This window comes from Bubalus bubalis, chromosome 7, assembly GCF_019923935.1.
Source record: "Bubalus bubalis isolate 160015118507 breed Murrah chromosome 7, NDDB_SH_1, whole genome shotgun sequence".
Taxonomy (NCBI): Eukaryota; Metazoa; Chordata; class Mammalia; order Artiodactyla; family Bovidae; genus Bubalus; species Bubalus bubalis.
Genome location: NC_059163.1, coordinates 19,398,245 through 19,463,269, shown reverse-complemented (window position 1 = coordinate 19,463,269; position 65,025 = coordinate 19,398,245). Strand labels below are relative to the sequence as shown.

The following is a 65,025-nucleotide window of genomic DNA, read 5'->3' as shown; positions in this document are numbered from 1 at the left end:
TATGTACATTTGTAGGAGGAATCCTAACATGAGAGCCCCCAGAGACAGTCAGGTAAAATGAGGTATATGATCTCCTGGATTAAAGAGAAGGGGATAGGGGTCTGGGACTTCCAAGAGAAAGATATTTCACAGAGACAACAAAAAGAGCAAATGTTTGGTAAACAAATATTTGCTGGGCCATATAGAAATAATAGGACACAGAATTTTATTTTTTTTATCAAATGTTTTTTAAATAAAATTTTATTTATTTTTATTTTATTTTGGTCATGCTGCATGGCTTGTGGGATCTTAGTTCCCTGGCCAGGGATTGAACCTGTGGCCTCTGCAGTGGAAGCTGAAGTCCTAACCCCTTGACTGCCAGGGAATTCCCCAGAGAATTTTAACAAACAGATTTTTCTAGGTTCCTCCCTGTCTACCAAACCTAGCTCATATTGTACTGTACTTATCTATGGTGATAACTCCCTTCCTGGAACACATCCTCTTTCTCCAGTTTGTAGGAAGTTAGAGAGGGAAGGAGGTAAAAGCTCTTCCTGATCTATTTGTTTTTTTAAAAAACAACCAGTCTACAGTAATCCTCACGCCAAAGAGACATATTTTGGGGTGATAAATTTTGCTCCCAGGTGGCACAGTGGTAAAAGAATCCAGCCTGGTGGGTTGCAGTCCATGGGGTTGCAAAGAGTCGGACATGACTGAGGATGCATGCATTTGCCATTGTCATACTGGCTATAAATTGGAGGTTCCCAAGACCCAGATTAACTTACTAGAGTGACTCAGAGAACTTAGGAAAACATTTCACTTACCAATGATCAGTTTTGCTTTTTTTTTTTTTTAATAAAAGAGCATAACTATGAAACAGCCAGATGGAAGAGGTGAATAGGGCAAGCACAGAGCTTCCACTCTCTCTAGACAGATACCACACTCCCATCACCACCATGTGTTTCCAACCCTGAAGCCCTTGAACTCTGTTCTTTTGGGGTTTTATGGAGGCCTCATTATATAGGCATGATTGACAAAATCACTGACCGTTGATGACTGAACTCAGTCTTTTGTCCTTCTGCCCTCTCTGGAGGTCTGAGTGGTAGTAAAGGTTCCAACTCACTAACAGGTGGTTGATTCTTCTTGCTGCTAGCCTCCATCCTGCAGGACGTCCCGCTCCAGTATTCTTGCCTGGAAAATTCCATGGACGGAGGAGCCTGGCTACATACACTCCATAGGGTCACATAGAGTCAGACACAACTGAGCGATTAACACGGTCACTTCTAAAAGTCCCCTCTTTAGTATAAATTCTGCTGTGCTCAAAGGGGGTTCTACCACTCAGGAAATTCTAAGGGTTTCAGGAACTTTGTGCCAAGAACTGGGGGCAAAGATCAAATCCTTTTCTTATATGACAATATTATATAAATATTTGTAAATATGTGTTCCATATATAAATGTTATATATACATGGATATGTATATAGAAGTCAGGGGGGACTTAAAGGTATAGCCTAATAGAAACTTAACCTGCATAAACTTCTTCCTTCCTTAAAGAAACAAACAGGCAAGTGTTTGCAATCAGGTCACTAGACTCAGCTTAGGACATTTTCTGTGAAAATAAAAGACATGCTCCAAGGATGAGAGAGCAGTAGCATGCTGAAGTGTACTTGTTCCAGCTGGCTTTGCAACTTACTCTTTCAGAAGCTGGAAACAGATGAGCTCACTGTTAAGGACACATAACTGGAGGGCAATGATAAAGAGTAACCTAGAGACTGCCATTCATTTGCAGCCAAAACAAATAGACTGAGACAGATAAGCACTTCTGGTAAAGGGTCATACGCATGCCTCTGGGGATGAGGTATATTCTAAAAAGTGGCTGCCTTTGCTGGTCTAGCCATCCAAGGTGGACTTTTCCTACCTATCCTCCCCCAGTTATAAACGTTACAATATTTTGCCAGTTGGGATCTGCTACAGAGGGGCAGGCGTTCTTGCAACCCTCGTTCAGTGGAGGACAATAGAGAGCTTCTGAGGATGCAGTGACCCTAGGATAAGGGTACTCTTTGAGGATGTGGGTCTTCATAGGGTGTCTGGGGGACAAGTATGATGTTTAGGCCAAGGGTCAGCATTGCCAGAGAGTACCTCCTGATCACACAACCATCCTCCTCCATGTGTTCTATTAAATTAATTAAACAAGGAGGTTATTAGACTGATGTGATTCTGTGCTGTGGTGGTCTAAATGCATACCTGCTCAGTCACTTTAGTTGGTAACTGCCTCAGGGTTAGGCGATCAAAATACTAAGGATAACCAGTCACAAATAGCCAAAATAAGTTTCAAATGATAGCCAGATAATTTCTTTTTTCCTGTTTCCACACTTTCTTTGTATGTCTTTCCCTTGGCTCCTGTCTGAAGAAGAGTTCCTCACCACTTTCAGTTTGGCTTTAAAACTATTTTATGTGAAGCAGATGTTCTTTGTGAAAATTATAATTGACAATAAAGGGAGTATGAAATGATACCTGCTAAGAAACATGAGACTATTAAGAAAAATTATGAAAGGCATCCGTGTTTCTCATGGTACTGGTGGAACTGAACTCTCGTTGCCTATTGCAGCAAATTCAACAACAAACCGCAATACTGGCTTTTCCTTTTCCTCCATCTCACTCTCCCTGACCTCTCATGCCTGCTTCCTGAGATCCCAAATAAACTACTGGACCTCAGACTTTGCTTTAGATGACCCCAACACCTGCTACCTAAGCATAGGAAGGGGTTGAACCCAACATACTAGTGGTTCCATATCCTGTTTCTAGATTCTCTAATCCAATGCTGTTACCATACTTGGTATAGAGGCCCTGAGCTGCTAATTCTGTTAACTCTGGCTAGGATAGTAAATTTGTAACTTTGGCATGACATTTTTGTACAAATTGTGTTTATATAGGTTTTGTGATTAATGTTGTTTTAAAGGTGTCTAAATGCTTAGGGAACTTGATCTACTAAATTTTTGTGTGTTTTTTTTAGATGTATAAGAATTTTTTTGTGTGTGTTTTAAATTTTTTTAAGGTATGTTTAGAAATATTATGTTAACTATGCAGATTTGCCTTATTAAGTTTGTTGTGCTGCAGTTTCAGGTAAACTAGCCTTGTTAGTGTCCTTTGAAAGGTCTATGGGAATGTAAATAAACATGTAAGTTGCATTTAGTAAAGTAACCTTCTTTCTAAATTCCATATATATGCGTTAGTATACTGTATTGGTGTTTTTCTTTCTGGCTTACTTCACTCTGTATAATAGGCTCCAGTTTCATCCACCTCATTAGAACTGATTCAAATGTATTCTTTTTAATGGCTGAGTAATACTCCATTGTGTCTACGTACCACAGCTTTCTTATCCATTCATCTGCTGATGGACATCTAGGTTGCTTCCATGTCCTGGCTATTATAAACAGTGCTGCGATGAACATTGGGGTACACGTGTCTCTTTCAATTCTGATTTCCTCAGTGTGTATGCCCAGCAGTGGGATTGCTGGATCATAAGGCAGTTCTATTTCCAGTTTCCAGCCACTGTTCTCCATAGTGGCTGTACTAGTTTGCATTCCCACCAACAGTGTAAGAGGGTTCCCTTTTCTCCACACCCTCTCCAGCATTTATTGCTTGTAGACTTTTGGATCACAGCCATTCTGACTGGTGTGAAATGGTACCTCAGTGTGGTTTTGATTTGCATTTCTCTGATAATGAGTGATGCAGATTTGCATTTTTTGAGCATCTTTTCATGTGTTTGTTAGCCATCTGTATGTCTTCTTTGGAGAAATGTCTATTTAGTTCTTTGGCCCATTTTTTGATTGGGTCATTTATTTTTCTGGAATTGAGCTGTAGGAGTTGCTTGTATATTTTTGAGATTAGTTGTTTGTCAGTTGCTTCATTTGCTATTATTTTCTCCCATTCTGAAGGCTGTCTTTTCACCTTGCTTGTAGTATCCTGTGTTGTGCAGAAGCTTTTAAGTTTAATTAGGTCCCATTTGTTTATTTTTGCTTTTATTTCCAATATTCTGGGAGGTGGGTCATAGAGGATCCTGCTGTGATGTATGTCAGAGAGTGTTTTGCCTATGTTCTCCTCTAGGAGTTTTATAGTTTCTGGTCTTACGTTTAGATCTTTAATCCATTTTGAGTTTATTTTTGTGTATGGTGTTAGAAAATGTTCTAGTTTCATTCTTTTACAAGTGGTTGACCAGATTTCCCAGCACCACTTGTTAAAGAGATTGTTTTTAATCCATTGTATATTCTTGCCTCCTTTGTCAAAGATAATATATATGGAATTTAGAAAGATGGTAACAATAACCCTGTATATGAGACAGCAAACGAGACACTGATGTATAGAACAGTCTTTTGGACTCTGTGGGAGAGGGAGAGGGTGGGATGATTTGGGAGAATGACATTGAAATACGTATAATATCATATATGAAACGAGTCACCAGTCCAGGTTTGATGCACGATACTGGATGCTTGGGGCTGGTGCACTGGGATGACCCAGAGGGATGGTATAGGGAGGGAGGAGGGAGGAGGGTTCAGGATGGGGAACACATGTATACCTGTGGTGGATTCATTTCAATGTTTGGCAGAGCCAATACAATATTGTAAAGTTTAAAAATTAAAAAAAAATAAAATTAAATTAAAAGTGACTCAAGAAGAAATAGAACACCTGAGTAAACCTATATCAAACAATAAGGTTGAAAAAAAAAGTAACCTAAGAACTAATTTAAAAACTAGTGGACTATCATCAACTGTACAAAAATAAATGTCTAAACTGCTATAGGAGCAAAGAAATATGACTAAAGCCACTCAGATAATGTGGGAGGCATTGAAACTGCTGTTTGAGCTGAGTCTTTTCTCTTTTTTTAATATTTATTTATTTGACTGTTCCAGGTGTTAGCTGTAGCATGGGGAATCTTCCATCTTTGCTGTGACATGTGGGATCTTTGGGGCTTCCCAGGTGGCACTAGTGGTAAAGAATCCGCCTGCCAATGCAGGAGACATGAAAGACTCGGGTTCAATCCCTGGGTGGGGAAGATCCCCTGGAGGACGGAATGGCAACCCATTCCAGTATTCTTGCCTGGGAAATCCATGGACAGAGGAGCCTGGTGGGCTATAGTCCATAGGGTCGCACAGAGGTGGACGTGAACGACTCTGAAGCAACTTAGCATGCAGGTGGGGTATTTAGTTGCAGCATGTGGGATCTAGTTCCCTGACCAGGGATCGAACCCGGGCCCTCTGCATTGGGAGCTTGGAGTCTTAGCCACTTGACCACCAGGGAAGAAACATAAAAGTTTGCTGCATAGAGAGGATGGTTAGAAGAGTCCAGATGGAGAGCAGAAGGAGCAGCACTAAAGGTAGGGAAGCAAAAGGTGAAAGAGGCTGTTTGTCCAGATCATTCAACCAGCGTATGGGTGGGAGAACAGACATGGGGTAAGCAACAAGAATTGAGGCCGAAGAAAACAGCAGGTGCTCTTGTGGAAGGACCTATCTGCTAAGGGAATGGAGAGCCATTTTAATTTTTAAGCACATTTTAAGCCAATTTAAGCCAATTAAAATTTTTAAGAATTTTAAGCAAAGTCAAAGAGACCAATTAGGAGATTATAACGATACCAGTGAAAAATTGGGCCTTGAATTTATTAAGCGGCAGAGGGGACAGGGAGAAGAAAAATAGACTGGATTGAACTTTGATCATGATCTGATCTCCATGATGAGGGAGGGAATTATGTTTGTGCCTGATGGTCTCTTTTCTTCAAGGTCAACTCTTGGTGTAGGGAAGGCTGAAAGGACAAAGGTCAGGGTGTAAACAAAGAAGTGAAGAAAACAAGGAATGTAGGCTTACGCTTTATTAAAAGAATAATCACTGTAATGTTAGGTTACAAAAATTACTTTATTTCAAATGTGAAAATATAAAAACCACTGACATATAAAATTTAAGGATATTAAAGCATCCAAACTTTAGGTACCAGCTTTAGCTCCTTATAAATGTACTTAAATGAGACAATATTCATAGCTGGCATAAATATAATTATATTTCTTAGAATTAAGACACAGGAGAAAATAATACATTCTGTTACTGATAAAAGCAGGGAGCTGTAGTGGTCAGTGTCATAGACTTCTCAACACCCTCTCCATTCCAAAAGATTATTAGGAGACAATTGTAGGAATCTCACTGATGTTGGCAGTTGGAGACAATGGCTATGCAGCCCCCTCCTGGCCAATATGATACAAGGAGACAAGAAAGGTTTGCTGAGAGAACCTCTGAGAAGTTCAAAAGTCTATGAAGAAGACAAAAAATGGCTCATCTTTCTCTGGCTACTGCCAGGTCTGAATGGGCCCATGGAATAGCTACAGACATCGTGCCTCCAGCTTGAGAATGAAGCTGGTGACAGAGCAGAGAGATACAAGCAACCTGTTTCTTTGGTGGCATTTTCAGCAGTGGAGCTCACCCAACTTGAACTTCTCATTATGTGGGATTATAAATGTCTGGTGGTTCAAGCCACTGGAATCAGGGTTTTCTGTTACTTGCAGCCAACTAAAACAAGAATTTAAGGTAAATTAAAGGTAAACATGGGGCTTCTCTGGTGGCTTAGACAGTAGAGAATCTGCCTGCAATGAGAGAGACCTGGGTTCGATCCCTGGGTCGGGAAGATCTTCTGGAGAAGGGAATGGCAACCACTCCAGTATTCTTGCCTGGAGAATTCCATGGACAGAGGAGCCTGGTGGGCTACAGTTTACAGGGTCTCAAAGAGTTGGACACAACTGCGTCACTAACAGAGATAAACATGAACAGATGCTTGTAATGTACGGAGTTAAATTTTCTCCTCCTGGTAAATCAATTTCGTTTGCAGTCATTTTTTATTTCATTTGAAGTGTATATAATCCCTTCCCTCTGAATTGTCATTAATCTTTTTTTTAAAATGCTATCATATCTAGCCATCTGTCTTCTCACATGGTATTACTGACAAAGACAAACAGAATAGAGGGAAGAGAAACAGCAACTGAACCCAGCTCTCTGTTAAGATGCAAAGAGATTGTCTCTCTTTCATAGACGATTTGGAGCTTGTGATAGTAAACTTTTTCTATAGCAGCCTGTAGAGATAGCATATGAGGGAAGAATCTGACAGTTTTCTAGCAACTGTTTTATTTTAAATAAAAACAACTAAATACTTTCTTGAAACTAATAATATATCCTTCACATACTTGCCTCCTGGCTGTATTATATTATGTACATTTTTAATAACCTTAAAATACTACATGCAAAAATATAACCATGGTGTTTGGCATTGGCTTATTATTAGCAGGGGTCCACTTAGAACAAAATTCTGTGCTAAATCTCATACTGAGAGTCTCCTAGGGACTCGAAATCGCCCACCCGTTGGGTCTGTAATACATCTGCTCGCCTTCCGATAGTTTGAATTTTGCTTTCCTCTTATCAATACACTCAAAAATTCATTCTCCAGGCTAGTACATGTCTTTCATTTTCAGATACAAGCAGCAACTTTGGCATTTCTTATCACAAAAAATCCGTATGAGAAAGGTGGCATGCCCAGTGAACTTCCTGGGTGGAGAGGTTTTTCTGTCAAAGCTGGCAGGGTTTGTTCATCCACCATCTTCAGAATTTGGTCATTGAGCTGGACAGATCTGCAAAGGGGAAAGATGCGTCCAGGTTAGCCAAGCTGTACTTCTTCCATCTACTCTATAAAAGTCCTGAGAACTTTTTAAGGCCCCAATTTTTTTTCTGTGGCAGTTTATATTATGTAACTTGTATTTGAACACTATGTCAGGTAGGTATTTGACCAAGAGGACCTTTAAGCTACACTGGTAGAGCTGAACAGTTGTGACAGAAACCATATGGTCTGCAAAGCCACCAAATATTTACTATCCGGCCCCTTACAGAAAATGAAGCACATACAGTCCATACTAGGCAAGATGACGGAGGTGTAAAAAGGATGAAGATGACATACTTCTGGATTTGTGGCATTTTTGGGGGAATGGTAAGTAATTGTAAACATTTAGATATGAAGCAAATATATAGGATGGAATATGAGTTGCATGAATTTAACATACAAAATGACCGTCGATTTCCCACTTGTAACTATGTCCGTAAACCCTCTTACTCTCCTTCTCCCAGGAGGTATGTATTCATTTTCTTAAGCTGTTAAGCTACTTTGGTAGAGTATATATTGCTGTGGTGAAGAAAAATGATTTTCTTTAGCTAAACCATGGATTTAAAAAAATAATTATGTTTTCTTTGCATCTCACTATTAAAATTTAAATTAAAAACTGAGTCAAAAATAGAAAAAATCAAGGACAAGTGTTATGTATATTTATTATTATTGAAATCAAATTAATATACTCTTGGGCTTTCCTGGTGGCTCAAATGATAAAGAATCTGCCTGCAATGTGGGAAATTGCAACCCAGGGATGCAATGTTCCATCCCTGGGTTGGGAAGATCCCCTGGAGGAGGGCATGGCAATCCACTCCAGTGTTCTTGCCTGGAGAATCCCCATGCACAGTGGGGCCTGGTGAGCTACAATCTATGAGGTCACAAAAAGTCAGACACGACTAAAGCAACTAAACATAGAAATATATTCTTAGGGCAACAAATCTTATATAAGTAAGAGCTTAGGAAGAAAAGCTTTAGTCTACTTTTAGTTTTATTGATAGTTACTTCCATAATTCTAAATGATATTTTTATCTCTTTTATCTTTTTCATAAATGGTTTTTATGTTATGAAATTTTTATAAAGAACAAGTTTTATACTGTTGAAAATTTAGATTAATGCCAGAGTTTATGTCATACATGTAATACATATATTATATGTAGAACACTTATAACAGTGCCTTGTACATAGTAAGCATGTAAAAGTATTATCTATCATCATCCTTATTATGCAGATAAATAAATATAACAGAAGCAAACTATCTCATGACCATTTTTAAGATTTTGATGTATATTTCGTCATCTCTTTTTTATGTATGTATGAACATACGTATTTTCATATGGACAAAAATGAGCATACAGTATATAGTCTCTTAAAACTTGATTCTTTTCCCCTTAACATATCCTAACATTTGCGTGCTCACACCATTAAACATTCACCCACTGCATCATTTTAATGACTGCACAAGATTCCATTGTAAGAGCATATTAGTTTATTTACTGAATTGTCTAGTGTTAGACACTTGTTTCCAGTTTAGCATTGTTACAAAGTTTTCATTTTTAAAGAGCTCTCACACTCTATCCTTACTAAGTATCAGTCAGCAGAGAAATTAGTTTCCATTATTCCTTGCTTAAATGCCCAGTTGTGGGCTCTGTACCTAAAGATGTAATAAGATAACCATAATTGTGCTGAAGGCTAACAAGCCTGCACTGCACTTACACTCAGCTCACATGAACCCGAGCTTTGTCCCAGCACCTATATCACAGCACTTCCTGCAAGGGGTGGAGGAGGAAACGCCACAACCACCATCAGGAAACCGCAAACAAAAATAGGTCTCGACAACATCTCTAAACGGTGATAGTTAGAGCTCTTCCGCAAGAGATTGAGGACTGTGACGGGGTGCAAAAAAAGTTTCAGAAAGTCTTTGGGAGAGGTCACAGTGTTTAAAAGTAAGTCTAATCACTGTAAATTAATGCTGCTCTGGGTTAAGATGATGAAACATGGGCAAGATAATATCTAATCTACCTGTCTACACTGTTTAATCAGCTATGAATATAGCTAAAGGGTGTTAACTGTATACTGAGTGTAAGCTTAAAGCATGTGGAATATTTCCTCATTGGGCTGGCCAATAAGGGTAGGGTTTTATTTGAAGGTAGTATCTTATTTCCTATTTCTAAGTTAGTAATATGGTGACAAGAAATAGAAGATATGCTTGTCAAGTTTCAGACCAAATAGAGCTGGAAGGAATTAGAGAGCAACAGATTTGGTAGAATTGGAGAAGGTGGGCAAAATTCATCTGAGATAACTATAAAATACTGCTTTTTGTTAACGTATATTCAGTTCAAATATTTATTAAATGCTTATGATACAGGACCTTCTATGGGCACTATACAAGTTATTTAAGTGAAAACTAACTTTTTAAAGGTAATCATTATTTAACCCCCTGAGGTCGTTAGCATGAGCATATGTGCAAACTGTGCATTCATTAAACATAGCTGGGATACTTTTGCAACATTTTAAAGAGAGAAAAATATAAGTGATATATAGTCATCAAAAAGAACTTAGAGTAATACAACAATGTCCACAATTTCACCAGTTTTCCAAGTATAAAGCATGAAATATATGCTCAGAATGCAACAGGGTCTGGTAAAAAAGCATAGAGAAGAATCATTGAAAAAACTGGCATATTGAGCCTGGAGAGATCAGATCAGATCAGATCAGTTGCTCAGTCGTGTCCGACTCTTTGCGACCCCATGAATCGCAGCACACCAGGCCTCCCTGTCCATCACCAACTCCCGGAGTCCACCGAGACTCACGTCCATCGAGTCGGTGATGCCATCCAGCCATCTCATCCTCTGTCGTCCCCTTCTCCTCCTGCCCCCAATCCCTCCCAGCATCAGAGTCTTTTCCAATGAGTCAACTCTTCATATGAGATAGCCAAAGTACTGGAGTTTCAGCTTTAGCATCATTCCTTCCAAAGAAATCCCAGGGCTGATCTCCTTCAGAATGGACTGGTTGGATCTCCTGTGGCAAGAGAAGGTGCCTTTGGGCCTTTAGTTCTATTCTCTGGAGCAGAGGATGGAATCTGCACTTCATGCCTGCGGACAAGTGGGTTTAGAGGATTTTTTTTTTTTTCTCTTTCTGGTAGGGGAGAGTAGCATACACTCTGTGTTCATTTTTATTTCCAATTAGGTGTCAATGTTGTAAAAAAAATTGACAAATATTAAAATATCTGGATTTCTAGCTTTCCTTTCAGATTAAGAGTAGCAAACTCAAATGCCCTCGGGGTCAAGGAAGTGACATGTACCAGCAGTAGGACAGGCCTATGACAGCAGGGTCACATAGGGACTAAGGGGAACAGAGAGCTGGATGAGTTGTCTAAAGTGAATAATCCCAGTTCAGCTCCATCGAATTGGGAAAATACCCCAGAGTTGCCAGAGCACCTATTTTCAAAGGAAAGCTAGAAATCCAGATATTTTAATACGTGTCAATTTTTACAACATTGACACCTAATTGGAAATAAAAATGAACACAGAGTGTATGCTACTCTCTCCTACCAGAAAGAGAAGAGAAAAAAAAAAAAAATCCTCTAAACCCACTTGTCCGCAGGCATGAAGGGCAGATTCCATCCTCTGCTCCAGAGAATAGAACTAAGAGCAGCAGATGAAAGACCCAAAGGCACCTTCTCTTTGCCACAGAGCAGTCACCGGCAGAGGCTGTGAGATCCAACAGAGAGGAAACAAACAGGGCTGGACGCCCCTAGATACCCATCTAAGGCTAGACGAAAATGATCTCGAAGACTTTGCTTTGTGCTGGCCACTCAGGATCTTAGTTCCCCAACCAGGGATCGATCCTGTGACACCTGCATTGGGAGCACAGAGTCTCAACCACTGGACCACCGGTGAAGTCCCTCTTAAGATACATCTAACTCGACAACTATTATTCAGCTACTTCAGAGAAGTTTTTCCCTCCTCGGCCTCAGACACAAATATGCTAAGAACTTTAAAAAGTGTCAAAAGCCCCAAAGAGAGAAGTATCTGTTATTCAAATATACATTATGTATAACAGGGGGAAAAAAGTATGGGAGGAAACAGTAGGAAAATGAGTAAGCAAGCCATGATATTTTATAAAACGTGCAGCCCATTAAAATGTCTACAAAGACTATAAATGGAAAGATACTTGGGAAAACTTGTGGGTTCTCCTTCAATTTCTCCTATTAGAAGTTGTATGATTACAGTTATATATAGTAAAATAAAGGACAGGAAAAAAAAATCATGGAATGGTACTCAGTTAATAATGTTTGTCTATGCGGATAGGACTTTGGAGAAAGCATGTTTATGGCACTTTTTCAGGTTCTGATGCTGTCACTGAAAACATCACTCGTAGAGCATTTGCAGAGATGGGAGATCCACTAGTAGAGGAACTGGCAACCCACTCTAGTACTCTTGCCGAGATAATCCCATGGACAAAAGATCTTGGCGGGCCAGAGCCCATGGAGTGGCAAAGAGTCAGACACAACTGAGCGCACACACATGGTGTGAGAACAGCCATGAAGAAAAGAGCTCCTTCCAACACAGAGTGGACAGAAATCTTGGGTATTCTGCTTTTATAAAAGTATTTATTTATTTGGCTATGCCTTATTTGCACATGCAGGATCTTCAGTCTTTGTTCTGCATGCAAACTCTTAGTTGCAGCATATAGGATCTAGTTGCCTGACTGGGAATTAAACCCAGGCGCCCTGCGATGGGAGCATGGAGTGCTAACCATTGGACCACCAGGGAAGTCCCTTGGGTATTCTGTTGTCTATAAGCTTTTAAAGACATATTCAATCATGGGCTTTTAAAAGTAAAATGTTTAAGAACAAACTTTAAATAATTCACCTAAAAGGCACATTTCTGACCACTCTTTTTCTTCACTTTAACGAATAAAAAACTATTCTGATATTGTAAGAGAATCACATCCATGACACATGATAATTTATACCAACTTCTATGCCTTTATATAGCAATTACATACAGGTATTTTTGCTTTAGTGACTGTATTACCAAGGATTATTTTTTTGGAGCAAATAATCTCAATGCATTGAGTGGATCCTGATATACATCAGGTTGTTTTGAAATGAAAACATTTCTGTAAGATAACTGCCATTTGTCTTCCCATCCTTCTGCTTTGATTCACCAAATGAGTTACACCTGTATTAGTGTGTATTCGCATATAACTTCCTGAATATTAAGAATTGTTAGAACTTGGAATAGTTGATTTTTTTTCTTTTGCTCCCTGTCAACACCCAGTATTCTGACAAATACCAATAAAATTCACTTCGGGTGAAAGTTTGAAATGAACCAAGAAAATTACTCACTTAGAAAGTAAGCCATCGGGTCCTGAAGGTTTTATGAGGTATTTATCCACTTGCTTGTTAAATAAGTGATGTGGTAACTCCAAGTGCTTGGTGACATTATGGAGGTTTAAGGCATAGAGAGTTAAATCTCCTTCTTTATACCTTGGGCTAAAAGCAAATACATGAACTCAATAAAAGTGTTTATTTAATTTAAGCAATTAAGTAGTTGGTTACAGTATAATCACGGATAATACTAAATGTATTTCATATTTATAGTGATGCTGCACCCTCTTTGCATCTTCCAGTTATGATAATATCAGACTGCTGATGTGGTCCTGTTTTGAAAACATGATAAAAATATGCTCTTTACACAACCGTTTTCTGGACTTCAAAACTTTACGATCTTTGCTGCTTTGCCAGACTGACTTGTGAGGAAGTCAGTCAGCTCATACATGTTCAAACTTAGGAAAGTTAAATGGTAAAAGGGAAATTTTGTGGGCTCATATGAATTCGTATTACAAACCATATAAACCAAGACTTTTTCTAACCTTATGAAAAGACCAGCACAAATAAGAAAGTTAAATCTACCGACATTTTACAGAGTTTATCCACCTAAATCATTTCCCACCATTTCTAATGGGGCCACTCACCAGAAACAGAATTCCCACTCAGTGAAATAGGAAACCGTGGATAGCCTTTGTAGCTAAAACTAATATTTTAGTATTATTCTATTAGGAAAGACAAACTGAAACTAAGAAGAGAAAAATCTCAAACTTTGGAATATTTTTTGCTACCTAAAGCCAGAGTACTGTACTATAAAAATCTCTATGGCCTCTCAATCCCAGAAACTGGGTTAAAACTTCTGAAAACATGAGAGCTGTTATCAGTCACCTTTTAATTTTTCTTCTTTATTAAATTAATCAGATATGATTCAAAATGATAAGTATAGTCACATAATTATTCACTCATATGAATTCATATTTATATTCATCCATAGTCATTCAGTTGATTAATCATGCATATGCAATCTGTTTTATGTGCTTACATTTGTACTATTCTTTATTTAAATTCAGAATATATTTTTATTATGTATTATGTTATATCATTGTACAAATCTTTGCTGGACTGTAAATGCCTACATTTAACCTTTTTTTTTTTTTTAAGCTAGACTCTGGCACCCTATTACTATGAGAATGAAAAAAAATAAAGAACAATGAGACACCTTAGATCCACTGTATAGATAGAAGACAGCAGGGTGTTAGAGTAGGAAGTTGTGTGTTTACTTATTAAAACTTGTTGATTGGTAAAGGGTGTGTTACACACTTACTGGTTGGTGTTTGTGCAATGAAGATATACTCGAAGTTTGCTTCTGTCTGGACCTTTCACACTTGCCATTAACACTTTGTTGCCCACCAGTTTCTTGAACAGAAGAGAGAGCCAATAATCCTAGTTGGAGTGATTGGAGAGGGGAGGGACAAAATAGATCTTTACTTACTTTTTAACAAAAACAGTGTCAAGCAAATAGCTATCCTACAAACAGTGTGATTGTTATCCTAGAGGTATTTAAAAAGGATTCATCTTTTGGTCTGTGTGGCCACCGTGAATCTGAGGGCAGCATCGTGTTTGCTGCTGTTCATCACCAGAGGACTATATTTCCATGATTCAGAGGGCTATGTCTGCTAGGAGATAGATCTCAAGAATATAACTGATTGCTCAGAGGCAGGTTAAATATTCTGTGTTGTCTGTCATCCAATAATTCAAAACTCAAAGCTGAAATAGGAAACCGTGGATAGCCTTTGTAGCTAAAATTAATATTTTAGTATTATTCTATCAGGAAAGACAAACTGAAACTAAGAAGAGAAAAATCTCAAAGCAAAAATTTTAGGTACACATACACTCACATACACATACAGAGCCAAGTTTGAAAGATAAAAACTTCTATCTGTTGAACAGATGAAAACAACTGCCTCTGAAACCTTAGTAAAATGCAGAAGGTGGAAAACATTATAGAACAAATTACCTGGTTTGTTTAATTAATCAATTCCAAGAGACAAAAAAAAAAAAAGAGAGGGAGGGAGAAGTTAAAGATTAACAGGCTTAAGAGATCTAATAAATGCTTAAAAAACAGACATAATATATGCAATATATGGACCTTGTTTGGATTCTGATGTGAATAAACCAACTGTTAAAGACAGTTGAGACAGTAAGGAAAATGTGAAACACTGACTAAATATTTAATGATACTGAGAAGTTATTGTCAATATTTTAAAGTGTGATAATTATATTGTGTTATGTTTTTCCAAAGGAGAAACATACTGAAATACTTACAGATAAAATGATATACCTGAGGTTTGCTTAGAAGTAATCCAGTAAGTGGGAGGTGAGGGATAGGTAGGATTATGGATTAAATAAGATTAGGGCTTCATATATTTTTCCCTTTACTTTGAAATTTTTCATAATAAGAAAGTTATTTTTTAATTCACTACATATATATACATCAACCCTTCCTCCCAGGTTTCCCACATTGCAGGCAGATTCTTTACCAGCTGAGCCACAGGGAAGCCCTTGAACTGAGATAAAGCAGACTTAATAGGCAAACAGCTTTTGTTTCTCTGCTTAAGATTTTACACTGGAGACTTAAGATTTTACAGAGAAGAATCAATTAAATGCTTTCAAAAGAGACATAACTTTAGCACTGTTCTGTGAGGGGCGGTGGGTGGGTGGATAGAAAGCAAGCAGGTTCAGAGCCAGGACTTGTATAGGATTCTTTAGAATAACAACAAGACAGTGTTACCTCTAGCAAATCCTACAAGCATCCCTTAATTTGAACATCCCTGTGTGAAAAATGAAAAAGCAAATCCACCCTGAATATTCATTGGAAGGACTGATGCCGAAGCTGAAACTTCAGTACTTTGGCCACCTGATGCAAAGAGCCGACTCATTAGAAAAGATTGTGATGCTGGGAAAGATTGAGGGCAGGAGGAGAAAGGGACGACAGAGGATGAGATGGTTGGACGGCATCACAGACTCAAGGGACATGAGTTTGAGCAAACTCCAGGAGATAGTGAGGGATAGGGAGGCCTGGCGTGCTGCAGTTCATGGGGTCACAAAGAACAGAAAATAACCTAGCGACTGAACAACAACATTTGAAAAATGGGGAGTCCAGCCTGGCATCTTGTGATGACCAAGAGGGGTGGGATGGGAGGAGAGAGGGAGGCTCAAAAGAGAGTGGATATATATATATATACACACATATATAAAATTATGATTTATTTGCATTGTTGTACAGCAGAAACCAGCACATTATAAAGAAATTATCCTCTAATTAAAAATTAGTACATAGAAAAGTGAATCTAAGACACCTGTGTTGCCATCTTCCAGGACTGTTATGCAAATCGAATAAGAAAACAGACATGTACAATAGGTTTAAGGCTGATTCCCTAGGATCCTGCAGATGTCAATGGTACCATTTACTCTTTCAAGTTTTTCTAGCTGACTTGTAAACCTTGAGGAAGACATATATTTAACATATATACAAAGAATTCTGAAGTCAAAAGTCTGTGTTTGAAGCTTTAGATAACATTATAAATAGCTGGCATTATTTATAAAGAGTGACAGGGTAAGGTAGCTAATTTCTAGATATTGTACTTAGAGCACATTGTGAAGAAATTATTTACTTCTCTTCCTTGTTCAAGGTCCATTTAAGAAATGGCCAGTAGTAGATTTTGGATATTTGTTCAATGAAATGATCATACTTGGTTTAACTCATTTTATAAATGACTTGGGGAAGAGATTCCATTTTGTAGAAAGACATTTTGCTAAAAATTTTATTATGAACAGTGTTATGAACAGTGTGCTCCATGAGCTTGGACCACTATAGATTAAAAGCAATTTTAGGGGGATATCTATAAACCCCAAAAGTCTAGCTTATATTTGGCATGTGCTTTTTGCAGACCTTCTTAGCTTTCCTACCATGTTCAAATAATTCCCGTAGGAATTATTCTTAGAAAACAGATATTCTCAAATGCTATTTTAGACAACAAAAATCAAGGTCATACTTCTCAGAGCTATATCTATGCTATTCATATATATATCTTCAAGGTGGTTTTTATATGAAAGGCTACAGTCCCTGATTTAGCACCAGACGTCGTTGGAGATAGGGTGCAAACGAGACTTTATTCATAAATATCTTGAAGATTATTAACAAAATAGCAAATCTTAGGGTGATATTTTTGAACAAATACATGGTACTAGCTTATCTAAAAGTTAAATAAATGATGATTTCATGACATAAAAAACATTTTGAAACTTTGGATACTAATGGCAATTTCAACTTTGGTTTACTTTGAAAAATAGTTGATTCAAGTTTGTTATCATGTAAAATTGAAGTCATTAAATTTCAAATTACCCCTCTTTTTAAAAAAAATCTCATGCCATGGCCCCAATGACTCACGTTAAAATCATTATTTCTGGGTCTCAATTTCTTGAGACACAAAAATGTTACAATGGGTTTCTTCTAAGATTTCTTCCAGTCCACCTTTCCATGGTTTGGCTACTTACTAAGAGCACTGAATTTAATGAGAGAATTGACTCCTCATAAAAGCTTAAAATGGGGGACCTCAGTAGACTTTAAACGATTCACAATAATAGGAAAATAATGGTCACTTACAGGCAAAGGTTCAAAGTTTCCATCCACTAGGTGGTAGTTTCCAGCTCCAAACAACACTTGCCTCATCACCACTTCTATGCCCATCCTGGCCGACAGGCCCAATTTATCCAGCCACCTGGAACAGAGTGAGGCCAAACTTTCTTCAGATTTGGAAAACAAAATAACTCAATTTTACCTCTACACTATTCTGATTTATTCCTCTGTGTGGGAAGAGTTGACAGAAAACCAGAAAAGTGGTATTAGTCATGAATGAGACATTCTGATGAAATAGAGACTATCCTTTTCTTCATGTGCTCTCACACTTCTGCATGATAACAAATTCTTGAAGACTATTAATATGCCATAGGAGTCCCTATCAGGGTAGGACAACGTCTACAAAGCCATAGATGCCCACAACTATAGACAATTAGACAACATGGACAATCGTTCTCCATCCTGTTGGATCCATGCTCACCCTCCCACCCACCACCTCTCCACCTCCATCCCCATGTTGAGGATGAAGTAAAGGTTGCTGGTGGTCAGTGAAATGCAAAATAATAAGCTTCCATGGACACCTCTTTCCTCCATCTTTTTTTTTTTTAATGTGGACCATTTTTAAAGTCGTTATTGAATTTGTTACAGTATTGCTTCTGTTTTATGTTTTGTTTTGTTTTTTTTTAATTTAATTTAATTTTAATTGGAGGCTAATTACTTTACAATATTGTAGTGGTTTTTGCCATACATTGACATGAATGAGCCATGGGTGTACATGTGTTCCCCATCCTGAATCCCCCTCCCACATCCCTCCCCATCCCATCCCTCTGGGTCATCCCAGTGCACCAGCCCTGAGCACCCTGTCTCATGCATCGAACCTGGACTGGTGATTGGTTTTTGATCTAGAGATATGCGGTCCCTAACCAGTTGATCGAACCCACACCCCCTGCATTGGAAGGCAAAGTCCTAACCACAGGACCACCAGGGAACTCCCCTCCATCTTTATTTAGTGGCAAAACAAACACCTCCACTCTTTTTTCTATTCCTCATGCCCCTACATAAGGATAAAGATGGATAAAGATGTGTGCTTTATTCAGGGCTTCTAAGAATGAGGGTAGGAGAGGAAAGAGAATAAAGCTCAGTGAGGATACAGAATGTTAGGTTAAGAGTGTTAACCGAGTAATAGAATGTAAGGAAACAAGTTGGTTTTCAAGCAATCAAGTTTGTGGAGGTTGGACAAGGCGGTGATTTAGTAAATCTTTAAATTCATTGGCAGCCCCTCGGGTGTGACCTCCTACTTCCAGGCTCTAAACAGTCTTGAGAATCTATGAAAAGAGCTATAGGTACTCAGTATCCTTCTCAGGGTCAAGGCTCTTGATACACTCTTTTACCATGTACTTCTTTAGAGAAAGGAATGCTTCATATAGTTATGGGCCATAATTAAGGAACAAAACTTCTAAAGCAGTTCATTCATACAATGATTAATCTGGGGGCATGCATTAAAGATGTCCAACTAAGTTAGTAAATCATTTTATTGCAAAATCTGGCATGAATTTTGGAGTTCAGCCATAGAAACCGTCCTTGATTTTTGGCTGATGAGTTATTTCCGCTGAATAGAACAGGAGAGTACTCTCTGGCCCCTGAGACAGGTGCAGACTCACATAAAGCCAGCGGCAAAGGTGTTGGACAGGAAGGGCGCTCCACCCCCAAATGCAGAACTGGTCTCTCCTAACCAAACCTTCTTGTGGGGTCTGATCTTCTCAACAATCTACGGAACAGAAAAGTCTCCTTTGTAATTGCAAGTGAGAGGACCAAATATGATGCTGAAGATTACTCCACATTCAAAACCTTGCGTTCCCAAGACCCATCATCCAATACAGTTACAAAATATGTTCACAGTCATTTAGGTTTTGGGCAATTAACGTTTATTGGAATACTAGGTGTGGAAGGAATGCAAATAACCCCATTCTTACAGACTATGAGAGTTTATTCTACCGAACGGCTGTGGGAAGTATTTTTAATTTCGAATCAATATACATGGGTAAGACCCAAGAGGAAGGAACTGAAGGTAAGTAAGACCTAGTGCCTGTTCTCTAAAACTGGAAAAACATGTAAACTTATACACCCACAGAATTTAGGACTAGCTAGACTACAAAGTACTTTGGTTTTACATTAAAAAGAGAGGAGAAAAAAAAGACTATTACCTGGAAAATTTTTTGCACAGATGAAATAAAAGTGTCCAGTATATCAGGGTTTAGGAAATCTTCTTTGGTAGCAATTCGCCCATTCACATAGTAGCTGAATTATTCAGAAAATATTCAGGAAGAAATACCAAACTTTACTTTCTGCTTTTAAGTTAACTAGCAACCTTTGTCCTCCTTTCTACTTCTTCCCACCCTTGTGCTATTAAAAAAAAAAAAAAAAAAAAGGCAGAGGTTCTACTAAGGAGAGAATAAGATGGGAGGAGACCAGTTACTCTGTCTTGAGAAAACATAGTCACAAGTGTAGGTATTGTGGGTTATCCTTTCATTGGCAAGTATATTCATTTTAGCCACTGATCTGTTCCATGACTTAAATGAAAGTGTGCTTTGATCTTGTAGAAACCACCATGTTACTTGAAATTAGTTAAAATCTTTGCTTTATTAATATTAAAATCCTAGTACAATGCTGCTTTAGACACTATAAAGTCAATTAGCACTTAATGAAAACATTGTTTTGAAAACTAGGTCATAAGTAAAGCTAGCTGTACTTTATTATTAATAACAGTAGGAGACATACTTACTGATGCCATGTAACTGAATCAATCACTTCTCCCCCAGCCTTTAGGAAACTAGAAAAAAAAATCTATTGTATTATCACTTAATCCTTATATGGATAATATATGCACACAAGTTATTTTCCCTAGAAATGGGCTGGTTACTACTTTAGGATAAAGCAACACAAACTTCCCAATTCTAATACAAATTTTTAATCACAGGTGCCATTTGCCCCAAAATCTTTGATATTTTGAGCCAGTCAGTGTTTGCTCTTTTGGTAAACCACCTAGTCAGGCAACAATTGGCTTACTTATTTATTGGCTGTACCATGTGGCACGTAGAACTTCCCTGGCCAGGGACCAAACCCTGGCCCCCCTGAAATGGAAGCACAGAATCTTAACCACTGGACCACCAGGGAAGTCCAAAGATTATTTAATAACAGGTGGTTTACTGAGGATCCTTCACCAAAGAAAAACATTTTTAAGAAAAGTGGTTCTGCATCCTCTAGCTCTTACCTCTTCAGCATCTTAACAGTGTTTCTTCTAGGCTGGCCAATATCAGGACCATAGAGTTTTGCATTTTTGAAAGCAGATTTTCCTAGAAGTTTATGAAACTCAATAAAATCTTCTCCTAACTGCCGTCCATTGATGAAAATACCAGCCTTCCTCTGGAAACTGTTAGGTTCTGAAAGAGCAATTCTCAAAATAAATGCTCACCTAGAATTTTTTTCTATTTAGAAGCCAACATAAAAGCAACAGAGCATTTTTCACATTACAAAAACTTAGAATCCAAAGTCGAAAAGGTAAAGTACCTAGTTATAAAGAAGATATTACAAGAAAACAAAAATTTAAGTTATACAACTGAAGTATGAGGGGGTAATAAAACAGTTGGAAATTAATGATGGGTATATTAAGCCAATGGATATTCAGGAAATAGTCTGTATCCAGTATTTAATAGCCTAATTTACTTTTAAAAAGATTGTGCTAGGAAAAGGCATTTAAAAACCCATTTCTACAATGTAATTAAAAGTCTTATTGAGCTTATATTGTTTATCTGTGAAATGCCAAACGCATGTGTCATCTTCACTAATTAGAATCTTTTGAAGCTCCATATTGCCTCTATAATGTCAAAAGTTATCTTAATAGCAGATAAAAATTAAGATAAATTCTTAAAAAAAAGTCTTATTGAGAATTATAAGGGCAAATTATATATGAAGTGAATCTGGAAGTAACAAAACTGAAGAGATGGGAGGAAGGCACGGGAAATGTCTAATCTGCTTCCCAAATTACTTTACTCTTCTCCTTTACCCTGAAAACTAGACCTTCTCTTTGCAAAATGGAGCCCAAGGAAGAGGGACACATGATGACATCGCTGTTTTATCTTGCCCTGAAGAGCAGAAGGACTTGGGGATGGGTAGGGTAGAAAAGTTGGGAGGCAGGGATGTACAGAGACAGGTAAGGATGGTTCGCATAGTTGCTGCAGGAAGCCTGGGTATGGTTGCCTCTATCCTTCCATTCTGCCTCAGTGCTTCACCTTATTAGTTATCCTTAGCCACTGAGCCCCAAAATCTGTGGCTAGACTTTATCATAACACATGCCACTATAGATATGTATCACTTCTTTGCTTGCTTTCTGATAGGTCTGGCTCCTTACCTCCAGAACAGAAGTCTCAAGAGAGCAATGACCTCGTTCTAGAGCCAGACTGCCTGGGTTCAAATCCTAACTCCTCTAAGCTTTCTCTAATTCATAATTGCCTAGCATTATAAGTAAAGAATCTGCCTACAATGTAGGAGACAGGAGACATGGGTTCAATCCCCGGGTTGAGAAGATCCCCTTGAGGTGGAAATGGCAACCCACTCCAGTATTCTTGTCTGGAGAATCCCATGGACAGAGGAGCCTGGTGGGCTACAGTCCATGGGGTCACAAAGAATTGGATATGATTGAGCAACTAAGCACAGATGTATGCACACAGCTATATATTTAGCTAATGTTTTTTGTGCCTCTTTGGTCATCTATGAAATGAAGGTCAAAACTGTATTCACCATCTCACTTTCCATTTTCTGTTCAGTTCCATTAGCTGATGTATAGACAAAGCACTGCAAATGCTTCAATGAATGTGGCTAATTAGCACTTTGAAAGTGAAAGCGTCAGTCACTCAGTTGTGTCTGACTCTGCAACCCCATGGATTGTACCCGCCAAGCTCCTCTGTCCATGGAATTCTCCAGGCAAGTATATTAGAGTGAGTTGCTATTTCCTTCTCCAGAGGATCTTCCCCACCCAGATATTGAACCCGGGCCTCCTGCATTGCAGGCAGAATTCTTTACCATCTTAGCCACCAGAGAAGACCCACTTTAATTAGAATTTATAAGTTTCTTGCAAAAAAAGAATGAAGAAGGAGACACTCAAGAGCTTGACCCAGAGGGGAGTCTGTCCTGGAACTTCTAGTGTGAACCTATGATGAATGTCAGGATGGGGTTGCCAAGATTAAATAACAAGCGGAGAACAGAGGAAGGGATGGAAAGGTAGAAGCAAACTACTTGAGTCCAACCTGCCAAGCGACCTGCCAAGTGACCCTAAAGATCTCAAAGGAATCAGTGAGCTGTGCGTGCATGCTAAGTTTCTTCAGTCGTGTCCAACTCTTTGTGACCCCATGGACTGTAGCCTGCCAGGCTGCTCTGTGCATAGGATTCTCCAAGCAAGAATACTGGAGTGGGTTGTCATTTCCTCCTCCAGGGGATATTCCCAACCCAGGGATTGAACCCTCATCTCTTACAATCTCTTGCTCCCTCAGGCAAGGGATCTGTGGAAGTGCTCAAATGTAAACTGGGATGAGCAATAACATCTGGGCTACGTAAGGAGTTTTCTGCCACAATTCCAAACTTACACCATTGAGCATTTATACAAATACTCCAAGACAAGAGTCATATTTACTATTATTAAAAAGGTCATAAATAGGGACAAATAATGCCAAAGGGGAATCTCCTAATTATTGAAATGTTTCTGGAGGTGGGAGGCACTTACCGTTGCCTAGTTCCCAAGAAATGTTATAATTCTTGGAAGAGCAGTAGTCCAGGAGTAACTGAGCGTTGGAGCTGTCCCAGTGCATATCTGTGGTTCGTAGTAATGCATTTAGACCAAAGATCAAGTTCAGTCCTGAGCAATTGGCAAAAGTGTACAGCATATCCACTGAGTGTTCTAAAAGAAAAATGTTGCCATTTCATGGTTAGGTCGGCACCTGAATGTCAAAGTGATGAAGGCTTCCAGATTTGCTCCTCGTAATGAATTACTATTTCTGTAGTTAAATGGAAGGAATTCTAGTCCTAATGAGTGCTTATAATTATGAATAAGAGTCCAAAAAATTGGACTAAAAAAAAAAGCCAATGTGACTTTGTTTGTTTTAGCTGCTGAATCAAGTCCATGGAAGGTACCAGAGGCTTTGGTCTGACACTTGGGTTTTGCTCAAGTGATCTCAGCTGAACTGGGGAAACTCTGTGCTCAGCACGCACAGGCCAGACTTTTCATTAGTCAACACAGATCCCACTCCTCATAACCTAAAAATCTCTACTCACAAACTCAGTCACAAAATAACTTGGTAATTTTGATTAGCTTTTTAAAACATTATTTGAAAAAATCATGTATATAATGTATTAATCCAAAATATTAACAAATGGAATTTTACATTTAAAAAACTGGTTTAGGGCTCTAGGGACGTGGTTTCCAAACTCAGTGCCAAGGTAGCCTTTCATTGTTGTTCAGTCGCTAAGTCGTGTCTGACTCTTTGTGACCCCATGAAGTGCAGCGTGCCAGGCTCATCTGTCCTCCACTATCTCCTGGAGTTTGCACAGATTCATGTCCATTGAGTCGGTGATGCTCTCTAACCACCTCAGCCTCTTTTGTCCACTTTTCCTTTGGCCTTAAGGCACCCTGAGGAGTGAATTTTCTGGGACAGTTTAGAAGATAAATATACAGGACATCTGACATCAGTTAAATTTGAACTTCAGATAAATAATGAATAGTTTTTAGTGTATGTCAGAAAGCTGAGCCCCGAAGAATTGATGCTTTTGAACTGTGGTGTTGGAGAAGACTCTTGAGAGTCCCTGGACTGCAAGGAGATCCAACCAGTCCATTCTGAAGGAGATCAGCCCTGGGATTTCTTTGGAGGGAATGATGCTGAAGCTGAAACTCCAGTACTTTGGCCACCTCATGCGAAGAGTTGACTCATTGGAAAAGACTCTGGTGCTGGGAGGGATTGGGGGCAGGAGGAGAAGGGGACGACAGAGGATGAGATGGCTGGATGGCATCACTGACTTGATGGATGTGAGTCTGAGTGAACTCCGGGAGTTGGTGATGGACAGGGAGGCCTGGCGTGCTGTGGTTCATGGGGTCGCAAAGAGTCGGACACGACTGAGTGACTGAACTGAACTAACTGAAATACAATATTTGAGAAAAACCTGCAGTAAAGAACTGATTGTTTATTTGAAATTAAAATTTAACCAGGCAACTCGACTTACAAGGGTACTGCAGGATCTTTTAAATTTGCAAGGGAACACATCAACATCTGTTGGACATGATGAAAACTATTACTATTAGGTTGTTCGGACCTAACAGTTTAATTGAAAACTTTTAGGCATTTCTTTTGGGCTAGATGTGATGTGAAAAAAAAATTACGGAGTCACTAAGGGATTATTAAAGCTTTGGAACTTTTGAACTCAGTTTTTAAACCATTAGCTAGCCTCTAACCTCTTTCTGAGAGTGGCAACCGTGTATTTATTTTATTTACTTATTTGTTTGTTTGTTTGTTTGTTTGTTTTGGCTGTGCTGGGTCTTTGTTGCTGCGCGGGCTGTTCTCTAGCTGAGGACAGCGGTGGCCACTCTCTAGCTGTGGTGAACTGGCTTCTCACTGTGGTACCTTCTCTTGTTGTGGAGCTCGGGCTGTAGAGAACTGACTCAGCAGTTGGTGCACGTGGACTTAGTTGCCCCGTGGCATGTGGAATCTTCCCAGACCAGGGATTGAATTCTGTGTCTCCCACCTTGGCAGGCAGATTCTTTATCATTAATCCACCAGGGAAGCCTGGCAACAATTTTTGAGTATCATCTTTAAATCAGTTAGTATCTGCAAAAATCTGGTGATCTTAATGTATATTTATTATCTATTAAACAGAAATTCACTCCTTTAGTTCATTTTCCTTTTTTAAAATTTCTATCTTTTCTGGCCATGTCCTGTGGGTTCCCTGACTAGGGATTGAACCTATACCTCTATATTGGGAGCTTGGACTCTTAACCATTAGACTACCAGGGAAGTCCCTCCCCTAGTTTTAAAAGAGGTTTTGACTTGGTTTTGTTTCTGAGTCTTCAGCCTGAACTACTTGGGTTTCCATAGCAGCAAAACCATAGATTTAATACTGCCCATAATAGCTGAGGAGCGGTAATAACACTAGCAAGCTATTTTTGGTGTTTTTGATATTTGCTCTGTCACCCACTTCCACAAAACTACTGCCTATCATCAAGGACTTACAGACATCGGGGGCTGAAAAGCTCTCTGAGTCTTGCAGCTTCTTCCTGGGCTCTTAGGGCTGCAGTGGAGGACAGCGTGGGCCTTTATGGCCTTTATGGAGTCCTCCCCAAGTGTGGCAACATCTATGAGCTTCTTAGATACTTATTCCTACAATGAGTTGGTCCCATCCTCATTTTTCTATGAGGAAACTGACACCCAAAGAAATAAAGAGCTTTGCCCAATATCACAGAGCTATTTGGTGATAGTGCCATATTACTAGAGCCTGTTATAAAGGCCCTCTGACTGGCATGGTCACAGCTGTATTCTACACATCTGTAGCAAATCAAGTTGAGAACGTGTCCTCAGTCAAGAATCAGATATCTGAGTTTGGGCCTTACCGTCCCACTTACAGACTGAATCATCAGCGATGACCCTTCATCCTGCATGAGCCTCAGGTACTGATCGACAGACCTGGAACTAGTACCATCATCCATCTACCTCACAGAACCAAGTTGAAATAGCACATGGGAAAACTCTTTGTAAACCACAGAAAACTCTTATAGATGTAAAGTACTGTTATCCCCTAGAACCACAACAAAGCTTATAGAATTTTCAAGAAACCTAGAATGTTTACATTTTCGAGTATTTATTCAGTTCATACCTTACTCTTCCTCTATCTCCTCATTTTTCCAAATACACTTTAAGTAGCTTCAAATTCTATAGCAGTAACATCTCCTAGGATAAAGGCTGTATCTTACAGAGTTCAAATCCACTCTTGACCAATAAAACGGCAGGACTTCTCTGCTGCTCCATTGGTTAAGAATCTGCCTGCCAATGCAGGAGAAACAGGTTCCATCCCTGGTCAGGCAAGATGCCACACTTTTGAGTACACTATTGAGTCTGTACTCTAGAGCCTGTGAGCCTGGACTACCGAGCCCCTACATCTCAAGTGCTGTAGCCCTCGTACCTAGAGACTGTGCTCCCCGACAAAAGAAACCTCTGCAATGAGAAGCCCTGGCACTGCAACTAGAGAAAGCCCTAGTCGAGTGACAAAGACACAGTGCAGCCAAAAATAATTAAATAAAAAACCCCACCAAGTGGCGGGGTAGGGGTGGGGGTGAGAGGGTTGTGGGGGATGGGGTGAATTAAGAGATTGAAATTGACATACAGACACTATTGATACTTTGTATAACATAGATAACTAATGAGAAAATATTGTATAGCTCAGGGAATTCGACCCAGTGCTCTATGGTGACCTAGATGGGAAGGAAATCCAAAAAAGAAGGGATATATGTATACGCATAGCTGAGTCACTTTGCTGTACAGCAGAAACTAACACGTTGCAAAGCAACTACACTTCAATAAAAATTAATTTTAAAAATAAAATAAAACTCGCCCAACCTATTCCCTCCTCAAGATAAGAATAAGAAAACTCATAGTTAATTATCCAATTCCCAGTCATTATCCAGTCTCTTATCGTCTGAGAAGGTGGAAAACTCCCCGGGACCAAGATAATCTAACTGAACCATTAAACATAGGCACTGACTATTGTACCATTTCCATTTATGTAAGTGTGTCCAGCATCCAGTCTGGGAGTGGAACAATGAGGAAGGAAGGTGGAGAAGAAAGAGAGAAAAAAAATAGCTCATTAAATATGATTATTTTAATAAAGGAATCCTCCTTTCTGCAGTCACACCCAAAATCACACCTGTAACACTGCTTCCTTTTCCTGCCCGGACAGATTTACAATGTGAGTTTATATTCTCATGACAAATGTTGTTGTCATGTTCTCCTTAAGTGAAACACAGCATCTGATGTGTCCTGTAATTAGAAAACTTACCTAGAGCTTCTAGGACCCATGTTTCAAAGGGACAGGCCATCAACTAAGCAAAGAACAAAATAGACTTTTGCTACCTCTTCCATCATATGATACCACTCTCAGTTACTCAGAAATTACCAGCCTTGGCCATGGATGCAGAACCACGTGTCGCAACATCTATGAGCTTCTTAGATACTTATTCCTGCAATGAGTTGGTGCCCAGACCAAATGCAGTAAATTTTATATCTATATGTTTTTAAGACATGCAGAATAAAATAGAAATTTTTAACTCAGAAGTCAAAATATTTGCAAACACAATTAACTATCTGTAGTATTTGTCATACACTGTAGCATTGCCCACAGGCTGGCTGGGATTATACTGACCCAGCAACACAGTTAGTGAAAGAAGGGCTTTCCCCTGGTGTAGAAACTAGACAGGTCCAAGTTCCAGAGGCAGGGAAAAGATGTTGAAAACCTACCATCTTGGTTCTAAAAAGATCATGCGAGGCAGCAAACACTTTTAAGGAAAAATTTAAGGTAAATTGGAATATGTTTAAGATGATCAAGAAAAAATGTGTGACTCTATATGCCTAATACCATGGCATCTTCTCCTAGCAGGCCTATATCAGATGATTTATTACAAATGAGACCTTACTGCTGTGGGCCTCTTGGATTTCTGTCATTCTTTTAATGGGATCTGAGAAGGCCCTGTTATGCCAAATTTTGTTCAACCATGGATCATATTATTGTATTTAATTTTTTTTAATATATTTTAATGTTTGGTCACACCATGTGGCAGGTGGGATCTTGCTTTTCCAACCAGGGATCAAACCAATACTCCCTCCATTGGAAGTACAGAATCTTCACTACTGGACTGTCAGGGAAGTCCCATAGATCATATCAGTAAAGGATTAGAGTATTTCCCACACAGCCCTCTGCTTGAAAATGCAAAAAATAATTTAGAGGACAACATTTTCTATTAGCATATAACCTATTTTCTGATTTCTTACATGTTACTTTCCTCCTGTACCTTATACATTAAAAATATTTTTAAAAATTCATTGGATACACTGGAATTCAGATAGTTTATAGTAAAATCTTATAAAGAAATAATTTAATGCCAAAAATATACTCTTAGAAATGTTGACTAGCCCAATTTAACTTCAGTTCGGTTCAGTTCAGTCGCTCAGTCACGTCCGACTCTTTGAGACCCCATGAACGGCAGCACGCCAGGCCTCCCTGTCCATCACCAACTCCTGAAGTCCACCCAAACCCATGTCCATCGAGTCAGTGATGCCATCCAACTATCTCATCCTCTGTCGTCCCCTTCTCCTCCTGCCTTCAATCTTTCCCAACATCAGGGTCTTTTCCAATGAGTCAACTCTTCGCATGAGGTGGCCAAAGTATTGGAGTTTCAGCTTCAACATCAGTTCTTCCAATGAACACCCAGGACTGATCTCCTTCAGAATGGACTGGTTGGATCTCCTTGCAGTCCAAGGGGCTCTGAAGAGTCTTCTCCAACACCACAGTTCAAAAGCATCAATTCTTCAGCGCTCAGCTTTCTTCACAGTCCAACTCTCACATCCATACATGACTACTGGAAAAACCATAGCCTTGACTAGATGGACCTTTGTTGGCAAAGTAATGTCTCTGCTTTTTAATATGCTGTCTAGGTTGGTCATAACTTTCCTTCTAAGGAGTAAACATATTTTAATTTCATGGCTGCAATCACCATTGCAGTGATTTTGGAGCCCAGAAAAATAAAGTCAGCCACTGTTTCCACTGTTTCCCCATCTATTTCCCATGAAGCGATGTGACCGGATACCATGATCTTAGTTTTCTCAATGTTGAGCTTTAAGCCAACTTTTTCACTCTCTTCTTTCACTTTCATCAAGAGGCTCTTTAGTTATTCTTCACTTTCTGCCAGAAGAGTGGTGTCATCTGCATATCTGAGGTTATTGATATTTCTCCCAGCAGCCTTGATTCCAGCTTGTGCTTCCTCCAGTCCAGCGTTTCTCATGATGTACACTGCATAGAAGTTAAATAAGTAGGGAGACAATATACAGCCTCAACGTACTCCTTTTCCTATTTGGAACCAGTCTGTTGTTCCATGTCCAGTTCTAACTGCTGCTTCCTGACCTGCATATAGGTTTCTCAAGAGGCAGGTTAGGTGGTCTGGTATTCCCATCTCTTTCAGAATTTTCCACAGTTTATTGTGATCCACACAGTCAAAGGCTTTGGCATAGTCAATAAAGCAGAAATAGATGTTTTTCTAGAACTCTCTTGCTTTCTTGATGATCCAGTGGATGTTGGCAATTTGATCTTTGGTTCCTCTGCCTTTTCTAAAACCAGCTTGAACTCCTGGAAGTTCATGGTTCACGTATTGCTGAAGCCTGGCTTGGAGAATTTTGAGCATTAGTTTACTAGCATGTGAGATGAGTACAATTGGGCCATAGTTTGAGCATTCTTTGGCATTGCCTTTCTTTGGGATTGGAATGAAAACTGACCTTTTCCAGTCCTGTGGCCACTGCTGAGTTTTCCAAATTTGGTGACATATTGAGTGCAGCACTTTCACAGCATCATCTTTCAGGATTTGAAACAGCTCAACTGGAATTCCATCACCTCTACTAGCTTTGTTCATAGTGATGCTTCCTAAGGCCCACTTCACTTCACATTCCAGGATGTCTGGCTCTAGATGAGTGATCACACCATCATGATTATCTTGGTCGTGAAGATCTTTTTTGTACAGTTCTTCTGTATATTCTTGCCACCTCTTCTTAATATCTTCTGCATCTGTTAGGTCCCTACCATTTCTGTCCTTTTTTGAGCCCATCTTTGCATGAAATATTCCCTTGGTATCTCTAATTTTCTTGAAGAGATCTCTAGTCTTTCCCATTCTGTTGTTTTCCTCTATTTCTTTGCATTGATTGCTGAGAAAGGCTTTCTTATCTCTCCTTGCTATTCTTTGGAACTCTGCATTCAAATGGGTATATCTTTTCTTTTCTCCTTTGCTTTTTGCTTCTCTTCTTTTCACAGCTATTTGTAAGGCCTCCTCAGACAGCCATTTTGCTTTTTCGCATTTCTTTTTCTTGGGGATGGTCTTGATTCCTGTCTCCTATACAATGTCACGAACCTCATCCCTAGTTCATCAGGTTCTCTGTCTATCAGATCTAGTCCCTTAAATCTATTTCTCACTTCCACTATATAGTCATAAGGGATTTGATTTAGGTCATTCCTGAATGGTCTAGTGGTTTTCTCCACTTTCTTCAATTTAAGTCTGAATTTGGCAATAAGGTGTTCATGATCTGAGCCACAGTCAGCTCCCGGTCTTGTTTTTGCTGACTGTATAGAGTGTCTCTATCTTTGGCTGCAAAGAATATAATCAATCTGATTTTAGTGTCGACCATCTGGTGATGCCCATGTGTAGCATCTTCTCAAGATCATTTATTTTTCAGAAGTCAAAAGAAGATAGTTGTAGAGTATCTACACAGGACATTTTCTTAACTGAGATCTCGGGCAACATCATCCCTTAGTTGGGTATAAAGCATCAACTTTCAGATAAAAGTATATTTCACAGTTAGATAAGGATTGCTTGTTTGTTTTAGAGACCTGTGTAACAACATCAGGTGGCAGAGTGGTAAAGAATCTGCCTGCCAGTGTAGGAGATGCCAGAGACATGTGTTTGATTCCTGGGTTGGGAAGATGCCCTGGTTTAGGAATGACAACCTGCTCCAGTATTCTTACCTGGAGAATTCCACAGATGGAGGAGCCTGGCAGGCTACAGTCCATGCAGTTGCAAAGAGCCAGACACGACTGAGCACAGAGCACACCCACAGACACACGTGACAACATCATCCTGTTTAAACACTGGAAAACTGTTTCCATGAATGGAAATAAATTCCTGGCTAGCTGAGCTAGTCTTATGTTTTCAAAGCCATGCAGGAGGGAAAATGAGAAAGCTGCCCTGCCAGGGATACACAGTTCATCACAGGGGCTGCTTCTGAGAGGGGAAACAGAATGGACAAAGAGGTGTGAATGATTTCACATTTCACTCTTCCCACTTTTGTATTTTACTTTTTCTCAAGAGATGTATTCATGTCTTCCTTGACTTCCTAATTCTTCAGAGCAGTTAAGGTCATTATTAGCTTGTGAATGAATGATTCTTTTTAAAAATTGTTATTGTTTTACAATGTTGTGTTAATTTCTGCTGTACGGCAAAGTGAATCAGCTGTATGTATCCATATACTCCCTCTTTCTTGAATTTCCTTCCCATTTAGGTCACTACAGAGCTGAGTAGAGTTCCCTGAGCTATACAGTAGGTTCTCATTAGTTATCTATTTCAAAAAACAATATGCGTATGTGCGTGCATGGTATATTGCTTTAGTTGTGACCAACTCTTTGCGACTCTATGGTCTACAGCCCACCAGGATCCTCTGTCCATGGGATTCTCCAGGCAAGAGCACTGGAGTGGGTTGCCATGCTCTCCTCCAGGGGATCTTCCAGACCCAGGGATTGAACCTGAGTCTCTTATGTCTCCTGCATGGCAGACATGTTTTTTTACCACTATCACCACCTGGGAAGCCTAGAAAAATGGTATAGATGATCTCATTTGCAAAGCAGAAATTGAGGTACAGATGTAGAGAACAAATGTATGGAGAGCAAGAGGGGAAAGCTGGGGGTGCGGTGGGATGAACTGAGAGATTGGGATTGATATATACACACTATCGATACTATGGATAAAATAGACTGAATGACTCCCTGGCTAGTAGGCAGTCAGGTAAAGAAAACAGAAACTTGGGGTTCAAGAATGTCCACTAACTCTTGCTAACATTTGAGGATTATACAGCTTTCCATGACTGCTATAGGGCCTCTTAAATCTTAGTCCAAGTCCAAGCCATCCAAACATTTCAGGGGCTGGGACACCAGCAGGGTGCCTTTCATTTCTTACTTGAGTAGGTACTGTTTGTGAACTTTTTCTGATACTGTTCTCTGAGCAGCACTTGCTCCTGGAAGGGCCATTCCAACCTCAGCTTCTCCTCCACATCAGAAGGGATGGATCCGGATTTGCAAATATCTGCAAATGAAATGAATAATTCAGAGAATCTACTTTTACAATGATAAGGTTGAAATCCCATATGCTTATTTACCTAGCTATATATGTGAACTAAAGCAGGATAGCTGAGTTTCTGGTTTTGGGGTCTAAGATCAGAGAAAGATGTATTCTGTTATATATGTCAAATTTGCTGCTTGACCAATCACCACCAAAAAAAAAAAGCAAAAAACAAAAAAAAACAGCCAAAGGGCATGTTTCCTAAGAAACACCACACGTATACTGGACACAGATACACTGCACATAACTTCAAGTTATTTAGCAATTCAGGAGGCTCCTCTGAAACTTGAAATTACTAGAGAACCCCCCTGGAAGACAAAACATTGTTCAGTTCTCTTAAAGTTCACTTTCAAAATACATAGCAATTTGCTTTGCATGGACTATATCTTCTTTGTGGCAATCTCCTCTTGCCAAAATGATTGGACAGGGAATGCTGACTTATATTCCTTCATATCTGGTATCATCAAAGCTCCCGAGACCACAGCGCGTGTACTTGGACAAATCCACCCCATCTTGTCTGGCAGGACAGTACTTGTCACACTTCTTTATCACAAGGCAGCACGGCTGCCAGGCTCAGGCTGCCAGGACTGGCTGGCCCCCCGTGACTTCCTTTCTCAGAAGCTTCAGTCTGGCTTCCTGACAGCGGGTGCCTCATCCACCCTGTGTTCATAAAAAGGATGTTTCAGAAAGTGTTGGTCGCTTAGTCAGGTCTGACACTGTGACCCCATGGACTGTAGCCCACCAGGCTCCTTGGTCCAAGGAATTCTCCAGGCAAGAATACTGGAGTGGGTTGTTTAGTCACTAAGTCATGTCCAACTCTTAGAGACTCCATGGACTGCAGCATGCCAGGCTTCCCTATCCTTCCCCATCTCCGGGAGCTTGCTCAAACTCATGTCCATTGAGTCAGTGATGCCATCCAACCATTTTGCCCTCTGTTGTCCCCTTCTCCTCCTCCCTTTAATCTTTATACCTACCATAGTTTGGCCTCAGGCTGAACTACAGGGAAGGAACACAGCCCCAGCCATTGGCAGAAAATTGGATTCAAGATTTACTGAGCATGGCCCTGCCCATCAGATCAAGACCCAGTTTTCCCCACAGTCAGTCCTTCCCATCAAGAAGTTTCCATAAGCCTCTTATCCTCATCCATCAGAGGGCAGACAGAATGAAAACTACTGGAGTGAGTAGCCATTCCCTTCTCCAGGGGATCTTCTTGACCCAGGGATCAAACCTGGGTCTCCTGCACTGCAGGCAGATTCTTTACAGTCTGAGGCACCAGGGAAGCCCCTAATAAAGGATGTTTCAGAGGCACTGGGATAATCCCAGTGATCCTGTCTCCCCACCAGGATGAAGAAAACTGATGAACGAAAGACAGTCTCCTACGTAAACTTATGAGAACTTCAAAACGCATATGACTGACTGGGGAGAAAGGGCCAGGTCTAAACATACTCCAATGTGTTATTCCAGGAAAACCCTCCTGGCTTTTGTTCATTTTTTCTAATTACTATTCTATCAACTTTGGCCCAGTTACTGATGAACAATTCTAAACACTTCCTAACCACAAAAAAATGTAATATATAAAATAGCAAAATATTGTTCATTAATATATACATAATACATTGTTGTAATTCAGATGTACATGGTAGTTTCAATAATTGTTAACATACTAATTTAACTTCCATTTGATGTCTGCATAGCACTTATGAAAGACACAGGGCAAATCCTTGTGGTGCCTTAGCATATTTCTCAGATGAAGCCCACAGACTCCTAATATTTAGAATCACAAGGAGGAGCTTGCTCAACTTGTAATCTAAGGTTGGTGCCCAGGAATTCAAATATTCAAACTCCCCTGGGTGACTGTGTATAGTCAATAAAGTCTGAGAACCACTGCCCAACAAATCAAGCCTTAAAATCCATTCTTAGACACAGAGCATATCTCCACATCCCTTTATTACACCTTTCATCCACATTTTCTGGAATAAATGAGCTTTGATCAGTGCTGTCTCTTCAGCAGGGAATATTCTCTGTTTTGGTGCATTTCTCCCCACAGGTTCCTCTAGGCAGCTCTGCCCTTTAGCTACAATCTTTGTTCTGTTTACAGCACAATTAACTCTCCTAAGGGCTGCCCTGGTGGCTCAGATGGTAAAGAATTCCCCTGCAATGCTGCAGACCTGGGTTTGATCCCTGAGTCGGGAAGATCCCCTGGAGGGCTGCAGTCAATCGAGTCACAAAGAGCCCAACAAGACTGAGCGAGTAACACTAACTCTCTTAAAGCTGTGTCCAGCACCTTCCCTGTGCCCCCATGTCTCACATTCCTGAGAACATCAAGAGGAGGAAACCTGCCCACTGCTTCCTCCTTTTGTGTAGACATCCCCACAGTTCCACTGGGAGCCCTTCATCTCTTATCAATTGATGATGTGACAAACAGCTCTTCTCTGAGAATGCTCGTGACCGACTCAAGTGAATTCAAATACATGGGTAATCTTTAAAAAACTTCACCCTGGTTGCCTTGAGATAGCCAGTAACTTCTCTCTTCAAAGGCTGGTTCCTTCTTGGGGTCAAAAATGAGAAAGTCTCCCTTGTTGCCACCAAATCTTAGGTATGCAGGAGCCAAACCTCTGGCCAAGGTACGAAGCTTTGAAGAACTGTTATGAAGACAAGCAAGAAATTAAAATTATTTTTTTTTCCCCAAGACAATGACTTCTACACATTGACTCCCTTCTCCCTTGGTGGACCCATTTTCTAACATCTAGCTGCAAGGGCGCTGGAGAGAGAAGTCATTTCACTCTAACGGGGACATGGTCTCAACTGGAATCTTCCTAATTGCAAGGCTGCTCTTCTAGGCATCTGAAAGCAACTGGGAGTGCTGACTCAGCCAAGAGCTTATATTTCAACCTGACTAGCAGGATAGCTTTTAGTGCTTTCAGAGAATTCATAATCTTCTGTGACTGATGGAGGAAAAGACACAAGAGAGTGGAAACTACAGGAAAGATGACTCTGTGTTTCTTTGAAAAATATATTGTCTTCAAAAATTTCTGTTCCCAGAGAAGTTCATAAATAACTTACGAGTCCTTTTCCTCTCCCTCACCAACCTCTACCTCCACCCCAAGGAAAACTATCCTTTTCAATATAAGTCAAATGACTTAGAATGGTGTAAGATTCTAATTCCTATCCAGCAAGGACACTTCCTAGTCAAGCAATTCTAAATGCATATGTCATCAAGCCAAAAATGCTCCTGTTAGATGCTCAGAATAGTACAGAATGTTATAGAACCTAATTCAAATGATTTATAATCCATTCTCTCAGAAAGATGAAGATATCATGAATACTTAGTGAACAATACTAAGAAAACAGAAGACGCAGGTAACAGGAACAAGCTGCCATGTATTTCTGAAGTCTCACATATGGGATCCTGGCCACCATGCTCCCTGGAAAGCTCTTAAAACACATGGGCCTGACGCTGTGTGTTCGCAAAATGGCCCAGTTAATTAGTTTATATGTGGGTTTGTTTCAAATTGGAAAATCATGCCAGAGAACTAATTGCCAATATTTCTTGACATCCTGTTCCCCCTTCCTACAGTTTAGCTTCATTTGGGTTCATAGCAAAGTGGAAACGACTTTCTTCTGAATCCTTACTTGGTCCGAGCTAACATTCCCATTTGTTTTCAAGAGGTTCTGAGGATTTCCTGGCAGATGCCACCATTCCCTGAGTTCTCTGGTGCTGCTGGGGATTTCAATCAATTCCTCATTGATAACATCCCTGAACGAATTTCACTCTGCGCTTCATCTCCTTGTGCCAGGACTCACCGTAGGTTCAGGGACCCTCGAAAATACTTCAACTTCTTTTAAGATGCTCAAGGTGTGGCTTGAGCCTAGAGACTGGGGGCAGGGAGGTGCTGGGAGAGGATAGACTGGCGAGGCAGGCAGGACCATATCATGGATGGCTGGTGAGCTGCCATGTCCTGGAAGGAGTTCCGGTTTATAAGATGGCAGCCATGGGAGGATTTAAAGCAATGAAATGACTGCACCAGACTTTTGTTTTAGAAAAGAATCCCAGGCTGCTGTGTAAATTACTGAATAGAAGGACCAAGACTGTGGTCATGTTAATATTGAAAGAAAGTGATGGACTGAGGTCAGGTAACAAAAGTAGGGATGAAGCGAGGTGAATAAATTCAAGACACAAGTGGAGATAGAAACACTAGTGTGCATGCATGCTCAGTCATGTCTGACCCTGTGACCCCACAGACTATAGTCCACCAGGCTTCTCTGTCCACGGAATTTTCCCAGCAACAATACTGGAGTGGGTTGCCATTTCCTCCTCTGGGGGATCTTCCCCACCCAGGAATTGAAACTACACCTCATGCATTGGCAGGCAGATTCTTTACCACTGAGCTACCTGGGAAACCCAGAAATACTAGCTTGAGTATTTAATGGAATGTTGGAGAAGAATCCAAGATTACTCCTGGGAAGCATCTTGGAAGATGGTAATATCATTTGATGAGATGAAAAATAAATAGGCAATAGACTGGAGACAGGGATGAAGGCAGGCATGGGGCTCAGTGTCGCAAGATACCAGTCGTGCACCAATAACCATTTCCATCAGGCCCCTGGCCATGTGTGTCTGGAGCTCAGAAGACACATAAAGTGGAGGCAAGTCCTCAGTCTAAAAGTCAGTGAATGCTTAGTGTGAACCACTAGTGTGGTTACCTTTTGTGGTTGTTCACTCAGTCATGTCCAACTCTTTGCAACGTCATGGACTGCAGCATACCAGGCTTCTTTGTCCTTCACTATCTCTTGGAGTTTGTTCTAACTCAGGTCGGTCAAGTCAGTGATTCCATCCAACCATCCATCCTCTGTCGTCCCCTTCTCCTCCTGCCTTCAATCTTTCCCAGCATCAGGGTCTTTTCCAATCAGTCACCTCTTTGCATCAGGTAGCCAAAGTTTTGGAGCTTCAGCTTCAGCATCAGTCTTTCCAATGAATATTCAGGACTGATTTCCTTTAGGATTGACTTGTTGGATCTCCTTGCTGTTCAAGGGACTCTCAAGAGTCTTCTCCAGCACCAAAAGCATCAGTTCTCCGGTGCTCATCTTTGGTGCTTTGGCTAGTGTGGTTCCACTAATGTGAACCATTGGTGTGAATTAGTGAACCCCTAGCCCACGGGTAGAGTTGCAGCCCTAAACCTGATACAAGGAACTTCTGCAAAGTCACTTCGGGCTGGCCCCGTCCCACTGCTTTTTGGCCAGGCACTGATACTGGTCCTTGATTTCGATTTTGGTTGTGTGTGGTGAAAGAGGAAGTTCTTTTAGATTTCTGGGGCTGATGTCTGTAAGCAATTGAGATGGGAGAGCAATTGGAATGGCGCTGTCTGGGAAATGAAGGGAACACGAGTGCCGGCAGGAGCTGTGGGGTCTCAAGGCAGGCATCTGTGTACCGCCTGCCTCTGAAGTCGGAGCACCACAGCCTGGCTCCCGGAAGTGGTGGCTGTACCCCCTCAGGTCACTCTCAACCACATTACTCTGCCTTTGTTTTCTTCTGAGCATCCAGCAGTCTCTGAAATTAGCTTTCTATTGCGTTTCCTTGGTTTACTATCTATCCCACCCCCATCTCAAGCTAAGCTCTGTGAAAGGAGGGACTCTGTCTGGATCATCAGAATCTCCTCAGCGCCCAGATGAAACCTAGACAAGTACCTGGTACACAGCTGGTGCTTAATAAAGGTTTGTATTCTTGCCTGGGGAATCCCATGGACTGAGGAGCCTGGTGGGCTACAGCCCATAGGGTTGCAATGAGTTGGACACGACTGAAGCGACTCAGCAAGCACGCCCAAGTGCATGAACAGTCGAGTCCAGCCTGACAACAGGGCATGAGGGGTCAGACATAGACCATTTCCTGAACAAAATTAAAACCCAGTGCTATGACTTCTGCCAAGTAAACAAAATCACATGTTTCAGAATATTGTATCAAGGACCTTTTTGTCTGTCTCCTTTGCAATGGAATCTTTTCTTGTTTTGAGAAACAATATTGATGCTCTCTGACAAAAGCCAGATTTAAAACACCTGCGGGCTTGTCCTAAAAACAAAACTGAACAAAGGTACAGTATTTCTATCACACCCGGAAAAAAGAAAGGAGGAAAATAATTCACCACCACCACCACAATGACATGGAAATAACCAAAGAACACGCGAAAGCTGTGGCAGGTATTGCGTTTCTGGAACAGTTCGTTAGTGGAAAGAAACGTCTGCAGGTATTTTTATTTTACTGTATGTGTAAAAATAAGTTGCTTATCTCTGACACAAAAGCGGAGGTGCGTGGGAGCCACCCTGCACTGGCTGGTACCAGCTTGTGAGAGCCAACTTTTATGTTTTGAGAACCAGTGTTTAACTGTTGGCAGTTTGAAATCAGCCATGGTGGGGGTGTTTAGACTACAGAAATCAGAAAAAAACCCATAAATCAGTCTCCTCTCCCCTCAGAGAGCCAGTTGTGAAACATTGCTTAACACACCACTGCCTGAACAGTAATTCAAGTGATGAGATGAAACCACTCAGGAGATTATGTAAAGTGAAAAAAGAAGGTCTCGGGATTTCCCTGGTGTCCAGTGGCTAAGACTCTGTGCTCCAAATGCAGGGCGCCTGGGTTCAACCCTGAAGAGTTTGCATGCCACAGCTAAAGATACTGCATGCTGCAACTATGACCCGGCACAGCCAAATAAATAAATAAATATAATAAAAAAGAAGGTGAGGGCCTTGGTCAGAAGCCTAGGGAACAGCACCACTGAGACAAGCTCGAGGAAGAGGTGGTGAAGAACCTTAGAGTGGTGGGGGAAACCGCCAGACATGGCAGTGACACCGATCTGAAGGGATGAGAAAGTGTTTCAGTTGTCACTCTTGCCAAATGCTTCTGGGAGACTGAATTGGTTTGCTAGGGCTGTAGTCGCAAAACACCACAAACTGGGTGGCTTAAACAATGGACCTGTGTCATCTTATAGCTCTGGAGGCAAGAAGTCTGAAATCAAGATGTTGGCAAGGCCATGCTCCCCCTGCAGGTGCTGGGGGAGGATCTACTGCAGGCCTTTCTTTCAGCTTCTGAAAGCTTCTCAGAGCAGTATAGCTCCAGGTACACATGGTGTTCTCTGTGTGTGTGTGTCCGTTTCCAAATCCCGCCTTTTTATAAGGTCATCAGTCATACTGAATGGGGCCCTACTCCATTCCAGTATGACCAGTTCTTAACTAATTATGTCTCTGTGTGTGCATGCTTAATTGCTTCAGTTGTGTCTGACTCTTTGTGACCCTACCAGGCTCCTCTGTCCATGGAATTCTCCAGGCAAGAATACTGGAGTAGATAGCCATTTCCTACTCCAGGGGATCGTCCCGACCCAGGGATCCAACCCAGGTCTCCTGCATTGGCAGGTGGGTTCTTTACCACTGCACCATCTGGGAAGCCCAATTGTGTCTGCAATGACATTATTTCCAAAGAAGGTCACAGACTGAGATACCAGGGATGAGGACTTCAACATAGGAACTGTAGGGGGGCCATCCAGACATTCAACCCATAATAGAGACAAGTAAGACAAGGATTGAAAGGTATTTATTGGATTTCTCAATAAATGAAGGTCAGTGATCATATATTGGGCTTCCCTGGTAGCTTAGGTGGTAGAATCTGCTTACAATGTGGGAGACCTGGGTTTGATCCCTGGGTTGGGAAGATCCCCTGGAGAAGGGAATGGCTACCCACTTCAGTATTCTGGCCTGGAGAATTCCATGGACTGTATAAATTCCATGGATCTTATATTAAGTGAAACTTAAAAATGCATTCCAATATACATTAGGTGCAGACAAATACTGCTTGAATCCACCTAGAATAGTCAAAATCATAGAAAGTACATTGGTAGATGCCAGGGGCCAAGGGGGTGGGGTAGATGGGGAGTTACTGTTTAATGGGGACAGAGTTTCAGTGTAGGAAGGTGGAAAATTCAGGAGATGGATGATGGGGAGAGTGGCACAACCACGTGAATATATTTAGTGCCACTGAACTGTGCAGTTAAACATGGTTAAAATTGTTGTTGTTTAGTCACTAAGCTGTGTCTGACTCTTTTTCGACCCCATGGACTGTAGCCCTGAAGGCTCTTCTGTCCATGGGATTTCCCAGGCAAGAATACTGGAGTGGGTTGCCATTTCCTTCTTCAGGGGATCTTCCCAATCCAGGGATCAAACCTGTGTCTCCTGCAGTGACAAGCAGATTTTTTACTTCTGAGCCACCAGGGAAGCCCCATGGTTAAAATGTATGTGTTAGTCACTCAGTCGTGTCCAACTCTTTGCTACCCCATGGACTGTATGCCCACCAGGCTCCTCTGTCCATGGAATTCTCCAGGTAAGGATACTGGAGTGGTTTGCCATTTCCTCCTTCACATGGTTAAAATAGTATGTTTTATATGACTTTTACCACAATTAAAAAAAAAAAGCTTGAAAAAGTAAGGTCACTAATGACGTTGGAGAGATTGATTTTTTGGCATGATGATGGGGTCATCATGCGGGTGGAACACGGACAGCACTAGCAGTAAGAAAGGCTGAAAACTGGAGAAAGAGAGCAGTGACTGCAGAGGTGCTTGAGAGGGGAAAGACTCGATGTTTCTATGCTAAGAAGGATCCAATAATAAGGGAAAGGTAAAAGATACAGGAGAGAGAAGAGATGAGTGCTAGAGCAAAGTCCTTGGGGAGGCAGGAGTGGACGGGAGCAACAGCAGAGCTGGAAGAACTGGCCTGAGAAGAGAGAAAGGAAGAAAGCTAGACACATCCATGCTATACCTTTAGGTTTGATGGTAGGAAGAAAAAGAAGCTCCTGTCTGAAAGTGAAAGTCGCTCAATCGTGTCCGATTCTTTGTGACCCCATGAACTATACAGTCCATGGAATTCTCCAGGCCAGAATACTGGAGTGGGTAGCCTTTCCCTTCCCCAAAGTATCTTCCCAACCGAGGAATCGAACCCAGGTCTCCTCAGTTGCAGGTGGATTCTTTACCAGCTGAGCCACAAGGGAAGCCCAAGAATACTGGAGTGGGTAGCCTATCCCTTCTCCAGCAGAACTGGGGGTCTCCTGCATTGCAGGCAGGTTCCTTATCAACTGAGCTATGGGAAGCCCAAGTTCCTGTCTAGTGACTTCATTTCCTTTGGGAATGAGAAATGTGGTCATAGGCTAAGAGTGATGAGTTGGAGGTTGGATCAGAGATTTGAAGGAAGTGGAGAATGAGAGAGGCAGGGAAATAGAGCATGAAGGAGTAGCATTAAAGACCAATGAAGGAGTAGCATTAAAGACCAAGTTAGTCATGGTTCAGTGGTAAAGAATCCACCTGCCAATGCAGGAGACACCTGTTCGATTCCTAATTGGGAAAGATTTCACATGCCTCAGAACAACTAAGCCACAACTATTGAGCCTGTGCTCTAGAGCCTGGGAGCTACAACTACTGAAGCCCACGCACCCTAGAGCCTGTTCTCTGCCACAAGAGAAACCACCACAATGAAAAGCCTTCACACCACAACTAGAGAAAAATCTGTGCAGCAAGGAAGACCCAGCACAGCCATAAATAAATAAATTAAATTATAAAAAAAACCTCAGCCATTTACTTAAAATTGTTTTTAAAAAAGAGCAATTAAATCTGGAGGCCAGGAATTTCCAATGCAGCATCAATCCATGTGGCTGGGAGATTCACCTTTGCCCCTAAGAGTGTAATAGGCCAGCTACACAGGGTGTCCATTGAGACAGGAAGCAGAGGCAAATACCTAAAACTGGCTTATTAATACACATGACTATTTATGATTAGATAATATTTTCCATTTCCAGACTTTATGGCCACCTTATAGATTCCAAAGAGGGATAATATAGCTAGACTAAGCTAGGTTTGGGTTTTAGCAAGAAGAAAAATGAGACAGGAGTTTGGGGGTGTTATCATAAGAATGACTCATGGAATAAACCAAGAGGCCTAAATCAGATATGGAAGGAATAGGAAAAGAAAGAGGCTGTTCAGTACAGCTACTTAAAAAATAGTTGTACTGGGATCCACAGACACAAAAAAACCTAAGAGAGTGAGGAATGTAGTCCAAGAATAGAAGTTTTAAGAGTTCAGATGTCAAAAGGTTCTTAGTGATGGAAAGAGTCAAGCCACGGACATGGCATCAGGTGGCTGAAATGAAGTGGTGTGTACTAGGAAACTGGCTCCCACCTCCCAGAAAACTACCCCCCCCCCACCTTTTTTTTTTTTTTTTTTTTGCATTTAACAATTGCCATGATGTAAATATTCCCTTCAGGGCTAATTTCAAGATAATGGTACTGATGTCACTGAATGTGGAGTTGGGAAGAAATGAACACATTTCACAAGCCAATGGAAGCTGGTTCCAGTAAAACACCAAGTGAAAATTATTAGAAAATGTGGAGGTGAAGAAACTGAAAGACAGTATTCAAGTGGACTTGAAGTCACCTAGGAAGGTGGTGGGGTGTGGGAGTGCAGAGGAAACTGAGATCAGGGCTGATCATCAGTAAGGAGGAGTAAGTAAGAAGGGAGTGGATGCAGTGGCAAGGAGCAGACGAGGAGAGCCAGACATGGAGACAGTGAACCTCACACGGATCAGGACAGTCCTCTCCAGCGGGCAGCAATTGTTCAAACTGAATGCTTTAGACACTTTGCGTAGATTATTTCACTTCATCCCCAAACAACCCAAAGAGGTCGGTGTCTTTATTACCCTCATTTTACAGACAAGGAACCTGAACAAAACGAGGCTAGGTCGTCTGCCCAAGGTAACAAGCCACTGGGGATTTGAACCACAGCAACTGGAGTTCAAACCAGTGGGCAAGGATCTAGAAGCTGCTCTGGGTAATGGGAAGGGGCTGCAGTGTGGGACAAGGCACAGCTTCTACTCCAGAGGGCTTCTTCAGAGGAGAAGTGGCATCTATTTCTCCACTTGGGTCTTCAGAGAAGAGCTCAGTTTGAGCTAAGGCAAAGAAGAAGCAGGAATTTTCTCCAAGGAGGATGGATCAGGGTTACCATGCAAAGGGGTCCAGGCTGCACAGTGAATGGTTTGGGAGGGAAGGGAATAGTGAGCACTGTTCAACCAGAGGGGAGTCTCAGGGGTCAAAACATATGAGCCTATGGCTTGTGATTGCCCTCAGTTGTTTTGCTGGCTGTGGTTCTTTCTTTCAGCAACAGGCACACAGAGTGAAGTGTTAGGCGCTTAGTCGTGTCTGACTCCTGGCGACTCCATGGACTGGAACACACCAGGCTCCTCTGTCCATGGAATTCTCCAGGCAAGAATAATAGAGTGGGTTGCCATTCCCTTCTCCAGGGGATCTTCACAACCCAGGGATGGAACCCAAGTCTCCTGCATTGCAGTGGATTCTTTACTGTCTGAGCCACGAGGGAAGCAAACATCAGTTATCCAAACATGCATTTGGCATTGCTGATAAGTGCTTTTCCCAAGATGAAAAGCAACTTTGTCAATGAAGACAAAGAAACCTAATTACTGAAAGTTACAAATAATAAGTATTTGTCAAATTGGCAAAAGGAGATGTATTTTGCTGAAATAAAATAAGCAAACCATTTTTCTTTTTTTGGTCATGCCATGAAGCATGTGGGATCTAGTTCCCTGATCAGTGATGGAACCTGGGCCCCCTGCATTGGGAGCTTGGAGTCTTAACCACTGGAACCAAAGTTCAAATCCTTTTGAAAAGCAAACACAGCTGCATTTTTACTGCATAGTCACTGTGTAGCACCACTGTTTTTCTCTCTGTAGCACTCCTGATTTCTACCACTGGCTCAGCACTCTAATTTTTATCTTGAATTAGTGAACTGTGCTTAATATGTGTCTTGATTGAAATGTGGCTGCTGCCAAGATGGTAACCACATGTGGTAACCCTTGAAATGTGGCTAGTCTGGACTAAGACATGCTGTGAATATAAAATATACACCAGATTTCTTTGAAGACTTGGTTCGAAAATCAGTGTAAAATATCTCATTAATATTTTGTATTGATTGTATGTTGAATGATAATAATTTGGATACTTTTGTATTAAGCAAAATACAATATTAAAATAAGTTCTTCCTGTTTCTTTTTGTCTTTTTTAAGTATGGCTACTAGAAGAAATTCCAATACTTTGGCCACCTCATGTGAAGATTTGACTCATTGGAGAAGACCCTGATGCTGGGAGGGATTGGGGGCAGGAGGAGAAGGGGACGACAGAGGATGAGATGGCTGGATGGCATCACTGACTTGATGGACATGAGTTTGGGTGAACTCCGGGAGTTGGTGATGAATAGGGAGGCCTGGTGTGCTGCAATTCATGGGGTTGCAAAGAGTCAGACACGACTGAGCAACTGAACTGAACTCAACTGAACTAGAGAACTTTAAATTATATTACGAGGCTTGCACGTGAGGCCCACATTCTATTTCCATTGAGTTGTGCTGGTCTCTGTCCTCCCGTCTTTGAGAACCAGATCTTCGGGCTTAGGAAGTTTTTGCCTGGGTTGTTGATGAGTTTCCTCCGGGAAGAGGACACACTGCAAAGATGCTCCTTTCTGATTCTAGATTGTTCTTTCACTGTCATTGAAGTTCTATGTACTCCATGTTCTTTAATTGCAAATGTGGGAAACAAACAAACAAACAAACCCCAAAACACATCTGTTTGCCATTATGGGAAACTGGAACCAGAACCATCTGACTGAATTTGCTGAGGTCTCCTTTGAAGTACCGTCGAGGTATGGACCTTAAGTTTCCTATTCTCAATTCCTTCCATCAATTATCTCAGTTTGTTTCCAGACAATCTTTTTCTCCCACCCCTCCTCTGCTGCCTTAAAAAAAAAAATAAAGTGCTTTACTTTCTTTTTGTGTCCTCATGTCTGTGCAATTAGCATCTGGTTTCAAATTCTGCTCCTTCATCTCATAGCTGGCTGACCATGGGCAAGCTGTTGAATCTCCCTAAGATTCAACCTCTTCATTTTAAAAATGAGGATAATAATAGTCCTGACCTTAGAGTTTTGTAGCAAGGACTAAATGAACTAATACCCAGGAGATGCTTAGAACGGGGACTGGCCTGTGATGACGGCACAATGAGTGTCAGCTATTTTTATAATCCTTTCCTTCTTAGTATTTCAGCTTTTATCTGCTCAGCTCTTCACCCAAGCAGTTAACTTTTGAGGAAATGAAATACAAAAATGCCCACGTGACTCTCTGCTCCTGTGACAGATAAGCCCTGGGTTGTCTTCCGAGATGGAAGCTAAATATTTTGTTTTTTGAGATGACAAGTTCACTTTGGGCACTGTGCCAACCCTCCTGGGGAGATGGACCTGCCAGAAGCTCTGATTCAGAAGCTCTGTCCTAGGTGAGAAGGGGAAGGAGCTTATGTCTCCTGAGCTGGAGTCTTTAAGGTCTCAGATGAGAATTGCATGGATATTCCTGCAGATGCCTCTGGGAGTAGACATGGAAGATGAGTAGGAGCTCATATAGGAGCCAGCCCTGGAGCCCTTGGGAACAATGATACTCTGTGTTTTGTAAGCAAACAGTTTTATTAATTGCACTCTATACTGTTTTGGTTTTCATTATCCTCCAGCCTTTAACAAAAAGGTGGAAACCAGTGGGGAAAGAAAGAGTGCTATGAGAAATTAAGAGATGCATTTAAGAAGAGGAGAGGGTATCCCATTCACTAAATCACAGGATGGAAATTGTGTTTGGGACTGGGACTGGGGCAAGGGCATGGGAGGGGGGAGGGTATTGCTTGTGAGTTGGTTAGCTTGATTGCAGGGTGATCAGACCTGAACCCCAAAAGTCATACTTCAGGGTTTTTTTGGACTTATTTCCCCAGGAAGGGATCCTCAAATGCTCTTCTTTGGGGAGGGGAAGGGTAGGGTATATGCTGGCCACAGTAGCAGAAAAGGACTTAAGTTCTCACATTTCAGTAAATGGTTATTAGTCTTTCTGTTTGCAGTAAGGCACCTCCCATTCTCTCTTCCCCTATCACATCCTCACATCCCCACTCCTCACATCCCTTCTAGGCCTGGGGTCCTCACATATGGAGCCCTGTAGCCCAGTGTTTCTCCAGAGTAATCTTTCTCTCAACCAGCACCAGGGGCTGCCCAGTATCAGCTCACTATGAGTAAGGGGAAGGGCTCAAAGTGGGAACTCCTTCCCACCAGGAAATTCTTGATAGAGGTTAATGACCATCGAAAGAAATCCACAGAGAACTGATGAATGGTTAGCAAATATTCACCAATTTCTAGGAAGCAATTAACAAAAAAGCAATTAAACAAAAAAGAAACAAAAGAAGCAATTAAATTTTGAGCACTGTCAAACATTATGCTAAGTACTTATTTATTATCTCATCAAATGCTCATCACAATTCTACAAGAAGGTTTTAGAAGTTCCACTCTAAAGTTGAAGTTGCCAAGCAACCTGTAAAAAAAACCAAGCACCCATTTTTGACAGAGTTGGGAATCAAGGCTCCTCTCAGTGTCAATCGTGCGACCATTAGGCTATGTGCTTTTATTTGCACAGTGCTGCTGCTGCTGCTTAGTCACTCAGTCGTGTCTGACTCTGTGCGACCCCATGGACTGTAGCCTTCTAGGCTCCTCTGTCCATGGAATTATCCAGGCAGGAATACTGGAGTGGGTAGCTATTCCCTTCCCTAGGGATCTTGCTGACCTAGGAATCAACCAGGTCTCCTGCACTGCAGGCAGATTCTTTACCTCTGAGCCCTATTTGCATAGTAAATAACTAGAATTAGCAATGACAACAGAAGGCCAGCCTGTAGGTGTTTGGTAATAGCAGGACTCCCAGTTGTTTTGAGTTGGGTGAGAGGTGTGGCATTTTCTGGAGGCTTACATGACCCACATGAATGGCCTAGATGACCTGGGTCTGACAGTGCCCTATCTCAGGATCAGCCTACACTCACCGGCAGGGGTCAGGGAACCTGCCTACACCAGGCTCAGTCTTCCTCAAAGGAGAAAAAAGTTCCAGCTGATAAAGCAATGCCACATTTTGCAGCCTCATCTTGGAGAGAGAGCTTTTTGTTAAGGCTCTGTAAGTCACTATAATAATCTCCCAGGTATCACTGATGTAACATTAAAAATTTTAAAATGACTGTATTACGGGAAATTTCTTTACCTAGGGCACAATTTTGCTGTGAACCTAAAACTACCCTTTAAAAGTTTTATTGGGACTTTCCTGATGATCCAGTGGCTGAGACAATGGAAGGGGTAGACTCACTCACAATGTAAGGGGCTGGTGTTCCATCCTTGGTCTGGGAGCTGGACCCCCACACGCAGCAACTAAAAATCCTGTGTGCTTATGCAGCCAAATAAATAAACATTAAAAAAATTAAAGTTTTATTATAGGATAATAAGTAAGCTTTTTCTCCTTGATGACCTTTTCCACCTCCTCCTTCTTTCTTTAACCATCCTACTGAAGCAGGAAACAGAACAGGCTCCAACTTGAAAGCAGGACTCCATCTTGGGCCGGACTGTGGACTTTGAGCCATGTGCCCAGTATCTATGGAAGCGACATACCAACTGGAAAACCAGGCCCCCTGGATGGAAGAGTCCTGGGGCTCGTACCTAGACTCTACATTGCCTAAAAGAATACTCTAATTATCTGTGTAACTGAATAGAATCATAAATTCTATTATGCTTATTGGGGTATGACCACAGGCCTAATTGTCCCCTGTTAACTTCCTAGGCTTAAGGCATACGAATCACGGGTTAACTTTGATTGTATTTTTCTTTTCCTTTGTTCAGACTAGTTTCAGGGAATTTGGGGAGGTGGGTTTGGCACGTACACTTTAAGGTATATAAGGTTTTCAGAAAAACTGGTCAGGGTTCTTGGCTAAGAGGAGACTCCGTCTTGGGCCCGCCAGTGTAATAAACTGCACTCCACTATCTGCATTGTCCTTCTGAGTGAGTTTGTTTCCCAGAACGCGTGGCTACAACATTTGGTGCATGGGCTGGGAAACTCCTCACTTTGAGGAGACAAGTCCCATTTGGGACTACTCCTCCGCCTTGCGGCTCGAATCTTCTAGAGGCGGGGAAGGCGCCTCGCCCTTCTGGAAGGATTCTGCTTCTCAGTGCCCAGACCTTTCATGTTAGCAGGTAGTGGACGGCAGCAGGGGAACCGAGTGCTCAGGTGAGGAGGAACCCACCTGGCAGGTGGAAGAGGGAGCCTGATCACCCCCATGGGAGGGATTGGAAGGGGCATGGACCCACAGGGGCCTGGAATAGGCAGGTGGCAGTGATTGCTTGGTACACAGGTTGACGAGCGTGTTAGGGCTTAGAAACGAAATTTGTGAAGGTCATTTAGGAGGTGATGTCCACGCCGTCTTGGGGAGAATTATTACCAAGCAATTGCCAGGGGATTTTTAGGAGAAGAAACTTGGTTTTGTGTGCTCGTATTCTGCCCTCCCCAAGGAGGTGTCCCATCTGCTATGAAATTCTTGACCCCCTCAGAATTGTCAGGCTAGAAGGAGGGGGATATATAAGGGAGTACGAATTGGCTTTTCTGGAGATGGCCTGAGACGTGGGATATTTAACCCATTTGTATTTTCATCCGCACCTGATCAAGCCCACCAAGACAGAATGAACTTTAAAAGTTAAGGGAGAAACAGTCTTGGATCACGTGGTGTTCTGGTTCGGCTGGGCTGACCTGCAGGTCAGATAAGCAAGAAGATAAGCAAGATGGGAGGAAGTGAATCTAAGGCAACTGTATTGGAGTGCATGATTAAAATTTTAAAGAAGGGTTTTGGAGGAGACTATGGGGTGAAGATGAAACCTAACCGCCTCCACATACTCTGTGAGGTCGAATGGCCCCCTATGGGAGTAGGATGGCCACCAGAGAACACCATGAACTTAAAAATAGTGGAAGCAGTCTATACAGTAGGCACAGGAGAGCCAGGACACCTGGATCAATATCTCTATATTGACTCATGGCTAGGGTTAGCTCAAGATCTTCCTACTTGGACAAGGTTCTGTATCCAGAAGGGAAAGGGAAAAATATTAATGGCACAAAAATTCACTGATGATAAAAAAGGAAATTCTACAGGATTTGGACGAGGATGACCTGACCCCTCCCCCATACTGGATAATGATGGGCCTGCCTCCCAGTGCTCCACTTGGACCGGAGGCTGCCTCACTCCCTAATCCAGGGCCAGCTGAAGTTCCTGCAGCAGCCACTGCTCTTCCACCAGCTCTCCCGGAGTTCATAGAGCCGCCGTTTCGGCAGGCTCCAATCCCAGCAATGGAGACCTCTGGTCAATGCCCCCAGAATTCCACCTCAGCTAGACCTCCTAGATTGTATCCACCTCTCCCGGTGAGTACTGATGGGAAGGGGGAAGAAAACACAGCAATTAGACAGAGGCTGCACTCTGCCAAGGAACAGGGGGAAAGAACCCCACTACAGATGCCCCTCAGAGAGCTAAAACAGCCTCCAGTTCAGGATGAAAGGGGCACTACCATCAGCCCCCTGTAGCCTAGTATTACCAGCCATTTTCCTCTGCGGATATATTAAACTGGCAGAGACACGCTCCACCATACTCGGGGGAGCCACAAGCCACGATTAGGCTAATGGAGACTGTATTTCAAACCCACCACCCTGCACAGGATGACATAATCCAACTACTAGTCTCCCTTCTCAGCACTGAGGAAAGACACAGGATCCCTTTTTTTTTTTAAGACACAGGATCTTAACTGAGGCCAAAATATGGTTAAGAGAAATGGCACCTGAGGGTACTGCATACCCGCAGCGGTGGGCAGAATTAGCCACTCCCGATGAGAGGCCCAACTGGGACTGTAACACAGAAAAAAGGAGGGGCCACTTGGAGAGATATCGGGTGACTTTTTACAAGGTCTCAAGAAGGGGGCCGGAAAAGCTATGAGTATCACAAAACCCTCCAACGTGATTCAAGGGAAAGTGAATCACCCTCTGAGTTCTGCGAAAGACTGTGCGACCCTATAGACTTTATACGCCAACAGACCCAGCCAGAGGCTGCAAGGTCTCAGATGGTGATAAATGCAGCCTTTGTGTCTCTAGCCTACCCTGAAAATGTCAGACGGGGGGACACCAAGTGACTCATGAATTTGTATACATCCCTGAACGCCTGGTACCTTTGTTAGGAAGAGATTTGCTGTCTAAATTGGGAACACAAGTGACCTTTCCCCCCACGAAAGACCCACTGTTTGAGTGGGCACAACCACCTATTACTCTTCTCTCAGTAACCCCTCAAGATGAATGGAGGTTGCACAATCTCCCGGAAGGGAAACCTAATGGGCTAAACAGTCGAGAGAGAAAGTTAACTCAACAATTCCCTGAGGTCTGGGTGGAAGACAACCTACCCCAGGGTTGCAAAACAAGTCCCACTGGTAATAGAACTCAAACCCAGTACAATAATGTCAGCACCCACCTTGGGCATGCTAGACCTCACTAAGCCGTTTACTCTTTATGTGACTAAAAGGACAAGGTGGCTATAGGAGTGTTGTCCCAGACTATGGGGACATGGGACAGACCTGTGACTTATCTCTAATCCGCTGGAGAATGTTGCCACTGGGCGGCTGGGGTGCTTATGGGCAGTTGCTGCAGTTGCCTTACTGGTCCATGAGGCAACCAAGCTGACTTTGGGCCAAGATTTGTTCGTAAAAGTCCCGCATGAAGTCAACACTCTCCTACGAGGGGACCCCCATAAATGGCTGTCAACATCCCGGATTCCTCAATACCAGGGACTGTTATGTGAGAACCCCCATGTTACTACTGAGCCTTGTCAGGCCCTGAATCTGGCCACTCTCTTTCTTGTGGGAGAAGGTGGCCCCTCACATTATTGCAAGATAATATGCCAGCAGACCTGACTTGAGAGACCAGCCAATCCCGGACCCAGATTTGCTCCTGTACACCAAGGGCACCAGCCTGGTGAAACAAGGACAATGACTGTTGGGATATGCAGTAGTCATGGAAGAAACCATCGTTGAGGCTAGCTCCGCTCAATGGCCGAACTATATGCTCTAATCCAGGCCCTCCAGCTGTCAAAAGGTAAGAAGACAAACATTTACACAGACTCCAGGTATGCTTTTGCCACACTACAGGGCTCTGTATAAGGAGAGAGGCCATTGACAGCTAGTGAAAAAGATATTAAAAATAAGGAAGAAATTAAGACCCTATTAGATGCTGCCTGGGAACCAGAAAAGGTTGCAGTCATACACTGCTGAGGACGTCAAAAAGAGGATACCCCCGGGCTCAGGGAACAGACTGACAGATAAGACCGCTAAACAAGCAGCCAAGGGCTTGGGGGTGACAAGAGAAGCCGCTGTTAAAGCTCTCATACTGGCGGAGCTACCTGAGGTAACGCTAGACTCTCCAAAATACACTGAAGCCCAAAACCAACTAGCCAAAGCAGAAGGGGCCATCAAGATTGAAAAGAGATGGTGGGAATTGCCAAGTGGCAAATTATTGGTACTGGAGAAGCTGGCACCCACTCTGGTAAGCCAAACACACCAAGCAACCCATCTAGGCCATGATAAACTGGAAGAGCTAATTGGAAAATATTTCTTGGCTCCCTGCCTCTCTTCCCTATGCAGGACAAAATCTCAGAACTACACCGCCTGCTCACAGGTTAATGTTGCCTCTCGGCACAGACAGAAACCTCCAGGGATTCAGGTAAAAGGCACACTGCCCTTTGAACACCTGGAGGTGGACTTCACTGAAATGAAACCTCACCAACACTACCACTACCTGCTGGTCATAATATGTACCTTCTTGGGATAGGTAGAAGCTTTTCCTACCCGGACTGAAAGAGCATCAAAAGTAGCCCGGTGCCTGCTTGGGAGATAGTTCCCAGATTTGGATTTCCTACCAGCATTGGATCGGACAATGGCCCAGGTTTCGTAGCTGATTTAGTATAACAAGTAAGCAAAACTTTAAACATCAAGTGGAAATTACATACAACATATAGGCCCCAGAGTTCTGAGATGGTGGAAGGAACCAACCGGACACTCTCCAAGTGGATCTTAGAGACTGACTGTTCCTGGGTGGACTTGTTTCCAATGGCTCTGCTTAGAGTCAGGATGACCCCACAGTCCCATGGCTCTTCTCCGTATAAAATTGTGTATGGGAGGCCCCCTCCCATAATAAAACAAGTGTCAACAAATTTGCCTCAGGTAAGGGGAGATGAGATTTCACAGCAGATGGAACAACTGAGTAAGGTAATAAATCAGGTAACTAAGTTTGTGCAAGAAAGGGTGCCATTCCCCCTTGGGGAACAGATTCATGAATTTGTGCCTGGGGATCAGGTGTGGTCAAGGACTGGAAACACGACTCCTTGGCCCGACATTGGAAGGGTCCATATACTGTTCTAAGCAGCCCCACTGAAGTTAAGGTTGCAGGTGTCACTCCCTGGATCCTCCACATGAGGGTGAAGAGAGCATACCACGAGACCCGGAGGACGCTGAGTGCTACACAAAAGGATCCCACTGATCCCTGTGAAACCAAGATCATCTTAAAGAAGAAACAGAGATGAAGCTCTACGATCAACTGCTGGTACAAGGACTTGCTGGTATCATCTTGAGACTAACCATAGTTTCAGTACAAAGAGGGACCTGTGCTCTAACTAAAGTTGAATGTTGTCTATATATTCCTGGTTTATCTGGCTATATATGAGCCACCCTAGATGACAAGAAAGGTCAGGTTAAAGTTATGTCTGATGATAATCTTCCTTTTTGGACTTCGGTCCTATCTTGGGTGAAGGGTGACTGGTGGAAAACTATATTTACCATGGTTATACTTGCTTTGATAGTTCTGCTTTGTGGACCCTTTATTTTACAATGTATCATGAACTTTGTAACCCAAAGGTTGATGTCGTTCTCCTAAATTAGAGGTCGGAGAGTCAGGGTGCAATATAGCCCTATGAATGATGCTCATACTATGAGTTAAGAGCATCAAGAGTGGGGAATGAAGGAGGAAACAGACAGAACAGGCTCCATCTTGAAAGCGGGACTCCATCTAGGGCTGAACTGTGGACTTTGAGCTATATGCCCAGTATCTATGGAAATGACATACCAACTGGAAAACCAGGCCCCCTGGATGGAAGAGCCCCAGGGCTCATACCTAGACTCTCTGTTGCCTAAAAGAATACCCTAATTATCTGTGTAAGCAAATAGAATCATAAATTCTATTATGCTTATTGGGGTATGACCATAGGCCTATTGATAATTGTCCCCTGTTAACTACCTAGGCTTAAGGCATATGAATGACAGATTAACTTTGATTGTATCTTTCTTTTCCTTTGTTCAGACTGCTACTGCTGCTGCTGCTGCTAACTCGCTTCAGTCCTGTCTGACTCTGTGCGACCCCATAGATGGCAGCCCACCAGGCTCCCCCGTCCCTGGGATTCTCCAGGCAAGAACACTGGAGTGGGTTGCCATTTCCTTCTCCAGACTAGTTTCAGGGAATTTGGGGAGGTGAGTTTGGCACGTATACTTAGGGTATATAAGGTTTTCAGAAAAACTGATCAGGGTTCTTGGCTAAGAGGAAACTCCGCCTTGGGCCCGCCGGTGTAATAAACTGCACTCCACTATCTGCATTGTCCTTCTGAGTGAGTTTGTTTCCCAGAACGCGTGGCTACAACATTTGGTGCATGGGCTGGGAAACTCCTCACTTTGAGGAGACAAGTCCCATTTGGGACTACTCCGTGGACTTGCAGCTCGAGTCTTCTAGAGGGGGGAAGGCGCCTCGCCCTTCTGGAAGGATTCTGCTTCTCAATGCCCGGACCTTTCATGTTAGCAGGTAGTGGGTGGCAGCAGGAGAAATGAGCGCTCAGGTGAGGAGGAACCCACCTGGCAGGGTGGAAGAGGGGGCCTGATCACCCCCCTGGGAGGGATTAGAAGGGGCACGGACCCACAGAGGCCTGGAATAGGCAGGTGGCAGCGGTTGCTTGGTACACAGGTTGACAAGCGTGTTAGGGCTTAGAAAGAAAATTTGTGAAGGTCATTTAGGAGGTGATGTCCATGCCGTCTTGGGGAAAATTATTACCAAGCAATTGCCAGGGGATTTTTAGGAGAAGAAACTTGGTTTTTATGTGCTCGTACTCTGCTCTCCCCAAGGAGGTGTCCCATCTGCTATGAAATTCTTGACCCCCTTGGAATTGTCAGGCCAGACAATTCATATAAGTGAATACGAATTGGTTTTTCTGGAGATGGCCTGGGATATGGGATATTTAACCCATCTGTATTTTCATCCGCACCTGATCAAGCCCACCAAGACAGAATGGACTTTAAAAGTTAAGGGAGAAACAGTCTTGGATCATGTGGTGTTCTGGTTTGGCTGTGCTGACTGGCAGGTGAAGGCATGCCGATCCCCCTTCTCCCTCTGGGATCTGGCAGGTAAGGCTCTTTTCACCCCAATTAGCAAGGAGGCAGAATGGAAATTTAAGTGTCATTGAGTGGAAATATCAAAAGTACATAGGGTACTGAGTACTTCGTAGAACGAAAAGGAAAAATAGAAGAAGGTCCAAAAAGGTAAACAAGATGGGGGGAAGTGAATCTAAGGCAACTGTATTGGAGTGCATGATTAAAATTTTAAAGAAGGGTTTTGGAGGAGACTATGGGGTGAAGATGAAACCTAACTGCCTCCACATACTCTGTGAGGTCGACTGGTGACATAATCCAACTACTAGTCTCCCTTTTCAGCACTGAGGAAAGACACAGGATCCTAACTGAGGCCAAAAAGTAGTTTAGAGAAATGGCACCTGAGGGTACGGCAAACCCGCTTGGTGGGCAGAACTAGCTCCCCTCCCAACCCCCCCCCCCTCCCCCATGAGAGGCCCAATTGGGATTGTAACACAGAAAAAGGGAGGGGCCACTTGGAGAGATATTGGGTGACTATTTTGCAAGGTCTCAAGAGGGGGGCCCAAAAAGCCATGAGTATCGCAAAACCCTCTGAAGTGATTCAAAGGGAAAACGAATCACCCTCTGAGTTCTGCGAAAGACTGTGCGACCCTATAGACTTTATACGCCAATAGACCCAGCCAGAGGCTGCTGGGTCTCAGATGGTGATAAATGCAGCCTTTGTGTCTCTAGCCTACCCTGAAAAATGTCAGTGGGGGACACCAAGTGACTCATGAATTTTTATACATCCCTGAATGCCCGGTACCTTTGTTAGGAAGAGACTTGCTGTCTAAATTGGGGGCACAAGTGACCTTTTCCCCCAGGAAAGACCCACTGTTTGAGTGGGCACAACCACCTATTACTCTTCTCTCAGTAACACCTCTGAATGGAGGTTGCACGATCTCCCGGAAGGGAAACGGGATGGGCTAAACAGTCGAGAGAGAAAATTAACTCAACAATTCCCTGAGGTCTGGGTGGAAGACAACCCACTCCAGGGTTGCAAAACAAGTCCCACTGGTAATAGAACTCAAACCCGGTACAATTATGCCAGCACCCGCCTTGGGCATGCCAGACCTCGCTAAGCTGTTTACTAAAAGGACAAGGTGGCTATGGGAGTGTTGTCCCAGACTATGGGGACATGGGACAGACCTGTGACTTATCTCTAATCCGCTGGAGAATGTTGCCACTGGGTGGCTGGGGTGCTTATGGACAGTTGCTACATTTTTCTTACTGGTCCGGGAGGCGATCAAGCTGACGTTAGGTCAAGATTTGTTCATAAAAGTCGCGCATGAGGTCAACACTCTCCTACGAGGCGACCCCCATAAATGGCTGTCAACATCCCGGATTCCTCAATACCAGGGACTGTTATGTGAGAACCCCCATGTTACTACTGAGCCTTGTCAGGCCCTGAATCTGGCCACTTTCTTTCTTGTGGGAGAGGGTGGGCCCTCACATGATTGCAAGGAAATATGCCAGCAGACCTGACTTGAGAGATCAGCCAATCCCGCACCCAGATTGGGTCCTGTACACCAAGGGCACCAGCCTGGTGAGACAAGGACAATGACTGTCGGGATATGCAGTAGTCATGGAAGAAACCATCGTTGAGGCTAGCTCCGCTCAGTGGCCGAACTATATGCTCTAATCCAGGCCCTCCAGCTGTCAAAAGGTAAGAAGACAAACATTTACACAGACTCCAGGTATGCTTTTGCCACACTATAGGGCTCTGTATAAGGAGAGAGGCCATTGACAGCTAGTGAAAAAGATATTAAAAATAAGGAAGAAATTAAGACCCTATTAGATGCTGCCTGGGAACCAGAAAGGGTTGCAGTCATACACTGCTGAGGATGTCATAAAGAGGATACCCCCGGGCTCAGGGAACAGACTGACAGATAAGACCGCTAAACAAGCAGCCAAGGGCTTGGGGGTGACAAGAGAAGCCGCTGTTAAAGCTCTCATATTGGCGGAGCTACCTGAGGTAACGCTAGACTCTCCAAAATACACTGAAGCCCAAAACCAACTAGCCAAAGAAGAAGGGGTCATCAAGACTGAAAAGGGATGGTGGGAATTGCCAAGTGGCAAATTATTGGTACTGGAGAAGCTGGCACCCACTCTGGTAAGCCAAACACACCAAGCAACCCATCTAGGCCATGATAAACTGGAAGAGCTAATTGGAAAATATTTCTTGGCTCCCTGCCTCTCTTCCCTATGCAGGACAAAATCTCAGAACTACACCGCCTGCTCACAGGTTAATGTTGCCTCTCGGCACAGACAGAAACCTCCAGGGATTCAGGTAAAAGGCACACTGCCCTTTGAACACCTGGAGGTGGACTTCACTGAAATGAAACCTCACCAACACTACCACTACCTGCTGGTCATAATATGTACCTTCTTGGGATAGGTAGAAGCTTTTCCTACCCGGACTGAAAGAGCATCAGAAGTAGCCTGGTGCCTGCTTAGGGAAATAGTTCCCAGATTTGGACTTCCTACCAGCATTGGTTCAGACAGTGACCTGGCTTTTGTAGCTGATTTAGTATAACAAGTAAGCAAAACTTTAAACATCAAGTGGAAATTACATACAACATATAGGCCCCAGAGTTCTGAGATGGTGGAAGGAACCAACTGGACACTTAAAGAGACACTCTCCAAGTGGATCTTAGAGACTGACTGTTCCTGGGTGGACTTGTTTTCCGACAGCTCTGCTCAGGCTCAGGATGACCCCACAGTCCCATGGCTCTTCTCCGTACAAAATTGTGTACGGGAGGCCCCCTCCCATAATGAAACAGGTGTCAACAAATTTGCCTCAGGTAAGGGGAGATGAGATTTCACAGCAGATGGAACAACTGAGTAAGGTAATAAATCAGGTAACTAAGTTTGTGCAAGAAAGGGTGCCGTTCCCCCTTGGGACACGGATTCATGAATTTGTGCCTGGGGATCAGGTGTGGTCAAGGACTGGAAACACGACTCCTTGGCCCGACATTGGAAGGGTCCATATACTGTTCTAAGCAGCCCCACTGAAGTTAAGGTTGCAGGTGTCACTCCCTGGATCCTCCACATGAGGGTGAAGAGAGCATACCACGAGACCCGGAGGACGCTGAGTGCTACACAAAAGGATCCCACTGATCCCTGTGAAACCAAGATCATCTTAAAGAAGAAACAGAGATGAAGCTCTACGATCAACTGCTGGTACAAGGACTTGCTGGTATCATCTTGAGACTAACCATAGTTTCAGTACAAAGAGGGACCTGTGCTCTAACTAAAGTTGAATGTTGTCTATTCCTAGTTTATCTGGCTATATATCAGCCACCCTAGATGACATGAAAGGTCAGGTAAAAGTTATGTCTGATGATAATCTTCCTTTTTGGACTTCGGTCCTATCTTGGGTGAAGGGTGACTGGTGGAAAACTATATTTACCATGGTTATACTTGCTTTGATAGTTCTGCTTTGTGGACCCTTTATTTTACAATGTATCATGAACTTTGTAACCCAAAGGTTGATGTCGTTCTCCTAAATTAGAGGTCGGAGAGTCAGGGTGCAATATAGCCCTATGAATGATGCTCATACTATGAGTTAAGAGCACCAAGAGTGGGGAATGAAGGAGGAAACAGACAGAACAGGCTCCATCTTGAAAGCGGGACTCCATCTAGGGCTGAACTGTGGACTTTGAGCTATATGCCCAGTATCTATGGAAATGACATACCAACTGGAAAACCAGGCCCCCTGGATGGAAGAGCCCAGGGCTCTTACCTAGACTCTCTGTTGCCTAAAAGAATACCCTAATTATCTGTGTAACCAAATAGAATCATAAATTCTATTATGCTTATTGGGGTATGATTATAGTCAATAGACCTATTGATAATTGTCCCCTGTTAACTACCTAGGCTTAAGGCATATGAATGACAGGTTAACTTTGATTTTATCTTTCTTTTCCTTTGTTCAGACTAGTTTTAGGGAATTTGGGGAGGTGGGTTTGGACATGTACACTTAGGGTATATTAGGTTTTCAGAAAAACTGGTCAGGGTCCTTGGCTAAGAGGAGACTCTGCCTTGGGCCCGCCGGTGTAATAAACTGCACTCCACTATCTGCATTGTCCCTCTGAGTGAGTTTCTTTTTCAGAACGCGTGGCTACAACACTACCAGCGTGTAAGAGACTGGAGCCTGGCACAGAGTTACTTGTCCTACACTGGGCAGCAAATTCAAGCGCTCAAAGCCCTCCAGGTGCGCTTGGTGGGTACCCTCCTGCTGGCAAGTTTCTGGGCGGTTGTAAAGTTTCTTTTCTCAATTTCTCCCCTAATATCTAGCCGTCAGTTGGCGCTCAGGCACCACTTGCTGAATGAATGAAGGCGGGAAAGGGCGGTTCGGGGGACCCAGCAGCAGGGGTGGGCTGGGGAGAGACAGAGAGAGAGAGAGAAAGGAGAGACAGATGGTGAGAAGGTCCCGGAGTAAAGAGAGCAGGAGTGGCCGGCTGGCCTGCCGTGGACGTCAGGAGATCAGGAGCGAGGAGGCCAGGGACCCGCAGGCCGGCACTTACCCCAGGAAGGTGAAGAAGCGCGGGTCCGTGGCCAGGTTGGCGTCGATGGTGAAGGACAGGAACGCGGGACTCACCAGGTGCAGCGGCCGCTCGGTGAAGAACTCGAGCTTTGCGGCGTGGTCGGCCGGCGCGGCTGCGGCTGGGGCGCCCGGGGAGCAGGGACCCAGCGGCCCCAGGAGCAAGAGCAGCAGCAGCGGCGGCTGCAGCCCCGGCTTCCTGCACGCGAGCATCCCCGGCTTCCTGCACGCGAGCATCCCCGGCTCACCTGGCCGCCCCTCCAGCCGGCCTCGAGCAGACAGCGCCGAGACCTTGTGCACTTCCTCACGCCGGGGCGCGCGGCGTCCTTTCAGCGGTCCTCCCTGTCTCCCTCCTCCCCTCACCCCTCCCACCGCGCCCGCCTCCAGGCTCACTCCCGCTTCCCCGTACGCTTTCCCCCACGGTGGCTGTGTCACGTCCACTTACGAAATCACCCACACCCGTTCGAAGGGTGCGGACGTGGCCCGGAGCCAAGCGTCCGGGAGGCCCGGGGAGCTCTGGGGGAGGAGCGCTGGGCACGCCGGACCTGGCTCCTTGAAGCATGAAGTTAGTTAGCGAAAAGGCCAGCGGTTCCTCCTTCCAGGTCCTCCCCGTGGCGCCCACCGGGTCTTCTGACTTCAACTAAAGCCTCCAGTGAACATACATCGCTTCACTCTCGTCTGGCGTTTGGAACACTTGCCTGTCACTTCGTGTCCCACTCTTTGGGGCCCCATAGCCTGGGGCCCACCAGGAACCTCTGTCCTCTGTCCATGGGATTCTCCAGGCAAGAATAACTGGAGTGGGTTCCCATTCTCTTCTCCAGGGGATTTTCCCGACCCAGGGATCAAAGTGGGGTCTCCTGAATTGTAGGCGGATTCTTCACCAGCTGAGCCACTGAAAGTGAAAGTTGCTGAGTCTGTGTCCGACTCTTTGAGACCCCCATGGACTCTACAGTCCATGGAATTCTCCAGGCCAGAATACTGGAGTGGGTAGCCTTTCCCTTCTCCAGGGGATCTTCCCAACCCAGGGATGGAACCCAGGTCTCCCGACCATCTGAGCCACAAGGGAAGCGCAAGAATACTGGAGTGGGTAGCCTATCCCTCCTCCAGCGAATCTTCTCCAAGGCCTGAATCCAACGGGGGTCTTCTGCATTGTAGGCGGATTCTTTACCAACTGAGCTATGAGTGAAGCCCTTACAGCTTGCCAAAATCTGATGAACTGTGTGTTCTCTGGTCGGAGTGCTGTTTCCCAGACATCTTACTTTTGCCTGATAAAATTCTGACCTCGGCATTAGCTAACCTACACCTGGAAATAGATCAAAACTCCAAACATTTCTTATCAATTTCTCATGAAAACAGTATTTAGCAGAGCATTGAAGTATTCCATGCTCCAACATCTGAAACTCAGGACGTAAAGCCATACAACATGTTCAACACCGAAATCAGATTGATTATATTCTTTGCAAACAAAGATGGAGAAGCTCTATACAGTCAGCAAAAACAAGACCTGGAGTTGACTGTGGCACAGGTCATGAACTCCTTATTGCCAAATTCAGACTTAAATTTAAGAAAGTAGGGAAACCACTAGACCATTCAGGTATGACCTAAATCAAATTCCTAAGGATTATACAGTGGAAGTAAGAAATAGTTTTAAGGGACTAGATCTGATAGACAGAATCTGATGAACTATGGATGGAGGTTCGTGACATTGTACAGGAGACAGGGAGCAAGACCATCCCCAAGAAAAAGAAATGCAAAAAAGCAAAATGGCTGTCTGAAGAGGCCTTACAAATAGCTGGGTAAAGAAGAGAAGTGAAAAGCAAAGAAGAAAAAAGGAAAGACATACCCATTTGAATGCAGAATTTCAAAGAATAGCAAGGAGAGATAGGACAGACTTCCTCAGTGATCAGTGCAAAGAAATAGAGGAAAACAATAGAATGGGAAAGACTAGAGATCTCCTCAAGAAAATTAGAGATACCAAGGGAACATTTCATGCAAACATGGGCTCAAAAAAGGACAAAAATGATATAGCCCTAACAGAAGCAGAAGATATTAGGAAGAGGTGGCAAGAATACACAGAAGAACTGTGCAAAAAAAGACCTTTATGACCCAGATAGTCACGATGGTGTGATCACTCACCTAGAACCAGACATCCTGGAATGTGAAGTCAAGTGGGCCTTAGGAAGCATCACTATGAACAAAGTTAGTGGAGGTGATGGAATTCCAGTTGAGCTATTTCAAATCCTAAAAGATGGTGCTGTGAAAGTGCTGCACTCAATATGTCACCAAATTTGGAAAATTCAGCAGTGGCCACAGGACTAGAAAAGTGTTCTTTCCAATCCCAAAGAAAGGCAATGCCAAAGAATATTCAAACTACCGCACAATTGCACTCATCTCACAGCTAGCAAAGTAATGCTCAAAATTCTCCAAGCCAGGTTTCAACAATACATGAACTGTGAACTTTCAGATGTTCAAGATGGATTTAGAAAAGGCAGAGGAACCAGAGATCAAATTGCCAACGTCTGCTGGATCATCAAGAAAGCAAGAGAGTTCCAGAATAACATCTATTTCTGCTTTATTGACTATGCCAAAGCCTTTGACTGTGTGGATCACAATAAACTGGAAAATTCTGAAAGAGACGGAAATACCAGACCACCTGACCTGCCTCTTGAGAAATCTGTATGCAGGTCAGGAAGCAACAGTTAGAACTGGACATGAAACAACAGACTGGTTCCAAACACGAAAAGGAGTACGTTGAGGCTGTATATTGTTCCCCTGCTTATTTAACTTCTATGCAGAGTACATCATGAGAAATGCTGGTCTGGATGAAGCACAAGCTGGAATCAAGATTGCCAGGAGAAATATCAATAACCTCAGATATGCAGATGACACCACCATTATGGCAGAAAATGAAGAAGAACTAAAGAGCCTCTGGATGAAAGTGAAAGAGGAGAGTGGCAAAGTTGGCTGAAAGCTCAACATTCAGAAAACGAAGATCATGCCATCCAGTCCCATCACTTCATGGCATATAGATGGGGAAACAGTGGAAACAGTGTCAGACATTGTTTTTTGGGGCTCCAAAATCACTGCAGATGGTGACTTCAGCCATGAAATTAAAAGACGCTTACTCCTTGGAAGGAAAGTTATGACCAACCTAGACAGCATATTCAAAAGCAGAGACATTACTTTGCCAACAAAGGTCCATCTAGTCTAGGCTATGCTTTTTCCTGTGGTCATGTATGGATGTGAACGTTGGACCATGAAGAAGGCTGAGTGCCAAAGAATTGATGGTTTTGAACTGTGGTGTTTGAGAAGACTCTTGAGAGTCCCTTGGACTGCAAGGAGATCCAACCAGTGCATTCTGAAGGTGATCAGCCCTGGGATTTCTTTAGAAGGAATGATGCTACAGCTGAAACTCCAGTACTTTGGCCACCTCATGCGAAGAGTTGACTCATTGGAAAAGACTCTGATGCTGGGAGGGATTGGGGGCAGGAGGAGAAGGGGACGACAGAGGATGAGATGGCTGGATGGCACCACTGACTCGATGGACGTGAGTCTGAGTGAACTCCAGGAGTTGGTGATGGACAGGGAGGCCTGGCGTGCTGCGATTCATGGGTTCGCAAAGAGTCAGACACGACTGAACGACTGAACTGAACTACCTCACCACCAACCAATTTCCTTGAGATTTACATAAAACAAAGGACGGGTAAATACAATCACAATAACCCCATCATTCATGTGTTATATGTTCAAACAGTTAATAATCAATAAGAATTTATGACCTATCCAGAGGCAGGGGTGATTAGAGTATGTTTTCTCTTAGGCGATGACTAACCTGGATATGATCTTCAAGATTCCCCTGTCCAGAGGGGGTCTTATTCTTCTATTGTAGTTTCCATAGGCATTAAGCACAGAGTTCAGAGTCCATTGGAGAGGTGGCCAAGCATGATCAGCATGAACAGGTCTAAGATGGAGTCCAGCTCTGTCTGTTTCCTCCTTCATTCCTCCCCTTGATGCTCTTAACTCATATTATGAGCATCATTCATAGGGATATATTGCACCCTAGATCTCTGGCTGCCAATTTGGGAGAATGACATCAACCTTTGGGTTACAAAGTTCATAATACATTGTAAAATTCAGGATCCACAAAGCAGAACCATCAAGGCAACTAACTATAACAGTGGTAAATATAGTTTTCCACCAATCGCCCTTCACCCAAGATAGGACCGGAGCCAAGAAAGGAATGTTTTCATTTGACATTGCTTTTACATGGTTTTCATGTCATCTAAAGCAGTGAATACATTGCTAGTCAGCAATGTATACACAACATTCAATCTTAATTATAGCACAGGTCCTTGAGCAGCTGTGAGTATGTCCAAATCCATTCTATTATGAATTACCACTTTTCTCATTTGGATTTGCTCTTCATTTAAGGCTTGGACGGCTTTTGTTCTATTTAGGAGGGCCTGTTTTGTGAAATTAGTCAAGGTCTCTACTTTAATCATGATATTTGTTGTCTCTATAGAGGGTACGAATAAGGCAGCAATATACTCATATCATTGAAACATGGATCTTGTCCACCTAACATGTAAATAAGGTAGATTTACCGGGGCTTGTTGTAAGGTAGATTTACCAGGGCTTGTTGTATGCCAGCAAATTTGGAAAACTCAGCAGTGGCCACAGGACTGGAAAAGGTCAGTTTTCATTCCAATCCCAAAGAAAGGCAATACCAAAGAATGCTCAAACTACCGCACAATTGAAATAATGCTCAAAATTCTCCAAGCCAGGCTTCAGCAATACATGAGCCGTGAACTTCCAGATGTTCAAGTTGGTTTTAGAAAAGGCAGAGGAGCCAGAGATCAAATTGCCAACATCTGCTGGATCATATAAAAAGCAAGAGAGTTCCAGAAAAACATCTATTTCTGCTTTATTGACTATGCCAAAGCCTTTGACTGTGTGGATCACAATAAACTGTGGAAAACTCTGAAAGAGACGGGAATACCAGACCATCTGACCTGCCTCTTGAGAAACCTGTATGCAAGTCAGGAAGCAACAGTTAGAACTGGACATGGAACAACAGACTGGTTCCAAACAGGAGAAGGAGTACCTCAAGGCTGTATATTGTCCCCCTGCTTATTTAACTTCTATGCAGAGTATATCATGAGAAACGCTGGTCTGGATGAAGCACAAGCTGGAATCAAGATTGCCAGGAGAAATATCAATAACCTCAGATATGCAGATGACACCACCCTTATGGCAGAAAGTGAAGAGGAACTAAAGAGT

General features: G+C 42.6%; 1 protein-coding gene across 2 annotated transcripts; it reads right to left on the bottom strand.

Moving 5' to 3' along the window:
• Positions 1-5,823: 5,823 nt before the first annotated feature.
• Positions 5,824-60,107, bottom strand: HPSE (heparanase). Of its 2 annotated transcripts, XM_025289791.2 has the most exons (12): positions 59,729-60,106; positions 35,314-35,459; positions 32,656-32,781; positions 23,416-23,589; positions 20,911-21,079; positions 20,422-20,469; positions 19,844-19,937; positions 19,301-19,407; positions 17,667-17,781; positions 14,325-14,443; positions 13,019-13,165; positions 5,824-7,636 (listed from the first exon to the last, which is right to left on the bottom strand). In XM_025289791.2, the coding sequence occupies exons 1-12, from the start codon at positions 59,980-59,982 to the stop codon at positions 7,477-7,479; spliced, it is 1,659 nt and encodes a 552-aa protein (XP_025145576.2). In that variant the 5' UTR covers positions 59,983-60,106; the 3' UTR covers positions 5,824-7,476. The 2 variants fall into 2 exon arrangements, with proteins under 2 accessions (XP_025145576.2, XP_044801643.1); XM_044945708.1 differs by lacking the exon at positions 23,416-23,589 and having other exon boundaries at positions 59,729-60,107.
• Positions 60,108-65,025: the final 4,918 nt, after the last annotated feature.

Excerpts from the sequence above, each read along its gene's own strand:
- HPSE (XM_025289791.2), bottom strand. The coding sequence starts at position 59,982 with ATGCTCGCGTGCAGGAAGCCGGGGATGCTCGCGTGCAGGAAGCCGGGG. Across the intron at positions 35,460-59,728 it reads CGCTTCTTCACCTTCCTGGG|TTCTTCAAAGCTTCGTACCT; the intron begins GTAAGTGCCGGC and ends TCTTCATAACAG. Across the intron at positions 13,166-14,324 it reads CATTGCACAAACACCAACCA|CCCAAGGTATAAAGAAGGAG; the intron begins GTAAGTGTGTAA and ends ATTTGCTTTTAG.